Genomic DNA, 72,089 nt, shown 5'->3' with positions numbered 1-72,089 from the left:
TACTGCGATCGGTGCATTTGCGGCTGCCATTAGCCGCGGCTTCATCAGCTTCCACCGCTGCAGCTACGTACCAGACCTTCCCATCAGCCAGTACTTGATTCACCAGCACTACATGGTACGCCCACTACCAATGATCTTCTACAGAGCGGAGCGCGCCGACAATGTTGTGTCATATTTCTACGTGTCTTGGCGTCACCTCTTTTCCGCGGGTGCTGCAAGAGTAGTTGTCGAGCAGGATTGATACGAGCTAAACGGAGATATTTTTTTTAGAAAAGGAGGCGGCCTCTGCATCTAGGCGATGCATACGACCACTTTATTAATACTCCCTCCGTTCCTCAATATAAGGTGTATTATTTTTTCAAAAAGTCAAACATCTCTAAGTTTGACCAAGTTTATAGACAAAAATATCAATATCTAGAATACCAAATCATTATCACTAGATTCATCATGAACTGTATTTTTACATTTTATATAATTAGTATCATAAATCTTTATATATTTTGCTGTAAACTTGGTCAAACATAGACAACAGTTGACTTTTTGAAAAACTAATACACCTTATATTTAGGAACGGAGGGAGTACGAGCTAAACGGAGATGGAAGAATTTCCACGTTTAAGGCTACAGCAACTGTTGCCCCGTTAGCTTTTATATAGGGAATCCCCCAGGTTGAGTTTGGTGTCCCATTAGAGATCCTCACAGTTTATGTACTTAAATTGCTTTCTCATCACATTTAGATTTGGTTCGTGGTCCTCGTAATTGTTGCCATGGTAACATTGTATTTGCTCCTTTAATTTCCCTCGCGTTGTTGTCATGGTACTTGATCCACCAGCATTATACTTCCCTTAGATTCACTTTGTATCATGAATATTTGGTTCACTCTGTGACATGGAGCAGACCTTGTGTGTTAGTAGACTCTAATTATCTCCAGCAGTTGATTGCTTGATTTTTCTTTCTGAAAGCAAAGGCACCAGACCATTCTGTTTTCTATTTGTATTGGAAGCACTGCATGTTACAGATTGTCACAACAAGTAAAACATGACAGTTGCTCTCGGACTGGAGCAACTTTAGCTAGTGAATCTGTACAAGAATTTTGCTTCACGGCACATAGATGATTCGAGTCATTAAGCTTCTTGGTTATGAGCTATCTGATCTTCATAATTTGAGTTATATTTAGTTACACGGTAGTATTCTCTATATGTTTTTGTCCCAGCCTCCCAGGATAGGGATGAAGCACTGGGAGTAGTAATGTTAGCATTGGTAATACACACAATTGACTGAACCTCTTTTGTGGTTGATGAATCTGGTCATTCTTTGACTGAGTTGACCTAAAAAGCTGAGATAGAAAGATGCAGCAGAGCCCGTGCCAGCGATGGAACAAAAGCGTTGCAAGTTTAGGTTCCTAGCTAGAAAGCCTTGGAAATTTTGCAACTGACGAACATACAGTGCTTGAAAATAGTCGATCCATCTGTATGATCTAAAGACCCACACAAATACACCTCCAGTTGTTCTCCACTAATCAATTTCTCATCAAGGACTTGCCACAAATTCTTACTTCGTAAGGTATTCTCTCTTCATAAGAGTAGTGATCTAAACGCTTTTATACTTCTTTACGGAGGGAGTACATTTGACACTCCCCAGGATATGTATATATTTCTAAAATTCTACTCTCGATGTAATCAGCCAGGCCACCATAGCATCAGAAATGCAGTTAGAAGAATGGGATTGGCTACACATCCCAGAGCTCAACTCAAGCATACATATGTCCTGGCATTGGCAACCTGGTCTAACAAGGAGAACAATAATACACTTACATAGCAAAAGTAAATCTCTGAACACAAAGAGTAAGTAACATTACAAAAACATCAGTACATAAGCTTTCCCAGCAGACAATTATACAAAGAGATTGTTGATGATAAATAACTCAATAAGAAATACTAAAAAACCTATAATAGGAGTACAATTGCTGTTTCCACCACCTATATTGAGTAACTGACACATGTCAGAAAACACACGGTGCTACCAAAACGAAACTGCTGGACTTTTTAACTTTTGGTAACACATCAGCTTAACCACCTAGTTTTGCGAAGAATGGAAAGCTTGCCAAGCTCTCCTCGTATAACATTGGGACCAGAGGCATAACTTTACTGTCCAGAGGAGTTCTCCCCTCCAAAGGTTGAACGCCATTGGAGCACGTAAATTGCTTCCCAGATAATTTAGGTGAAGGCTCACCGAAAAACGCGGGCTGCTCCAAAGGTGACTTCGGCGGGCAGAACTTCTCGACATGATGTCCGCATTTGGTTATCTAGACATCTTCATACACTCCAACGCGTGGAGACTGCTCTGAACTTGTGACATGCAAGACCTCATCAAGATCATACAAGTTCTCAATCGATTGCTTTGTTGGATCATAAAGACCCAATTTCCTCCCTGTGTTCAGCATGATTCTCCCATCCTTGGGGTCAACGGCCAAGGGAACCACACCATTTGCTCCAAGGGAATAGCCTGGGCAGTCTTCTAAATATATTTTACATGCTCTATCCCATCGACCATGTTCCAGCTTCCAAATATCCAACTCATCTGCAACTGGATCTGCATGAACAGCACATAATATCCCCTCAAGCTCTACCACAAATGCTTGGGATGGACTTGTGCTGCTCCACACTGCGATGCTTGAGGGGCAGGAGATGACACCAAACATCCTAGTCGCAATGTTATAAGACACAATGGCCCTCTCATAACTCTGGCCTAACCTTGGTTCACTCATCCAATATAGTACTCCTGACAGATAGGTTGGTGGCATGTCATTTACAGGAAGAGGCGGCTGAAAGTGGTCTTGCACCGATCCAGTGGCAATTACTGAGAATGTAAATAAATATTGACGAGATTCAAAGTCCTTCAAGTGATATAAGATTTGAACAATGACATGCTCCCGTGTCAGATGATTGAACCCCAGGCCAACATTCCTGTTGCCAACACCAAAAGCATGATCTTCTGGTGTATGGACACTGTCGTGCATCATCGAGAGTATATGGTTGGGCACATAGGCGAGCCTCCCTTGAGTGTGGTATCTACTGCCGTAACCTGTGCAAGGGTTGTAGAGATAGTCCTCACTCTCAGTACTTAACAGGTTCATGCCATGACAAGGCTTGGAGCAAACCACCCTTGTGTCAAGCCATGTTCCTTGACTAGGAGCCTCTTGAAGCAATTTACCCATGGGAGCAAAACTGAAACCCAGACCTCTAGCACCCTTGCCCACAAGCATGATCTTGGGCCTCCTGTCTATGTTGTTGTTATGCTCATAGTAAGAGCGCATGAAGCTTCGACTCTCGATCAATGTAAGCCACTGCTTGCTGACCAGCTTGAACTGCACTGCAAAATTACCCGGGAGTCGGAGTAGGATCTCCTTAGTTGCCTTGGCCAGGGGAGAACCCGAGTCTATCTCTTCATTTGTTCTGTGCACCGGAGCAAGATTCTCTTTAAATAAACTGACTCTAGGAGCAGATTGCTTGGTTTCGTAAGGTGAATGAGTTTCTCTGATTGCAAGAACGGTTTCCAGAGTTGCAGATACTGGGTCATAGGTGATCACCTTGCGTTTGGATGTAGCCAAGATTACCTTGTTCCTTGATCCACAGTTGCCAACAGACCCAATGACTCTAATAATTTGCGGCTCCGTCAAACCTCTTTGAACATGTTGTAACAAATCAATACGATGTGCCAACGTCCAATCACCAGAGTTGCAGTCCTGCATTTCCCAAATCTCCATAATACTAGTATCGGGACGGAGGTCCCGGACCATACACAAGTGGCCATCAAGCTCCACCAGGTGCACTCCTGGGACCTCGAAGATTGGTGACCTGAACCATCTAAAGGTCTCATCTGCGAGAGAGAACGATAAGACGGCAGCTCTTGGCTTTGCGAGGAAAAGAGGCGAGTCGACAACCCAGTGCAGAAATCCGTCTGCGAACACCGGCATCAGCTTAGCTTCACTCCGTGTTGCGATTATCGCATCAGCGGCAAACTTGCAGAACCTAAAGGGCACACCACCGGCAGCCGGCATCCAGCGATCCCCGTGCTCGCCACCAAGGGCGTACACCTCGCACTTGATATTATCAACCCCGAAGTGTTTCTCGAAAAACAACCTCACTACCTTGTAGTCCCTCCTCCTGGAATCGAATCCGAGACAAGCAATGGCCATGAAGGAGTCTTGGCAAGGCGGCAGCCGGGTGACGGCCCGTGTGGTCGCGTTGAAAACATAGTAGGCTGGCTCAACGGCGTCATGCAAGAGGGTGAGGCCGTGGCACGGCGCAGGCGTCATGTCCACATGGTCACCACGCACGTCGTTGAGAGTGAGCAGGAGACCGTTGCCTGATGGCGAGCACGAGTAAATCCCCGTGGAGTCGAAGCTCGCGGCCGGCGAGATGAATAGCAGCTTGGGTGACGGTGCTGCCTCGGCCTCGACCTTGGCCCTGTGGAGGCCGCAGAACTCGTCGGAGGAGAGCAGCGCGGCCCAGGAGCGGCAGACGGTCCGGAAGCGGAGGAGGGATTTGACGGGCAGCTACAGGAACACATCCGTCATCAGCTCATCCGGCGGCAGCAGCGACTCGGCTAACGGCGGCATGAGCGACGCGGCCACAGCCTTCCTCCTCTTGTTGCTTGCCATCTTTGTCCCCAAGATCGATTTGCTGCCACCAAAAATACAAGCCCCTGCGTGTCAATTGGATAGGACGGGTCAGCTGGGATGATCGATTCCGCAGAAAAATCTCACGGCGGCGACGGAAGTGCTTCAGCGGCGACCGAAGATACTGCAAGCGCGGTCCGGTGGAGGGGACGATGCGAAGCTTTGATTTGGTCCGGCGGCGACGGAAGTGCTTCGGCGGCGGCGGCGCTGGAGAAGGATCGAGTGAGAGCCCTCGTTCTTTGTTTAGAAAAAAGGAAAATCTCTCGACCGAAGCCGACTGTGGACTTGTGTTTACAAATTTTGTGGAGCCGAAACCGACTGTGGGTGGTGTCGGACAATGGGTACGAGGAGGACAATGATTGTAAAAACTTCTCGCAAAAGAATCACCGCCGTGCAAAACCGAGTCGAACTAACCGACCTATGCGTCCATAAATATCAGCCCAAAGCCCCCAATCTAACCTTCAGACCCTTTTCCCCAACCCGTCGCCACAACCAATACCAAAACTGCGCACACGGCGGCGGCGGCAGCAGCAGCAGCCATGTACACCAGCACCTGCTCCGCGGCGGACGAGCGCGTGTACTGCCCGGAGTGCCGCCCCGCGACGGAGGTTGTCCTGGACCACGGCACCGGCGACACCATCTGCACCGAGTGCGCGCTCGTCCTCGACGCGCACTACATCGACGAGGGTTCCGAGTGGCGCAACTTCGCCGACGACGGCGGCGGCGACGACCGCGACCCCAGCCGCGTCGGCACCTCTGGCGACCCCTTCCTCAACACCAAGCTCTCCACCGTCATCGACTACACCAACAAGACCAGGAAGTCCTCCGCCACCGGCGTGGCGACAAAGGCTCCGCCGAGGATGTCGGTGCCGGACGCGGGGGTGGCCTCCGAAAACACCCTCGTCGACGGCTTCCGCGGCATCCCCGACATGGCCGACCGGCTCGGCCTCGTGGCCACCATCCGGGACCTGGCCAAGGAGACGTTCAAGAAGCTGGACGAGGCCAAGGGCTGCCCGCGCGGCCGGAAGCGGGACTCCGTCTACGCCGCCTGCCTCTACATCGCCTGCCGCAACCTCGGCATGCCGCGCACGTACAAGGAGCTCGCGTCCGTCACCGCCGGGGGCGTGGCCGCCAAGAAGGACGTCGGCAAGATGACGACGCACATCAAGAAGCTCCTCGGGGAGGAGGACGGCCAGGTGATGGACATCGGCGTCGTCAGCGCCACTGACTACCTGCGCCGCTTCTGCTCCCGGCTCGGCCTGGGCAACCAGGAGGTGCGCGACGCACAGGAGGCCGTGCGGAGGGTCGAGCAAGGGCTCGACGTGCGCCGCAACCCGGAGTCGGTCGCCGCCGCCATCAGCTTCATGGTCGTGCAGCGCGCCGGCGCCGGCAGGTCCGTCAAGGAAGTGTCCGTCGCCACCGGCGTCGCCGAGGGCACCATCAAGGAGGTGCACAAGGACCTCACCCCGCACGCCCAGATGCTCTTCGGCTGAGCCTGAGCGCCCACGACATTAACGCTTCTTGATCCTTTGCTGTTTGGCAGGTCCTTGGCACATGCATGCATGCATGTTTGCCATGTCCACAATTCCAAACGTGTGCTGTTCTTGGCAACTATCTTAGTCTTGGACATGTGAAGTTTGTGTTGGACTTCGTTTCTAAGTGCTGAATCATATCATTCGTGAATGAATCTGTGCTTAGTTCGTTTGATCCGATTAAACTCATGAACCGAGGTCTCGGACACGGTTGCCAAGTACGCTACTTGTGAATTATAATGCTCTCATGAACTTGAGGCTAATAATTTCGAAGGCTCGACATTCTTCACCGAGATTTCACCCAATTACAATGAACTTTATGTTCCGGTGAAAAAGGCGATGACTTTTAGTCTCAAACAAAATTCAAATTTTGGTTGAATCCCATTCAGAATGAAACCAAAATGACCAGATTGAATATTGAAATAGGCGACTTTGCTGCAATTTAATCCAACAAAATATGATGTCTATTCTGGCCAGATCATATGCCAAAGTACCGAAAGATTTTTGTGTTTACACACCAACTGAAAGAATCTGACATGGGTTGTTGAGTCGAGGTTACTCAACCATGTTTTTTCACGGTGGCAGGGAGGATTCTGAAAAATATAAAGAGGGGGGGAGTAATGAAAGGGCGCACGATGAAAAATGTTTCACTATACCAAACAGAGTATATGTCCGATTTAATTATTTCTGAAACATGGTTGCTAAGTACACTATTTTTTCGCCAATACGGGTGGAGCGTATCAATGCATTGATAGAGGGAAACAAAGAACAGAGTTAGGGGGTTGCCAAGCCGCGTACACAAGATGGTGTGGAAGCAAACCCAAGGAGTAGACAGGGTTGCTCGAAAATCAAACGTAGCCCTTTGGTTCCTGCATTAGTCCATGCCCGTGCTTCACCCTGGATGGATGTCACTAGGCCGGGGATAGATGCCTGCTTGCTCCGATGTTACCAAATCATCCACACACAGAGAGGGACAATGGAGTCAAATCCTTTGCGCAAACTGGGAGGGCAGGATGCCGACGCCGCAGCTCACCAATAGAAGAGTGTTGTTGTCCCATCCGGTGGCATGGCAGTGAAGCGGCACAATGAAATCACATGGTACCAAACTTGCCTAGAGAAGACACAACCCACAAGGAGATGGTGGATCATTTCAGCCTCTTGATCACAAAGCATGCAACTAGAAGGGTACGGAAGGCCAAGATTTCTGAGATCATCTGCAGTCCAGCATCTATTAAGGTGCACAAGCCATAGGAAGAACTTGACGCTTGTCGGGGCCGAACCCTTCCAGGTTAGGTGCTAGTGCGGGTCGGGGATAGATACCTGTAACATGGCCATGTAGCAAGAGCTTGCGGAATATACCATGTTGTCAGTCCAACACCATAGCTAGCAGTCTGGCTCGGACAACAGGTTGACATGGTGTAGGTGTTGTGAGAAAGAGATGTACTTGATAGTGGCCACCACGCTGAGAGTGCCATGGATGTCCTAGATCCAAGAGCGCAACTTGAGGTCATCACAGACTAGGCGATGGTTGAGGTGTTGACGAGGCATAAGGGAAAATAGGGTGGGAGCAATCTCACGAATGGAATGGCCATCGATCCAATGGTCAAGCCAGAACATAGAAGTCTTGTCGTCCCCCAAAGTCCGGGAAGTGGAAACCCTGAAGATGTCCTGCGTGTCGTGGTAGGGAGAGGAAGATGGTTCCACGGCCTCGATGGATCAATTGCTCGCAGCCAGAGCCTGCGCACGCGAAGGGCGATGCCTATGCGCTGGAGATCACGCACACCCAAACCTCCAAGTTCCAACGATTGGCAGATTTTGGCCCAGCTGACGAGGCAGTTCCCCGCCCTGGCCTCACGCCGTTTGTGCCAAAGGAAATCTCTAATGATCCACATCACAAGCTTCAGAATGGACGGTTAGAGTGTCATGGACAACAAAATATGGACGGGCATGGTGGACAGAACGTGTCACACAAGGGCAAGCCGTTCACCTCGGGAAAGAAGAGAAGCCTGCCAAGTGGCAGGGCACTTGGACATTCTCTCAACAAACAACATCAGTGTCGAGACTGGAACTTTCCTCACCGAAAGAGGCAAGCTGAGGTAGGAGATCGAGAATGGAACGACAAGGCAAGACTGAATGGTTCTCGCGCACGCATAATCCTCGGGTGTGCAGCGGATTGGAGTGACATATCTTTTTTAAGTTGGTGGCCATGCCAGAGGCCGCATCGAAGCATTGTAGAATCGCACACACCACCAACAGTCCAGACTCAGATGGGTGGCAAAAAATCAAAACGTCATCCGCGAAAAGCATGATGCTGGAAGCAGCAGGTCTTGTCGTGAGCCTCTGTAGCACACCACACCGAACTACGTGTTGCACCATGGAGTTGAGTGTGTCGATGACGAGGACAAATAGCAAGGGCGAGAGAGGGCACCCTAGCGTAGGCCACGCACGTGATCCATGGGAGGTCTAGCATTGCCATTTATGAGCATGCGAGTGGAGGAGGTGGACAGAAGATTTGATACCCATGCTTGCCAACACTTGCCAAAACCAAGGTGCGCAGGGCCTCGAGGAGGAAGGGCTAGTACACGGAGTTGAAAGCACACGCTATGTCAAGTTTGAGAAGAATCCACAGGGCCTTGCTGCTGTGGAACTATCTGGCCGTTTGCTGCGCCAGCATAAAGTTGTCGTGCACCCCGCGGCCAGCGATAAAGGCACTCTGGTTGGACGACACGAGCTCGCCAAGATGCGGTGCCAAGCATAGGAAGAGCACTCTGGTTGTATTATTTATTTTTATATTTTTATAATTAAGAGTTTATATTTTATGTTATAACTGATAATCCTGGAATATGACAGTGAAAGGTAAGGAGAATAGGTGAAATTTCTAAATTGAAGATAGGTGAATCTGAAAAGAAAGATAGTTCCTTTAGAGGTGCCTTTTGAATCCTACTTCACCAAGTATCCATCCTTCTAATTGGATTAGCAAGATGATAAATGGAGTATAGATATAAACTTCGAGTGGATGATTAGATTCAATGAAAATAAGAACAATAGTTTTCAAGATTTAAAATAAATGGGATGCGAGTCTATGACACTAGCATATGGGTACTTGCTATGTTTTGTTTTAGGTCTGATATTACGACAACATTGAAAATGGGATGTGAGTGAGCTCAGCGCGGTTTCACGTTCTATTTCACTACCCACTAGGGTTCTTTCCGCCATAATTTCCCTCACAGTACTACTTCGCTATCGGTCACCCAAGATTATTTAGCCTTGCAAGATGGTCCTTTCTCATTCACATGGGATCTCATGTCCCATGCTACTTGGGTCAGAGCATAAACTAGTGATGCTTTCGGCTACTGGACTTTAGCCATCTAGGGTGAGGCACTCACCCGCTTCGCCTACCCCGCCATGCTGGCGTATGGATACTTGAGCTATGTTTTATTTTAGCTCTGAGATTACTGCAACATTGAGCCATCTTATGTAGCTATGATGAAACTCGAAAATAATCTACCATGCCCACTTGACTATCTTGGAAAACATGCTTGCGTAAGTATTTCCTGTTGGGGATCGTAGCAGAAATTTAAAATTTTCTATGCATCACCAAGATCAATCTATGGAGTAATCTAGCAACGAGGGGAAGGGGAGTGCATCTACATATCCTTGTAGATCGCTAAGCGGAAGCGTTGCAAGAACGCGGTTGGTGGAGTCGTACATGCAACGATTCAGATCGCGGTCGATTCGGATCTAAGCGCCGAACAACGGCGCCTCCGCGTTCAACAAACATACAGCCTGGTGACGTCTCCCACGCCTTGATCCAGCAAGGAGAGAGGGAGAGGTTGGGGAAGACTCCGTCCAGCAGCAGCACGATGGCGTGGTGATGGTGGAGGAGCGCGGGACTCCAGCAGGGCTTCGCCAAGCACTACGAGAGACGAGGAGGGAGAGAAGTCGGGCTGCGCCAAGAGGGAGATCAAATCATGTGTTGGGCAGCCCCCAATACCTCAAGTATATATAGGGGGAGGGGAGGGGCTTCTCCCCCATCTAGGGTTCCATCCCTAGGGGTGGCGGCAGCCCTAGATGCCATCTAGGGTGGCGGCCAAAGGGGAGAGGAGAGGGGGGCGCCCTAGGGTGGGCCTTAAGGCCCATCTGGACCTAGGGTTTGCCCCATTCCCACTCTCCACGCGCCTTGGGCCTTGGTGGGGGGCGCACCAGCCCACTTGGGGCTGGTCCCCTCCCACACTTGGCCCACACAGCCTTCTGGGGCTAGTGGCCCCACCTGGTGGACCCCCGGGACCCTCCCGGTGGTCCCGGTACGCTACTGATAGCACCCGAAACTTTTCTGGTGAGTAAAACGGGACTTCCCATATATAATTCTTTACCTCCGGACCATTCCGGAACTCCTCGTGACGTCCGGGATCTCATCCGGGACTCCGAACAACATTCGGTAACCACGTACATACTTTCCCTATAACCCTAGCGTCATCGAACCTTAAGTGTGTAGACCCTACGGGCTCGGGAGCCACGCAGACATGGCTGAGACAACTCTCCGATCAATAACCAACAGTGGGATCTGGATACCCATGTTGGCTCCCACATGCTCCATGATGATCTCATCAGATGAAGCACGATGTCAAGGATTCAATCAATCCCGTATACAATTCCCTTTGTCTATCGGTACGATACTTGCCCGAGATTCGATCATCGGTATCCCGATACCTCGTTCAATCTCGTTACCGGCAAGTCTCTTTACTCGTTCCGTAACACATCATCCCGTGATCAACTCCTTCGTCACATTGTGCACATTATGATGATGTCCTACCGAGTGGGCCCAGAGATACCTCTCCGTTACACGGAGTGACAAATCCCAGTCTCGATTCGTGCCAACCCAACAGACACTTTCGGAGATACTCGCAGTGCACCTTTATATCCACTCAGTTACGTTGTGACGTTTGGTACACCCAAAGCATTCCTACGGTATCCGGGAGCTGCACAATCTCAGGGTCTAAGGAAATGATACTTGACATTAGAAAAGCTTTAGCATACGAACTACACGATCTTGTGCTAGGCTTAGGATTGGGTCTTGTCCATCACATCATTCTCCTAATGATGTGATCCCGTCATCAACGACATCCAATGTCCATGGTCAGGAAACCGTAACCATCTATTGATCAACGAGCTAGTCAACTAGAGGCTTACTAGGGACATGGTGTTGTCTATGTATCCACACATGTATCTGAGTTTCCTATCAATACAATTCTAGCATGGATAATAAACGATTATCATGAACAAGGAAATATAATAATAACTAATTTATTATTGCCTCTAGGGCATATTTCCAACAGTCTCCCACTTGCACTAGAGTCAATAATCCAGTTCACATCGCTATGTGATTAACACTCAAGGTCACATCCCCATGTGACTAACACCCAAAGAGTTTACTAGAGTCAATAATCTATTTCACATTACCATGTGATTAACACTCAATGAGTTCTGGGTTTGATCATGTTATGCTTGTGAGAGATGTTATAGTCATCGGGTCTAAACCTTTCAGATTCGTGTGTGCTTTACAAATCTCTATGTCATCTTGTAGATGCAGCTACCACGCTCTATTTGGAGCTATTCCAAATAACTGTTCTACTATACGAATCCGGTTTACTACTTAGAATCATCCAGATTAGTGTCAAAGATTGCATCTGCGTAACCCTTTACGATGAACTCTTTTACCACCTCCATAATCGAGAAAATTCTGTAGTCTACTAGTTACTAAGGATAACCTTGACCGTTGTCCTGTGATCCATTCCTAGATCACACTTGTACCCCTTGACTGACTCATGGCTTGGCACACTTCAGGTGCGGTACACAACATAGCATAGTTTAGAGCCTACGTCTAAAGCATATGGGACGACCTTCGTCCTTTCTCTCTATTCTGCCGTGGTCAGGTCTTTGAGTTTTACTCAATACTCATACCTTATAACACAGCCAAGAACTCCTTCTTTGTCGATCTATTTTTGAACTCCTTCAAAATTTTGTCATGGTATGTGTTCGTTTGAAAGTACTATTAAGCGATTTTGATCTATCCTTATAGATTTTGATGCTCAATGTTCAAGTAGCTTAATCCAGGTTTTCCATTGAAAAACACTTTTCAAATAACCCTATATGCTTTCCAGAAACTCTACATCATTTCTGATCAACAATAGTCAACAACATATACTCATCATAAATTCTATAGTGCTCCCACTCACTTCTTTGGAAATACAAGTTTCTTATAAACTTTGTACAAACCCAAAATCTTTGATCATCTCATCAAAGCGTACATTCCAACTCCGAGATGCTTACTCCAGTCCTTAGAAGGGTTGCTGGAGCTTTGCATGGGTCGCGTGTTGTATTGTGAGTGGCATTGTATGCCGCTCTGTGTTGGTAGAGGGGTCGTTTATCCGGCCAGGTGGCTGCTTTGATATTTGGTTGTGGGGGGTCTGAGGCCTCCTCATCGAATTAAGGTAGCAGCTTCCGCTTTGGGTAGCTCTTGGAGGGGCGATTGTCGCCGTACCTCGCTGTTGTGTTGAGTATTTTACTCCATCTGATTTGGAGTGTGTCTTGCGCAGCCTTGAGCCTTTGCTTCTGTTTTTTTAAGACTCCTCGTGGTGGCAACAAGCCTTTTACGGGCATTCTGCTGCTTCGGGTGCCTGTCCGGCGTTATATCGTTCGGACCATTATCCTTGATAGAATTTGTTTGTTCGGTTTGATTATCTGGACTGCCGTTGTCCGGCAGCGGTTCGCCCTGCTCCAGCGCTGGGTCTATGTGATCATTATTTCTGTCGAGGCGGGATTTGGGGCGGCGTTTGCGTTGTCGCTTTGACTGCTTCTCGAGGGAACAAGCCTTCGGTGCGTCCTTCCGCTCCTCGTCGTCATCTTTTGGTGCGTCCACCATGTATACGTCATATGACAAGGTGGCTTTCCAGGGCCCAGTAGGCGCTGGTTCTTCATCGTCTCCTTCATCGGCGTCCATACCGTCGATGTCTTCAGAGTCGAAGTCGAGCATGTCGGTTAAATCGTCGACAGTGGCTACAAAGTGGGTGGTGGGTGGGCTTTGAATTTCTTCATTGTCCGTATCCCAACCTTGCTGACTGTAGTCCGGCCAGGGCTCTCCTGATAAAGAGAGAGACTTTAGTGTCTTCAGAATATCGCCAAAAGGCGAGTGCTGAAAGATGCCCGCGGTAGTAAACTCCATGATCGGCGCCCAATCGGATTCGATCGGCAGGGGCACGAAGGGTTCGGAGTCCGGAGAGGAGTTCGGCTCCTTGGAGTCACGAGTCTCGCGGAGTGCAGAGCTGGTTTTCGGCTTGATCGCCGTTGGGATCGCAGCCCCCGAGGCGGCATCCAACCACCCATCCTCGATCAACGCAGTTGGCTCCGTATTAAGGGTCGAAGCCGATGCGGGTGCGGCCTCCAGGGAACTGTTCGGCGGCAGAGCTAGATCATGCTCGTCGTGACAGTGCGGCGCGCTCGGCAGTGGCTCGAATCCGTCGAGGATCAAGTCCCCACGGATGTCAGCCGTGTAGTTTAAACTTCCAAATCTGACCTGACGGCCAGGGGCATAGCTTTCGATCTGCTCCAGATGGCCAAGTGAATTGGCCCGCAGTGCGAAGCCACCGAAGAGGAAGATCTGTCCGGGGAGGAAGGTCTCACCCTGGACTGCATCGCTATTGATGATCGTAGGAGCCATCAAGCCTGACGGCGACGACACAGAGGAACTCTCAATGAAAGCACCAATGTCGGTGTCAAAACCGGCAGATCTCGGGTAGGGGGTCCCTAACTGTGCGTCTAGGCCGGATGGTAACAGGAGGCAAGGGACACGAAGTTTTACCCAGGTTCGGGCCCTCTTGATGGAGGTAAAACCCTACGTCCTGCTTGATTAATATTGATGATATGGGTAGTACAAGAGTTGATCTACCACGAGATCGGAGAGGCTAAACCCTAGAAGCTAGCCTATGGTATGATTGTTGTTCTGTATGTTGTCCTACGGACTAAAACCCTCCGGTTTATATAGACACCGGACAGGGTTAGGGTTACACAAAGTCGGTTACAATGGTAGGAGATCTATATATCCGTATCGCCAAGCTTGCCTTCCACGCCAAGGAAAGTCCCTTCCGGACACGGGACAAAGTCTTCAATCTTGTATCTTCATAGTCCAGGAGTCCGGCTGAAGGTATAGTCCGGCCATCCGGACACCCCCTAATCCAGGACTCCCTCAAGCGCGGTACTCATGCAGGGCTTCGCCAAGCACTACGAGAGACGAGGAGGGAGAGAGGTAGGGCTGCGCCTTTTGAGAGAGAGACTCGTGTCTTCTGCAGCCCCAAAACCTCCACTATATATAGGTGCAAGGGCAAGGGGAGGCGCCCTAGGGTTTCCCCTAGGGGGGCGGCGGCCAGGGCAGATGGGATCTCCCCCTTGGGTGACTTGGCCCCCAAGCCAGGAGGTGGGAACCCTAGATGGGGCGCCCCAAACCCCCTGGTCACGTGGGAATAGGTAAGGGGGGCGCACAGCCCCTTAGTGGGCTGGTTTGCCCCCTTCCCTTGGCCCATGAAGCCCCCCAACACTTGTCGGGGCTCCCGAAACACCTTTCGGTCATGCTGGTCATCACCCGGTACCTCCGGAACACTTTCGGACTCCAAAATCCTTCGTCCAATATATCAATCTTCACCTTCGGACCATTCCGGAACTCCTCGTGATGTCCGGGATCTCATCCAGGACTCCTAACAACATTCGGTAACCGCGTACATACTTTCCCTATAACCCTAGCGTCATCGAACCTTAAGTGTGTAGACCCTACGGGCTCGGGAATAATGCAGACATGACCGAGACATCTCTTTGGTCAATAACCAACAGCGGGATCTGGATACCCATGTTGGCTCCCACATGTTCCACGATGATCTCATCGGATGAACCACGATGTCAAGGATTCAGTCAATCCCGTATACAATTCCCTTTGTCTATCGGTATGTTACTTGCCCGAGATTCGATCGTCGGTATCCCAATACCTCGTTCAATCTCGTTACCGGCAAGTCTCTTTACTCGTTCCGTAACACATCATCCCGTGATCAACTCCTTGGTCACATTGTGCACATTATGATGATGTCCTACCGAGTGGGCCCAGAGATACCTCTCCGTTTACACGGAGTGACAAATCCCAGTCTCGATTTGTGCCAACCCAACAGACACTTTTAGAGATTCCTGTAGTGCACCTTTATAGCCACCTAGTTATCTTGTGACGTTTGGTACACCCAAAGCATTCCTATGGTATCCGGGAGTTGCACAATCTCATGGTCTAAGGAAATGATACTTGACATTAGAAAATCTTTAGCATACGAACTACACGATCTTGTGCTAGGCTTAGGATTGGGTCTTGTCCATCACATCATTCTCCTAATGATGTGATCCCGTTATCAATGACATCCAATGTCCAGTCAGGAAACCATGACCATCTATTGATCAATGAGCTAGTCAACTAGAGGCTTACTAGGGACATGTTGTGGTCTATGTATTCACACATGTATTACGGTTTCTGGTTAATACAATTATAGCATGAACAATAGACAATTATCATGAACAAGGAAATACAATAATAACCATTTTATTATTGCCTCTAGGGCATATTTCCAACAGTCTCCCACTTGCACTATGGTCAATAATCTAGTTCACATCACTATGTGATTGCAATGAGTCCAACACCCATGGGGTTTGTTCATATCTTGCTTGTGAGAGAGGTTTATTAGTCAATGAGTCTGAACCTTTCAGATCCATGTGTGTTTTACAAATCTCTATGTCATCTTGTAGATGCAGCTACCACGCGCTACTTGGAGCTATTCCAAATAACTGTTCTACTATACGAATCCGGTTTACTACTCAGAGTCATCCGGATTAGTGTCAAAGTTTGCATCGATGTAACCCTTTACGACGAACTCTTTTCCCACCTCCATAATCGAGAAAATTCCTTAGTCCACTAGTTACTAAGGATAAGTTCGACCGCTATCATGTGATCCATTACTAGATCACTCTTGTACCCCTTGATTGACTCATGGCAAGGCACACTTCAGGTGCGGTACACAGCATAGCTTACTATAGAGCCTATGTCTAAAGCATAGGGGACGACCTTCGTCCTTTCTCTCTCTTCTGCCGTGGTAAGGTCTTGAGTCTTATTCAATGCTCATACCTTGTAACACAGCCAAGAACTTTGCTGATCTATTTTGAACTCCTTCAAAATCTTGTCACGGTATGTATTCATTTGAAAGTACTACTAAGCGTTTTTGATCTATCCTTATAGATCTTTATGCTCAATGTTTAAGTAGCTTAATCCAGATTTTCCATTGAAAAACACTTTTCAAATAACCCTGCATGCTTTCGAGAAATTCTACATCATTTCTGATCAACAATATGTTAACAACATATACTCATCAAAAATTCTATAGTGCTCCCACTCACTTCTTTGGAAATACAAGTTTCTCATAAACTTTGTATAAACCCAAAATCTTTGATCATATCATCAAAGCGTACATTCCAATTCCGAGATGCTTACTCCAGTCCTTAGAAGGATTGCTGGAGCTTTGCATACTTGTTAGCATCTTTCTGGATTGTCAAAAACTTCTGGTTTTATCACATACAACCTTTCCTCAAGAAAAACGTCGAGGGAACGATGTTTTGACATCCTATCTGCAAGATTTCATAAATAATGCAGTAATTGCTAATATAATTCCAACAGACTCTTAGCATCGCTGCGAGTGAGAAAGTCTCATCGTAGTCAACTCCTTGAACTTGTCGGAAAACATCTTAATGACAAGTCGAGCTTTCTTAATGGTGATACTTACCATCATTGTCCGTCTTTCTTTTAAAATCCATATGTACCCAACAGCCTTACGACCATCAAGTAGTTCTTCCAAAGTCTACACTTTGTTTTCATACATGGATCCTCTCTCGGATTTTATGGCCTCGAGCCAATTTTCAGAATCCGGGCCCACCATCGCTTCTCCATAGCTTGTAGGTTCATTTTTGTCTAGCAACATGACTTCCAAGACAGGATTACGTACCACTCTGAAGTAGTACGCATCCTTGTCGACCTATGAGGTTTGGTAGTGACTTGATCCGAAGTTTCATGATCACTATCATAAGCTTCCACTTCAATTGGTATAGGTGCCACAGGAACAACTTCCTGTGCCCTGCTACACACTAGTTGAAGTGACGGTTCAACAACCTCATCAAGTCTCCACCATCCTCCCACTCAATTCTTTCAAGAGAAACTTTTCCTTGAGAAAGGACCCGATTCTAAAAACAATCCCTATTGCTTTTGGATCTGAGACAGGAGGTATACCCAACTATTTTGGGTGTCCTATGAAGATGCATTTATCTGCTTTGGGTTCGAGCTTATCAGCCTGAAACTTTTTCACATAAGCGTCACAGCCCCAAACTTTTAAGAAACGACAGCTTAGGTTTCTCTAAACCATAGTTCATATGGTGTCGTCTCAACGGAATTGTGTGGTGCCCTATTTAAAGTGAGTGCGGTTGTCTCTAATGCCTAACCCATAAACTATAGTGGTAATTCGATAAGAGACATCATGGTATGCACCATAGCCAATAGGGTGCAGTTATGATGTTCGGACACACCATCACACTATGGTGTTCCAGGCAGTATTAGTTGTGAAACAATTTCCACAATGTCTTAACTGTGTGCCAAACTCGTAATTCAGATATTCATCTCTATGATCATATCATAGATATTTTATCCTCTTGTCACGACGATCTTTCAAATTCACCCTGAAATTACTTGAACCTTTCAATAATTCAGACTCGTGATTCATCAAGTAAATATACTTAGCATCTACTCAAATCATCTGTGAAGTAAGAACATAACGATATCCACTACATGCCTCAGCACTCATTGGACTGCACCCATCAAGATGTATTACTTCCAACAAGTTGCTTTCTTGTTCCATCTTACTGAAAATTAGGCCTTTTAGTCATCTTGCCCATGTGGTATGATTTGCATGTCTCAAGTGATTCAAAATCAAGTGATCCCAAACGATCCATATGTATGGAGTTTCTTCATGCATATATACCAATAGGCATGGTTCGCATGTCTCAAGTGATTCAAAATCAAGTGAGTCCAAAGATCCATCAACATGGAGCTTCTTCATGCGTTTTATACCATTATGACTCAAATTGCAGTGCCACAAGTATGTGGTACTATCATTACTATCTTATATCTTTTGGCATGAACATGTGTATCACTACGATCGGGATTCAATAGACCATTCATTTTAGGTGCAAGACCATTGAAGGTATTATTCAAATAAACAGAGTAACCATTATTCTCCTTAAATGAATAACCGTATTGCGATAAACATAATCCAATCATGTCTATGCTCAACGCAAACACCAAATAACAATTATTTCGGTTTAACACCAATCCCGATGGTAGAGGAAGCGTGCAATGTTTGATCACATCAACCTTGGTAACACTTCCAACACATATCGTCATCTCACCTTTAGCTAGTCTCCGCAGCCTTTTATTTCAAGTTACTAACGCTTAGCAACCGAACCGTATTTATTACCCTGGTGCTACTAGGAGTACTAGTAAAGTACACAATAATATGACGTATATCCAAAATACTTCTGTCGACCTTGCCAGCCTTCTCATCTACCAAGTATCTAGGGTAGTTCTGCTTCAGTGACCGTTCCCCTCATTATAGAAGCACTTAGTCTCGGGTTTGGTTCAACCTTGGGTTTCTTCACTAGAGCAGCAACTGATTTGCCGTCTCATGAAGTATCCCTTCTTTCCCTTGCCCTTCTTGAAACTAGTGGTTTAACCATCAACAATTGATGCTCCTACTTGATTTCTACTTTCGCGATGTCAAACATCGCGAGTTGCTCAAGGATCATCATGTCTATCCTTGATATGTTATAGTTCATCACGAAGCTCCAATAGCTTGGTGGCAGTGACTATGGAGAACCATCCCTATCTCATCTGGAAGATTAACTCTCACTCGATTCAAGCGATTGCAGTACTCAGACAATCTGAGCACATGCTCAATGATTGAGTTTTTCTCCCTTAGTTTGCAGGCTTAAGAAACTTGTCAGAGGTCTCATACCTCTTGATGTGGGCACTAGTCTGAAATTCCAATTTCAGTCTTTGGAACATCTCATATGTTCTGCGACGTTTCAAAAACGTCTTTGGTGCCTCAGTTCTAAACCATTTAGCATTACGCACTGAACTATCAGGTAGTCATCAAAACGTGTATGTCAGATGTTCGCAACATCCACAATCGACGCTCGAGGTTCACCTCACTGAGCGGTGCATTAAGGACATAGCCCTTCTGTGCATCAATGAGGACAATCCTCAGTTCACGGACCCAGTCCGCATAATTGCTACTGTCAACTCTCAACTAAATTTTCTCTAGGAACATATCTAAAACAGTAGAACCAAAGCGTGAGCTACGACATAATTTGCAAAGACCTTTTGACTATGTTCATGATAATTAAGTTCATCTAATCTAATTATTCAATGAACTCCCACTTAGATAGACATCCCTCTAGTCATCTAAGTGATACATGATCCGAGTCAACTAGGCCGTGTCCGTGTTGGGGATCGTAGCAGAATTTTAAAATTTTCTACGCATCACCAAGATCAATCTATGGAGTAATCTAGCAAAGAGGGGAAGGAGAGTGCATCTACATACCCTTGTAGATCGCTAAGCGGAAGCGTTCAAGTGAACAGGGTTGATGGAGTCGTACTCGTCGTGATCCAAATCACCGATGATCCTAGCGCCGAACGGACGGCACCTCCGCGTTCAACACACGTACGGAACGGAGATGTCTCCCACGCCTTGATCCAGCAAGGAGGAGGGAGAGGTTGAGGAAGAGAGTCCAACAGCAGCACGACGGTGTGGTGGTGATGGAGTGGCAGTTCTCCGGCAGGGCTTCGCCAAGCTCACGCGGAGGAGGAGAGGTATTGGAGGGGAGGGGTTGCGCCAGGTTCAAGGGTGTGGCCGCCCTCCCAACCTTCCACTATTTATAGATGGGGAGAGAGGGGGGCCGGCCCCCCTAGATCTCATCTAGGGTTGGGGGCGGCGGCCAAGGGGGGGAGGAGTGCCTCCCAAGTCAAGTGGAGGCCCTCCCCCTTAGGGTTTCCCCTCTCCCATGCGCATGGGCCTTGGGGGGGCTGGTGCCCTCGGCCAATTAAGGTTAGGGCGCCCCCTACAGCCCATGCTGTTGTATTGGACGTGGTGGAACATTTTCCGGACCTCCGGACCCCTCCGAAATCCTCCGGAACCTTCCGGAAGCTTCCCGGTACAATACCGGAAAAAACCGAACTTTTCCCGGAACCCGAACAACAACTTTCCATATATAAATCTTTACCTCCGAACCATTCTGGAACTCCTCGTGACGTCAGGGATCTCACCCGGGACTCCGAACAACATTCGGTAATCACAAACAAATCTTCCTAATAACCCTAGCGTCACCGAACCTTAAGTGTGTAGACCCTACGGGTTCGGGAACCATGCAGACATGACCGAGACAACTCTCCGGCCAATAACCAACAGCGGGATATGGATACCCATGTTGGCTCCCACATGTTCCATGATGATCTCATCAGATGAACCACGATGTCGAGGATTCAATCAATCCCGTATTCAATTCCCTTTGTCCAGTGGTATTGTACTTGCCCAAGATTCGATCGTCGGTATCCCGATACCTTGTTCAATCTCGTTACCGGCAAGTCTCTTTACTCATTCCGTAACACATCATCCCGTGATCAACTCCTTGATCACATTGTGCACATTATGATGATGTCCTACCGAGTGGGCCCAGAGATACCTCTCCGTTTACACGGAGTGACAAATCCCAGTCTCGATTCGTGCCAACCCAACAGACACTTTCGGAGATACCTGTAGTGTACCTTTATAGCCACCTAGTTACGTTGTGACATTTGGCACACCCAAAGCACTCCTACGGTATCCGGGAGTTGCACAATCTCATGGTCTAAGGAAATGATACTTGACATTAGAAAAGCTTTAGCAAACGAACTACACGATCTTGTGCTAGGCTTAGGATTGAGTCTTGTCCATCACATCATTCTCCTAATGATGTGATCCCGTTATCAACGACATCCAATGTCCATGGTCAGGAAATTGTAACCATCTATTGATCAACGAGCTACTCAACTAGAGGCTTACTAGGGACATGGTGTTGTCTGTTTATCCACACATGTATCTGAGTTTCCTATCAATACAATTCTAGCATGGATAATAAACGATTATCATGAAAAATGAAATATGATATAATAATAACTAATTTATCATTGCCTCTAGGGCATATTTCCAATAGTCTCCCACTTGCACTGGAGTCAATAATCTAGTACACATCGCCATGTGATTAACACTCACAGGTCACATCGCCATGTGACCAACATCCAAGAGTCTACTAGACTCAATGATCTAGTTCACATCACTATGTGATAAACACTCAAAGAGTTCTGGGTTTGATCATGTTATGCTTGTGAGAGAGGTTGTAGTCAATGGGTCTTGCCATATTCAGATCCCTATGTATTTTGCAAAACTTTATGTCATATCGTAGATGCTGCTACCACGTTCCACTTGGAGCTATTCCAAATTGTTGCTCCATTATACTTATCCGGTATCTCTACTCAGAGCTATCCGGATAGGTGTTAAGCTTGCATCGACGTAACTCTTTACATAGAACTCTTTATCACCTCCATAACCGAGAAACATTTCCTTATTCCTCTAAGGACAATTTTGACCGCTATCTGGTGATCCAGTCCTAGATCACGTTTGTACCCTCTTGCCAGACATGTGGCAAGGCACACATCAGGTGCGGTACTCAGCATGGCATACCGTATAGAGCCTATGACAAAAGCATAGAGGACGACCTTCGTCCTTCCTCTTTCTTCTGCCGTGGTCAAGCTTTGAGTCTTACTCAACTTCACACCTTACAACTCAGGTAAGAACCCCTTCTTTGACTGATCTATTTTGAACTCCTTCAAAAACATGTCAAGGTGTGCGTTCTTTGAAAGTATCATCAGGCGTCTTGATCTATTTCTATAGATCTTGATGCTCAATATGTAAGCAGCTTTATCCAGGTCTTCCTTTGAAAAACACTCTTCAAGAAACCGTTTATGCTTTCCAGAAATTCTACATTATTTCGGATCTACAATATGTCATCCACATATACTTATCAGAAATGTTGTAGTGCTCCCACTCACTTTCTTGTAAATACAAGTTTCTAGCAAACATTGTATAAACCTAAAAGCTTTGATCACTCCATCAAAGCATGTATTCTGACTCCGAGATGCTTGCTCTAGTCCATAGAAGGATTGCTGGAGCCAGCATACCTTTTAGCATCCTTAGGATCGACAAAACCTTTTATTGTATCACATACAACTTTTCTTACGAAACTGGTAAGAAAACTTGTTTTGACATCCATCTGTCAGATTTCATAATCGAAAAATACAACTAATGCTAACATGATTCCGACGGACTTAAGCATCGCTACGGGTGAGAAATTCTCATCGTAGTCAACTCCTTGAACTTGTGAAAAGACTCTTTCCCACAAGTCGAGCTTCATAGATGGTAACATTACCGCCCACGTCCGTCTTCTTCTTAAAGATCCATTTATCTCAATGGCTCGCTGATCATCGGGCAAGTCCACCAAAGTCCATACTTTGTTCTGATACATGGATCCTATCTCGGATTTCATGGCTTCTAACCATTTGTCGGAATATGGGCCCACCATCGCTTCTCCATAGCTCGTAGGTTCATTGTTGTCCAACAACATGATATCTAAGACAGGATTACCGTACCACTCAGGAGTAGTACATATCCTTGTCGACCTACGAGGTTCGATAGCAACTTGATCTGAAGCTTCATGATCACTATCATTAACTTCCTATTCAACAGACGTAGGCTCCACAGAAAACATCTTTCTGTGTTGCATCACTCTCTGGTTGAAGTAAAGGTTCGACAACCTCATCAAGTTCTATCTTCCTCCCACTCAATTCTTTCGAGAGAAACTCCTTCTCGAGAAAGGACCCGTTCTTAGCGACAAACAATTTGCCCTCGGATCTGAGATAGAAGGTATACCCAACTGTCACCTTTGGGTATCCTATGAAGATGTGTTTGTCCGCTTTGGGTTCGAGCTTCTCCGGCTGAAGCCTTAAGCATCGCAGCCCCAAACATTAAGAAACGACAACTTTGGTTTCTTGCCAAACCAATGTTCACACGACGTCGTCTCAACGGACTTAGATGGTGTCCTATCTAAAGTGAATGCAGCTGTCTCTAACGCATAACCTCAAAATGAAACGGTAGATTGATAAGAGACATCATAGATCGCACCATATCTCATAGGGTTCGATTACGACGTCCGGACACACCATTACCTTGTGGTGTTCCAGGTGGCTTCAATTGTGAAACAATTCCACACTGTCTTAAGTGATTGCCAAACTCATAACTCAGAAAATCCCCTTTTGATCAGATCGTAGGAACATGATCTTATTGTTATGATGATTCTTAACTTCACTCTGAAATCGCTTGAACTTTTCAAACGTTTCAGACTTGTGCTTCATTAAGTAGATATACCTATATCTACCCAAATCGTCAGTGAAGATGAGAAAATAGCGATATCCACCGCACGCTTCAATTCTCATTGGATCACACGCATCAGCATGCATGATTTCCAACAAGTCAATTGCCCGTTTCACTATACCTGAAAACGGGGTCTTAGTCATCCTGCCCATGAGGCATGGCTCGCATGTGTCAAGCGATTCAAAATCAAGTGACTCCAAACATCCATCGACATGGAGTTTCTTCATGCATCTTACGCCAATATGACCTAAGCGGCAGTGCCACAAGAAAGTGGTACTATCATTATTAACTCCACATCTTTTGGCGTGAACATGTGTATTACCACGACCGAGATTCAATGAACCATTCACATAGGATGCATGACCATGAAAGGTATTATTCATGTAAACAGAATAACCATTATTCTCTAACTTAAATGAATAACTGTATTGCAATGAACATGATCTAATCATATTCATGCTCAACGTAGACACCTGATAACATTTATCTAGGTTCAATACTAATCCCGAAGGCAGATGGAGCGTGCGATGGTGATCTCATCAACTTTGGAAACACTTCCAACACACGTCGTCACCTCGCCCTTGGCCATTCTCCGTTTAGTCCGTAGCTTTTGCTTCAAGTCACCAATAATAGCAACTGAACCGGTATCCAATACCCAGGTGCTACCAGGAGTACTAGTGAGGTACACATTAATAACACGTATATACTTTGTTGAAGTTGCCAGCCTTCTTATCTACCATGCATTTGGGGTAATTCCGCTACCAGTGACCGTTCCCCTTACAATAGAAGCACTTAGTCTCGGGTTTGGGTTCAACCTTGGGTTCCTTCACTGGAGCGGCAACTGGTTTGCCATCCATGAAGTTTCCCTTCTAGCCCTTGCCCTTCTTGAAACCAGTGGTCTTGTTAAACCATCAACACTTGATGCTCCTTCTTGATTTCTACCTTTTGCGGTCTTAAGCACCGCGAACAGCTCCGGGATCAACTCCATCCCTTGCATGTCATAGTTCATCACGAAGATCTAGTAGCTTAGTGATAGTGGCTAGAGAACTCTATCAATCACTATCTTATCTGGAAGTTTAACTCCCACTTGATTTAAGTGATTGTAGCACCCAGACATTCTGAGCACATGCTCACTAGCTGAGCTATTCTCCTCCATCTTGTTGGCAAAAGAACTTGTCAGAGGTCTCACACCTCTCAACACGGGCATGAGCCTGAAATCCCAATTTCAGCTCTTGGAACATCTCATATGTTCTATGGCGTTCAAAACGTCATTGGAATCCCGATTCTAAGCCGTAAAGTATGGTGCACTAAACTATCAAGTAGTCATCAGGATGTGTCTGTCAGGTGTTCACAACATCCACAGACGACGTTGTAGGGGTTTGCACATCGAGCGGTGCATCAAAGACGTAAGCCTTCTGTGTAGCAGTGAGGACACTCCTCGGACTACGGACCTAGTCCGCATCATTGCTTACAATATCTTTCAACTTAATCTTTCTCTAGGAACGTATTGAAACAGGGAGCTACAACGTGAGCTATTTATCTACAACATATTTGCAAAGACAATTTAGACTATGTTCATGATAATTGAGTTCATCTAATCAAATTATTTAATGAACTCCCACTCAGATAGACATCCCTCTAGTCATCTAAGTGAAACATGATCCGAATCGACTAGGCCGTGTCCGATCATCACGTGAGACGGACTAGTCATCAACGGTGAACATCTCATGTTGATCGTATCTTCTATACGACTCATGTTCGACCTTTCGGTCTTCCGTGTTCCGAGGCCATGTCTGTACATGCTAGGCTCGTCAAGTCAACCTAAGTGTTTCGCATGTGTCCCGAGGCCATGTCTGTACATGCTAGGCTCGTCAACACCCGTTGTATTCGAACGTTAGAATCTATCACACCCGATCATCACGTGGTGCTTCGAAACAACGAACCTTCGCAACGGTGCACAGTTAGGGGGAACACTTTTCTTGAAATTTTAGTGAGGGATCATCTTATTTAAGCTACCGTCGTTCTAAGCAAATAAGATGTAAAACATGATAAACATCACATGCAATCAAATAGTGACATGATATGGCCAATATCATTTTGCTCCTTTTGATCTCCATCTTCGGGGCTCCATGATCATCGTTGTCACCGGCATGACACCATGATCTCCATCATCATGATCTCCATCATCGTGTCTTCTTGAAGTTGTCTCGTCATCTATTACTTCTACTACTATGGCTAACGCTTTAGCAATAAAGTAAAGTAATTACATGACGTTTATGTTGACACGCAGGTCATAAATAAATTAAGACAACTCCTATGGCTCCTGCCGGTTGTCATACTCATCGACATGCAAGTCGTGATTCCTATTACAAGAACATGATCAATCTCATACATCACATATATCATTCATCACATCCTTTTGGCCATATCACATCACAAGGCATATGCTGCAAAAACAAGTTAGACGTCCTCTAATTGTTGTTGCAAGTTTTTACGTGGCTGCTATAGGTTTCTAGCAAGAACGTTTCTTACCTACGCCAAAACCACAACGTGATATGCCAATTTCTATTTACCCTTCATAAGGACCCTTTTCATCGAATCCGATCCGACTAAAGTGGGAGAGACAGACACCCGCTAGCCACCTTATGCAACTAGTGCATGTCAGTCGGTGGAACCAGTCTCACGTAAGAGTACGTGTAAGGTCGGTCCGGGCCGCTTCATCCCACGATGCCGCCGAATCAAGATAAGACTAGTAACGGCAAGTAAATTGACAAAATCGACGCCCACAACTGCTTTGTGTTCTACTCGTGCATAGAAACTACGCATAGACCTAGCTCATGATGCCACTGTTGGGGATCGTAGCAGAAATTTAAAATTTTCTACGCATCACCAAGATCAATCTATGGAGTAATCTAGCAACGAGGGGAAGGAGAGTGCATCTACATACCCTTGTAGATCGCTAAGCGGAAGCGTTCAAGTGAACGGGGTTGATGGAGTCGTACTCGTCGTGATCCAAATCACCGATGATCCTAGCGCCGAACGGACGGCACCTCCGCGTTCAACACACGTACGGAACGGAGACGTCTCCCACGCCTTGATCCAGCAAGGAGGAGGGAGAGGTTGAGGAAGAGAGTCCAACAGCAGCACGACGGCGTGGTGCTGATGGAGTGGCAGTTCTCCGGCAGGGCTTCGCCAAGCTCACGCGGAGGAGGAGAGGTATTGGAGGGGAGGGGCTGCGCCAGGTTCAAGGGTGTGGCCGCCCTCCCACCCCTCCACTATTTATAGGTGGGGAGAGAGGGGGCCGGCCCCCCTAGATCCTATCTAGGGTTGGGGGCGGCGGCCAAGGGGGGAGGAGTGCCTCCCAAGTCAAGTGGAGGCCCTCCCCCTTAGGGTTTCCCCTCTCCCATGCGCATGGGCCTTGGGGGGCTGGTGCCCTTGGCCCATTAAGGTTAGGGCGCCCCCCTACAGCCCATGCTGCTGTATTGGATGTGGTGGAACATTTTCCGGACCTCCGGACCCCTCCGGAATCCTCCGGAACCTTCCGGAAGCTTCCCGGTACAATACCGGAAAAAACCGAACTTTTCCCGGAACCCGAACAACAACTTTCCATATATAAATCTTTACCTCCGGACCATTCCGGAACTCCTCGTGACGTCCGGGATCTCATCCGGGACTCCGAACAACATTCGGTAATCACATACAAGTCTTCCTAATAACCCTAGCGTCATCGAACCTTAAGTGTGTAGACCCTACGGGTTCGGGAACCATGCAGACATGACCGAGACAACTCTCCGGCCAATAACCAACAGCGGGATCTGGATACCCATGTTGGCTCCCACATGTTCCACGATGATCTCATCGGATGAACCACGATGTCGAGGATTCAATCAATCCCGTATTCAATTCCCTTTGTCCAGCGGTATTGTACTTGCCCGAGATTCGATCGTCGGTATCCCGATACCTTGTTCAATCTCGTTACCGGCAAGTCTCTTTACTCGTTCCGTAACACATCATCCCGTGATCAACTCCTTGGTCACATTGTGCACATTATGATGATGTCCTACCGAGTGGGCCCAGAGATACCTCTCCGTTTACACGGAGTGACAAATCCCAGTCTCGATTCGTGCCAACCCAACAGACACTTTCGGAGATACCTGTAGTGTACCTTTATAGCCACCCAGTTATGTTGTGACGTTTGGCACACCCAAAGCACTCCTACAGTATCCGGGAGTTGCTCAATCTCATGGTCTAAGGAAATGATACTTGACATTAGAAAAGCTTTAACAAACGAACTACACGATCTTGTGCTAGGCTTAGGATTGGGTCTTGTCCATCACATCATTCTCCTAATGATGTGATCCCGTTATCAACGACATCCAATGTCCATGGTCAGGAAACTGTAACCATCTATTGATCAACGAGCTAGTCAACTAGAGGCTTACTAGGGACATGGTGTTGTCTATTTATCCACACATGTATCTGAGTTTCCTATCAATACAATTCTAGCATGGATAATAAATGATTATCATGAAAAATGAAATATGATATAATAATAACTAATTTATTATTGCCTCTCGGGCATATTTCCAACAGTCCGATCATCACTTGAGACGGACTAGTCATCATCGGTGAACATCTTCATGTTAATCGTATCTTCTATACGACTCATGTTCGACCTTTCGGTCTTCTGTGTTCCGAGGCCATGTTTGTACATGCTAGGCTCGTCAAGTTAACCTAAGTGTATTGCATGTGTAAATCTGGCTTACACCCGTTGTATGCGAACGTTAGAATCTATCACACCCGGTCATCACGTGGTGCTTCAAAACAACGAACCTTCGCAGCGGTGCACAGTTAGGGGGGACACTTTCTTGAAATTATTGCGAGGGATCATCTTATTTAAGCTACCGTCGTTCTAAGCAAATAAGATGTAAAACATGATAAACATCACATGTAATCAAATAGTGACATGATATGGCCAATATTATTTTGCTCCTTTTGATCTCCATCTTCGGGGCGCCATGATCATCATCGTCACCGGCATGACACCATGATCTCCATCATCATGATCTCCATCATCGTGTCTTCATGAAGTTGCCTCACCAACTATTACTTCTACTACTATGGCTAACGTTTTAGCAATAAAGTAAAGTAATTACATGACGTTTATGTTGACACGCAGGTCATAAATAAATTAAGACAACTCCTATGGCTCCTGCCGGTTGTCATACTCATCAACATGCAAGTCGTGATTCCTATTACAAGAACATGATCAATCTCATACATCACATATATCATTTATCACATCCTTTTGGCCATATCACATCACACGGCATATGCTGCAAAAACAAGTTAGACGTCCTTTAATTGTCGTTGCAGATTTTTACGTGGCTGCTATAGGTTTCTTAGCAAGAACGTTTCTTACCTACACCAAAACCACAACGTGATATGCCAATTTCTATTTACCCTTCATAAGGACCCTTTTCATCAAATCCAATCCGACTAAAGTGGGAGAGACAGACACCCGCTAGCCACCTTATGCAACTAGTGCATGCCTGTCGGTGGAACCTGTCTCACGTAAGAGTACGTGTAAGGTCGGTCCGGGCCGCTTCATCCCACGATGCCGCCGAATCAAGATAAGACTAGTAACGACAAGTAAATTGACAAAATCGACGCCCACAACAACTTGTGTTCTACTCGTGCATAGAAACTATGCATAGACCTAGCTCATGATGCCACTGTTGGGGATCGTAGCAGAAATTTAAAATTTTCTACGCATCACCAAGATCAATCTATGGAGTAATCTAGCAACGAGGGGAAGGGGAGTGCATCTACATACCTTTGTAGATCGCTAAGCAGAAGTGTTACAAGAACGCGGTTGGTGGAGTCGTACACGCAGCGATTCAGATCGCGGTCGATTCCGATCTAAGCGCCGAACAACAGCGCCTCCGCGTTCAACACACGTACAGCCCGATGACGTCTCCCGCACCTTGATCCAGCAAGGAGAGAGGGAGAGGTTGGGGAAGACTCCGTCCAACAGCAGCACGACGGTGTGGTGATGGTGGAGGAGCGCGGGACTCCAGCAGGGCTTCGCCAAGCACTACGAGAGACGAGGAGGGAGAGAAGTAGGGCTGCGCCAAGAGGGAGATCAAATTATGTGTTGGGCAGCCCCCAATAACTCAAGTATATATAGGGGGAAGGGAGGGGCTGCGCCCCCATCTAGGGTTCCATCCCTAGGGGTGGCGGCAGCCCTAGATGCCATCTAGGGTGGCGGCCAAAGGGGAGAGGAGAGGGGGGCTCCCTAGGGTGGGCCTTACGGCCTATCTGGACCTAGGGTTTGCCCCCTTCCCACTCTCCACGTGCCTTGGGCCTTGGTGGGGGGTGCACCAGCCCACCTGGGGCTGGTCCCCTCCCACACTTGGCCCACGTAGCCTTCTGGGGCTGGTGGCCCCACCTGGTGGACCCCCGGGACCCTCCCGGTGGTCCCGGTACGTTACCGATATATAAATCTTTACCTTCGGACCATTCCGGAACTCCTCGTGACGTCCAGGATCTCATCCGGGACTTCGAACAACATTCGGTAATCGCGTACATAGTTTCCCTATAACCCTAGCGTCATCGAACCTTAAGTGTGTAGACCTTACGGGCTCGGGAGTCATGCAGACATGGCCGAGACAACTCTCCGGTCAATAACCAACAGCGGGATCTGGATACCCATGTTGGCTCCCACATGCTCCACGATGATCTCATCGGATGAACCACGATGTCAAGGATTCAATCAATCCCGTATACAATTCCCTTTGTCGGTACGATACTTGCCCAAGATTCGATCATCGGTATCCCGATACCTCGTTCAATCTCGTTACCGGCAAGTCTCTTTACTCGTTCCGTAACACATCATCCCATGATCAACTCCTTGGTCACATTGTGCACATTATGATGATGTCCTACCGAGTGGGCCCAGAGATACCTCTCCGTTACACGGAGTGACAAATCCCAGTCTCGATTCGTGCCAACCCAACAGACACTTTCGGAGATACTCGCAGTGCACCTTTATAGCCACCCAGTTACGTTGTGACGTTTGGTACACCCAAAGCATTCCTACGGTATCCGGGAGCTGCACAATCTCATGGTCTAAGAAAATGATACTTGACATTAGAAAAGCTTTAGCATACGAACTACACGATCTTGTGCTAGGCTTAGGATTGGGTCTTGTCCATCACATCATTTTCCTAATGATGTGATCCCGTCATCAACGACATCCAATGTCCATGGTCAGGAAATCGTAACCATCTATTGATCAATGAGCTAGTCAACTAGAGGGTTACTAGGGACATGGTACTGTCTATGTATTCACACATGTATCTGAGTTTCCTATCAATACAATTCTAGCATGGATAATAAACGATTATCATGAACAAGGAAATATAATAATAACTAATTTATTATTGCCTCTAGGGCATATTTCCAACATTTTCTCCATATCAAAACAAGTGTCTCAAATTTAGTATAACTTTGTACTAAAGTTAGTACAAAATTGAAATACTTTTTGGAACAGAGAGAGTACTTGAATATGCTAGAAACTATGAGTCGAGCAATGGATATGTGGATATATGAATTATATAGATAGAATTTTTAACATGGAAACTTTTCATTTGTTCACATAGGGGTTAAAGGTGCCGATATGGAGAGTGATGTACAAGAACTCCTGTAAAAGACCCTGGTCATGACTTCACTATATAATTCTTGTGTGACCTTCTAGGATATGGAAATGTAGAAGCCATCGGACTGAAGCACCATTTTGGTTGGAGTTTTATGTCACATTGTTGTTTTATCAAGAAAATCACCATTCCAATGTAATAAGGGCAGCGCTACGCGTTGATCGACGGATAATCTGAAAAGATCGGCCGTCTCAGTAGCCGTTGGATGGAGTGTCAAGTAGTCGTTGATCTCTGCAACAAACTCAATATTGCGCTCATTTATCTACAACAATGGTCTTGTTGCAATCTTTCTCGGGTCGTTTTCTCCCTCTTTGATTTCCCCCATCTCCTCTGCTTTAATTTGCACTATAGCGTCATCCCCGCGAGCTCCGAGAACGGCCGCCGCCATGGCCGACGAACTCAAGCAGTTTGAGCTCGCCTGTTGCATCCAGTCGCATGTGCATGCTCCAAGAGCTCCTATGATTCCGCTGAGCACTCTTAGTCTTTCCTTCCCTCCCGAAGCTTCATATAGTGCGGTTGAGATCCATTCTTTCAAGCTCCTCACTGAAACAGAAAAAATAGTGTAATAAGAAATAATAGACAATAACATTATTTATGGAATGTAAAGAAAAGAGAGAAGTGGAATTAATAGTCGTCTCCAGCGGAAGAGTAATCGATTGTTGAAGAAGAGGCTAGGAACATTGTAGGACTAATTTTTTTCTCCGCCTCACCCAGATCGATCTGCTTTCAAGCGCTGCCCATATAGCGGCAGGCAACCAAAGAAGTTGAACAAAGAGGGATGTTCATGGCCTAGACCACTCTCTGGCACGGGGCTCGACTGAGTTGAGGGTTTGCTTCGGGGGGGCAGGCCACAGTTGCGGTGGTAGGGAACGGGGGAGAAGCCTCCACAGCGATTCCTCCCACACCGGATCACGACAGCAGATGGCCTGTAACTACGCTGTAACTACGCTGCTACCCTCATGTGAGGTCACTGATTTTGCCTGACCGCCGCTAGTGATGAAAGTGCTACTGATCTCCGCAGCGGCAGAAGGACCATCAATGATAGAGCGAAATCGAGCGGCGGGGGAGGGGGGGGGAAGAGAGAAGGGGAGTGAGGGGGGAGAGATGGTGAGAACCCGGTGACGTGTCATCGGCGCTTGAGTCGGGATATCTCCCGCTTAAGCAGCCCCTCTGACTCGACCGACAACCAGAGAAGATGGGTGATGGCGTGTCACAGATATGGACCAGCCCACATCGTCCAGTATAGAAGTAGGCCGACAGGAACAAGACGAGCCCAAGATGAGCCCAAGTGAAGTCACGTGTGGTGCGCGTGCGTGAGCTGGCTGCGTCCAGATTCCAGCAGCTTGGCTATGTATTAGGAAAAAGGGCCGCAGTGGAGATAAGAAGAAAAAGAACTGAGTTGTAAACTCTATTTTCCCCTCTCTGGCTGCTACCCTCTATCTTCAATCCTTCTTATTCTGAGATGAATTGATCTAAACTCTACTTGGTGTGCTGCCAGTTGTAGTTTGATCGTAACAAATGGTATACAGAGCCTTCGATCTTCGGATCAGTTATCCCCAATTTTAGAGAAAATCCACAAAAATAGCCAGAATTTTTTCTGTGCACAACCTCCTGATTTCGTCCCAGATTCGGCGGCTGTGGCGGCGAATCGAGGGTTTGAGGTGGTTGGGTTGGGATCTCCCATAGAATCCCCAACCTCGCTCATCTCTCGCGGCGGCGGTGTGGTGGCTGCGGTGATTTTCGAGCGGCACCGGTGGCGGCGTTCGTGGCGGCGGCGATACATTCGGCTACGAATTCGACGATGATTGAAGGTTCCCTGTGCGTCCCTTTGCACAAGTTGTAAAATTCCTGTCGATCTGCCGGATTTGCGTGGTTCAGGCGGCGTAATCAGACCAATTGGTAGAGGAAAAGGGACACAATCTTAGTACTCATTGGTCTAGGCGGCGGTAGACCTTGGCGTCTGGAGCTTCGACACCACGGCGCATGGACCTCGTCCCTCGACGCTGACGCAGCGGATGACTATCATCGAAGGCCAGGTCGCTACGGCGACAATGACGATGGAGCAGATGCAGTCCACCCTTGGTGATCTCATTATTGGCCTCACCAAGACCTCAGAAACGCTTAACAAGACAGCTGATACGGTAACCCAAACGGCGACGAGCTGTCAAGCGCTGCAAATCACCACCGAGCGGCTTCTCAAGGCTAATGAAAATGTCTCCAACAAGGTGGCCGTCTTGGAGACTCAAGTCGAGGGTTTCAGTGTGCGTCTTACCTCATTGGAAGGCACTATAGCTACTGCTACACGAACTCCTGGCCCAGGTGGGCGCCGTGAAGAATTTGCAAACCAGGACAATGCTCAAGGGCATGTCCTGGGCAATGGTGCGTTTCGCCTCTCTCAAAACCAGCATGAATCTGGTCCATCTCATCTCCGTACTGCACTACATGAGGATAATTTGGGTTTTAGGCATGATAGGAATACTAGAGATCAGTCTCGTGATTTTCATATGCCCAAAACTTCATTCCCTAAGTTTGATGGTACAGACCCAAAGATATGGAAAGATAAGGCTAAAAAGTATTTCCATATGTTTCATGTCCCTGAAGACTATAAAGTGGACTATGCAACATTACATTTCATTAATACAGCAGCTATGTGGCTTCAGACCTACGAAGCCAACCATGACATCAATAGTTGGCCTCAATTGTGTGTTGCTGTGTGTCAGAAATTTGGTAAGAATTTGTACTACACCAATATGACTAAAACACTAGAAATTAGACAAACAGGTGATGTCGAGAGTTACCATAGGGAATTTGAGTTACTCATGCATCAGTTGCTTACACACAACTCTGCTCTTGATGATACCTTTTTTGTAACAAAGTTTCTTAAAGGATTAAAAAAAGAGATTAGTTCCGCTCTGGTTTTGCATAAACCAAGGACAGTTGATGCGGCTATTTCTCTAGCCTTATTGCAGGAAGCTTAGTTAAATGATTACCGCCGTCCTCGTTATGAACCTAAGAAATGGCATAACCAGGCTGGACCAGGAAAATTGGGACCTCATCCTGCTGAAGCACATGTTAGTGAAGGGGCTGCAAAATGGACAGAAGCTAAAGCTGCTACTGTACAGCTTGCCGAACTGAAAGCTCAACGACGTGCCCGTGGTGAGTGCTTCAAGTGTGGAGGGAAATATGCACCAGGTCATAAATGCCCTCAATAAGTGTCTTTATTGGTTGCTGAAGAATTATGTCAAGCTTTGCAAGTGGAAGCTGAGTCTGAAAGTGATGCAAAGCCCATAGAGTCGGATAGTGATACTAGTGAGGAAGTTTTCAGTTTGTCAGCTGCAGCGACACAAGGTACTACTGGAAAGAAAACACTTCGTCTGCAAGGCTACATTGGCAAGTGCCAAGTACTGATTTTGGTCGACTCGGGAAGTTCTGGAAATTTTATTAATTCAAATGTGGTTGAAGCTCTTCAAATTCCTGTACAACAATTATCTCCTGTTCGAGTGGCTATTGCTGACGGCTCCACTATGCTAAGCAACACTGGCATTTCAGGGCTAACATGGGGCATCCAACAACATAAGTTCACAGCTGATATGCGCGTGTTGGCGTTGCAAGGATATGACATCATTTTAGGTATGGACTGGTTAGAGGACATTGGCAATGGTGAAATGTGGGTTAACTGGAGGCGCAAGAAGCTGAGATTTAATCATGAAGGCAAGCGCATTACATTGCGTGGCATTAATGATAACACTACCTATTGCCCTGCAGTTTCCACCAAACAATTATATCAAATGGTGAACCAAGGTGCTGTGGCCCAGCTTATTCAGTTGTGTCCTGCCACTTATGTCAAGGGAGCTTTTGTTGTACCTCCATCTACACAGGCCTTACTTGATGAGCATGCTGAAACATTTACAGAGCCCACTGACTTGCCACCAGCACGTTCTTTCGATCACTCCATTCCACTGATTCCGGGTGCTATTCCAGTGCAGAAGAAACCATATAGGTATGCTCCATCACAGAAGGATGAATTGGAAAGACAAATCAAAGAGATGCTTGATCGTGGTGTCATTACACATAGTTCTAGCCCGTATGCTTCTCCAGTAATCTTGGTGAAGAAAAAAGATGGAGGGTGGCGTTTATGTGTAGATTATCGCTACCTCAATGAATTGACAGTGAAAAATAAATACCCAATACCTATTGTTGATGAGCTATTGGATGAGCTTTGTGGTGCGCAATATTTCACCAAACTTGACCTTCGCAGTGGTTATCATCAAATCTGGCTAGTTGATGGGGAAGAATATAAAACCGCTTTCAAGACACATCATGGGCATTGGGAATTCAGGGTTATGCCCGTTGGCCTTACAAATGCCCCGGCTACCTTTCAGAAGGCTATGAATGTCTTATTTGCACATCTTCTACGCAAAGGAGTTCTTATCTTTATGGATGATATCTTGATATATGCACCTACCTTGGACGCTCATAATATGTTGTTAAAGCAAGAGTTTCAGATCCTACAGCAGAACAAATTATACCTCAAGGCCTCTAAGTGTTCCTTCGCACAACCATCTTTGGAATATCTTGGGCATATCATTAGTGCAGATGGAGTAGCCACCGACCCAGCTAAAATACAAGCTATTAAGGATTGGTCAACACCCTCCAATGTGAAGCAATTACGAGGATTTCTTGGCCTTGCTGGATACTATAGAAAATTCATTGCTCACTATGGTACAATAAGTCGTCCTCTCACTGAGTTACTAAAGAAGAATGTGCAATTCACATGGACTAGCACAAGGGGTGCAGCTTTTCAAGCCTTGAAATTGGCCCTCATGCAAGCCCCTGTCTTGGCTTTGCCAGATTTTAAGGTGTCCTTTGATATTCATACTGATGCTTCAGGGATGGGAATTGGTGCAGTTCTTTCTCAGAAAGGCCATCCGATTTCTTACCTAAGTAGATCCTTGTGCCCTCGCACACAAGCTCTATCCACCTATGAGAAAGAGTGTCTCGCGCTTATTATGGCAGTGGAGAAATGGAAACCTTATTTACAGCATCGTGAATTTACTATCTACACCGATCATAAAACATTGGTTCACCTCGAGACTCAACAATTGACCAATTCGATTCAGCATAAGGCATTCTGCAAACTTTTGGGATTGCAGTACAAAGTCAAGTATAAGGAAGGCTCCAACAATTCGGTTGCCGATGCATTATCTCGTTGTCAAGGCTCACAAGAATTAATAGCAATTTCGGTCAGTAAGCCTAAGTGGTTGGAGGTTGTCGTTGAGAGCTACTTGCAGGACCCTCAGGCTAAACAATTATTGACCCAGTTGAGTATATCTAGCCCTGATGCTCAAGGTTACTCTTTGCATGATGGTGTTATCAAGTACAATGACCGCATTTGGTTAGGAAACCATCAAGAAGCAAAGCAAGCTATCATGTTGGCACTTCATACTAGTGGCATTGGTGGTCATAGTGGAATCACAGCAACCTATAACAAGGTTAAAAGTCTGTTTGCTTGGCCGCAACTGAAAAATGATGTCATTAACTATATATCCAGGTGCACAGTTTGCCAACAAGCAAAGTCAGAGCACATTAGGACCCCTGGGTTATTACAACCTTTGCCTATACCGGAGAAGGCCTGGGATATTATTAGTCTGGACTTTATTGAGGGTTTACCAAAGTCAGCAAGGTACGACACCATTCTGGTCATTATTGATAAATTCACAAAGTATGGACATTTCCTACCTCTGTCCCATCCCTATACAGCTGCCTCTGTTGCCCAGTTATTTGTTGACAATATTTACAAGTTGCATGGTCTCCCTAAGGTTATCATATCAGATAGGGATAAGATATTTACAAGCACATTCTGGCAACAGTTGTTCAAACTCACAGATACAACCTTGAATATGAGTTCAAGCTATCACCCTCAAACTGATGGTCAAACCGAGCGTTTGAACCAGTGTCTTGAAACATATTTGCGATGTATGACTCAAGCATGCCCCACCAAATGGTCTCGTTGGATATCTTTAGCGGAGTACTGGTATAATACCACATGGCATTCAGCACTTGGCAAATCTCCATTCGAAGTACTCTATGGGTATAAGCCAAAACACTTCAGTATTCAAGATAGTTCTGCTGTTTCCCCTCCTGATTTAGAGCAGTGGCTCAAAGACAAAGCGGATATGAATGCTTTAATTCAGCAACAACTTCTTCGAGCTCAACAACGAATGAAGAGCCAGGCAGATAAAAAGCGCGTTGAGCGTTCTTTCCAAGTGGGGGAAGATGTTTATTTAAAGTTACAACCATATGTTCAAACTTCTATTGCACGACGCTCAAACCAGAAGTTGAGTTACAAATTCTTTGGGCCTTACAAAATCATTCAAAAAGTGGGTACTGTTGCCTACAAACTGCAGTTACCACAAGGTAGTCTTATTCATCCTGTGGTCCATGTTTCACTCTTGAAAAAGGCTATTCCAGCTCAAGTTACTCCTGAGGTGGATCTCCCAGCTGCTTGTACATCAATGGAGGCAGGTATATTCCCTCTTCACATTCTGGATACCAAACAAATTCAGACTGGAGCATTTTCTACATTGCTTGTACTCGTGCAATGGTCTTCCTTGCCTGCTGCTTGGCATACCTGGGAGAACAAGGAGCGTCTCTTGCAAGATTATCCCAATGCGACCGCTTGGGGTCAAGCAGGTTCCAAAGGGGGAGGCAGTGTCACAGATATGGACCAGCCCACATCGTCCAGTATAGAAGTAGGCCGACAGGAACGAGACGAGCCCAAGATGAGCCCAAGTGAAGTCACGTGTGGTGCGCGTGCGTGAGCTGGCTGCGTCCAGATTCCAGCAGCTTGGCTATGTATTAGGAAAAAGGGCCGCAGTGGAGATAAGAAGAAAAAGAACTGAGTTGTAAACTCTATTTTCCCCTCTCTGGCTGCTACCCTCTATCTTCAATCCTTCTTATTCTGAGATGAATTGATCTAAACTCTACTTGGTGTGCTGCCAGTTGTAGTTTGATCGTAACATGGCGGCTTCGGCAAGGCATTGGCCGGCAACCAGGTTGGGGAGAACGGGTTTAGGCATAGTTGACGCGCTCATGCGTAGTGGTGAGCTCGAAAGGAGAGGTGGGGAGGATTTTTATACCCGTACATAGCAATGGAGTAGTGGCAGGCAGTTGCGTGGTGGGCGGCGGGGCGGTGGGCTGCGTGGTTCGGGATGGATACAGAGCCTTCCAGACCAGAGACAACTCAACACACAGGGGATGAACATAGGATCGGAACAGATCGCTACGGGCACCTGAGTACGCACACAAGCATGCCCCGCACGTTAATGAAATTTGCGCGACAGCTGCTACGTCCACACAAGATCGTACCTGCTTATGTCCCAAATTAATTCGCGTGGCGGTCACCGATTGAATAGCTGAAGCTGTGGAAACAAGTGGTGAAACATGAGAATGTAATCTTCGTTAGAAATAGGGGTTTTGGTATACACTAGGCTAGGCCTTTCGCGAAGCGAGACATAGCTCCACCTCTCCTCTGTTTTTTTTCTGAGAGATACCTCTCCTCTGGTGGCGCTGGAGGCATGCTCGCTTTAGTGGGATTGCCCATTAAAGCGGGTTTGAGAAGGTTTTATAGACTGATTTGGACTGGTTTTAGAAACTTCTATACATTTTATTTTCTTCTGTTTTCTATGTTTCTTTTATTGGTTTACAACTTTACATTTGTTTTACTCTCTTTTCAATTTTGTCTTTTCAAATCATTGTTGAGGAAATCGTTAACTGGTAGTTGCTCGATTGATTAGCGAGTAAGGGATTAATTGGCTAATCGGCAAGTTAATCAGACATTTAATCAATTAATTGGATGATTTTTTGGTTTATCGGCTACTCGGTGACCCTATGAGTAGGGATTAATCGGCAAGTCAACTGGTTAATTGGATGAATTCTTGAACAGGGTTTCAAATATAGGTATTGTTTTTTAATACAAGTCATAAATGTTTCGTATAGACATGAAACATTTTTTTTGATACACGTTGAACATTTCTCAAATACACGATTAATATTTTTTCAAATACATGTTTCAGCATTATTTTTGAATACATGTTAAATATTTTGAAAACAAAAGATAAACATGTTTTCGAATAAATGTTAAAGATTTTCCAAACATGCATTAAACGTTTTTTAATGGTAATTACGTTCAAACAAAATAAGAGAACAATTTTTGTATTGTATTAAAAATTAAAAAACAAATTCTTGAACATTTTTTGTTATGCATAAATATCTTTTGAACTTCATTAATATTTTTACAACCGTATGACTTTTTTTCTAAATTACTTGACAATTTTTTTGTATTACAAAAATTCCCAACAATATGATGATTTTTTTGAAACATGTGAACATATTTATAAATATCATCAAAAAACATTTAATTGTACAATTGTTTTGTAAATCAGTCGAACATTTGGTTGTAATAAATGTTATAAAAAATATGAGAAACATATCTTCGAATCATGTGAATAAATTTTTAAATACCAAGAACGCTATTTTAACGGTACAAAATATTTTTTAAAATCATGCAAACGTTTTCTTTACATTGTGTTACCATTTTACACCAAAAATGTCACAAACATATTTTTAAAATGCATGAACAATTTTTGAATGCCACGCACATTTTTTCCAACGCTACCAACATTATTTAATGGAGGCATGAACATTTTCAAAATATAAATATAATATTTTTTGCCGTTTAAAAAATGTAAGTTTTTTTTGAGAATATTTTCATAAATATAAGTTTTTTAGGGGACAGAATATAAGTAAAAGTATAGTAATTAGACAAAAAAATAGAACGTGCAATAGCGAGCCTGCCTTCCTCCCAGTTGGCCCGCCCATTTATCAAGTGCCCAATGGCCAGCATTCCCGAAATCACTAATTAAGGAGTACTCACTTGTTGCAACCTGAAAGTTTTCCCTTTTTTCATAGATCAATTTATTTAAAATGTTTTATCTCTTAAACCGTGCGTCCAAATTTTGAACTGCTTTCACCGTTAGATTCATCGCATTGAGATCTTCAAATTGGATCTCATGTTGATAGGTTTTGAAGAATTTTTTTTCACGAAAAAACCGGACAAAAAATCAGACGAAAAAACCGGACAAAAAATCAGACGAAAAAACCAAATCTGGAGCATATGTTTTTTCCCTTTTCGAAAGAGGCACGTCCGTGCCTCTCACAAAATCACAATCGTGTCTGTTGCGGAAGGAAAAAACGAAGAGAAAACGCGTTTTTTCATTTTCGAGGAGGCGCGACCATGCTTCTCGCGAAAGCACACAACCATGCTTCTCGCGGAAGCAAAACCGTGCCTCTCGTCAAAAAACGCGTCTTTTCCCGTTTCCGAGAGGCACGGCCGTGACTCTCGTGAAAGCAAAAACGTGCCTCTAGCGGAAGCAAAACCGGGACTCCCACGAAAAAAATGCGTTTTTTCGTGAAAAATATTGTTCCCAATTTTTTGTCCAAAAGCTAAGGAAGACCGGTGAAAAACCGAAACGTCAAAAAAATCCAAAAAAATCATTTAAAAAGCCGAAAACGCATGCGGAAAAATAAAAAAACAAAATCCGAAGAGAGCGTCCGGAGCACGACACGTGGCGAATGGCTGAGAATGCGTCAAATGGCACTGATCGTTGTGAAGCTTCCGAAGAAGCGTTTGTCAACTAATTGCTCCCCAGCATTCCTCCCGTGTTGGCCAACCCATTTACCACACAACAGTTCGCCCTTGTGGTCAAATGGATGGGGAGCTCCTATATGGCGCAGCACGCAGCAGGGAGTGGACGCGCGCGCACACCCCGCTGCACCCACGCGCCCATCTTGGGCAAGCCCATGAGCGGCAGTTGGGAGCCCTATAACCTCTTATTTCTTTTTTATTTTTATTTTTTCTTTTATAAATAATTCGGTATTTAGTAAACTTTCTGGAATCAAAAAACCGCCAATTTCAAAAAAGTTTGTGGAGCCCAAAAATATCCCTGAACTGGAATAATGTTCAAGAATTTGAAAAATTGTTCGTGAATCTGCATATTCATGAACATTCTTATTAGATGAACAAAATTTGAATTTTATGAGCAAATTCATAATTGAAGAACAATTTCTGAAAAAAATCAGATTAAAATTTTCAAAAATGGATGAACCTTTACTGAACTTGATGAATATTTTTAAAAATTATGATAAAGAAATTTTGAATACGATAATTTTTTTAAAGAAGATGAACCTTTTTCGAATTAGATTAATATTGTTCATTTTTTGAACTTAATGAACAAATTCTCAATTCAAGAATACTTTTTAGAAAATTGGATGAACTTTCTGAAACCTGGATGAACATTTTATTGAATTATGGTGAAGAAATTTTGAAAATGATGAAACAAATTTTGAATATGATAAATATTTTTTGAATTAGATGAACATTTTTTGAATTCATTGAGCAAAACAAATGTTCAAGATTTTAGAAAAAATACCTAAGATATACAAAAAAGAATAAAAAAGGATATTAAAAATAAATTAAAAATTAAAAAACATAAACAAACAGAAAAGAAACATAAAAGGAAAAAAGAATAAAAACTGGGGACCTCGGCCCCACATGGGCGGCCGCGTCAAATAGGCGCCACCTTGCGCTAGGTAGTCCTCCTAGGGCGGGCCCATTTTGAGAACACGTACGTTCGGAAGGTTTCTGTCCGGTTTTTACCTTTTTCCTACTGTTTTTACTTGTTTTCTCTTCCAAAAAGTCCCCCCTTTAAAAGTGTTGACGTATTAAAAATATTTTTCGTGTTCCTGATATTCTTTTTTCAGAAATTTTAGAAAATTTTCCCATTTAAAAACTGTTCAAAGATTTAAAAATTGTTCACAATGTCAAAAAAGTCTGTGTTTTGAAATTTGTTCACAAATTTATAAGTTATACAGGAATTTAAATAAATGTTCTTGTTTTCATGTTTTTTCATAAATTTTATTTTTGTGGGAGTAGGATAATGCCCCTGAGTTGCAACGGGATATACATATTTTAGTAATTAGCATGTGATTTACCTGCCCATATTAATTTGATTGTATAAATAAATATTTATCAAGTTCTTCCTGTTATTTTGATGAGAAGTTTAATAACTAATTAAAATGAAACTGGCACAGAAGGTAAATAAATTAAGATATTTGGTTATCATATGGGGAAGGTTGGACAAAGAGTGGTGGAAAAAAGTGAAATACATTCTTTTTAAGTAGTAGAGACTTATACAAAAAAATTTTGCGTTCTCAAAAAAATGTTCTCTTTTCAAAAAATGATTGGAATTTCTAAGATTGTTTATTTCTTTCAAAATTTCTTCAGAATTATCAAAAATGTTCATGTTTCAAAAATGTGTTCAAAAATATAAATTTAAAAAATTCACAAATAGTGTAATTATTTTTCACTAAAGTATCCTCCGGTTTGGTACAATATATTTTGAGCTTGTTCGCTACACTAAACTGTCCTGCTATGGCGACAGTGTCGGAGGCAGAAATAATTTTTAGGTTTGGTAAGATTTATGAAGAAGAAAACATGCATGTATAATACAATGATGCAAGCTCACTAGAATACTAGAAATTTACTTTGTGTTTAACAAGTACAACCAAAATCCAAAAACTAATTGGTTAATTTCAATAATGAGGGAATCCCTAGAATTGGAGCTTATTCAGCCAACGAAATATTTTTTCTTCAAAAATTCGAAGTTCAGTTTCAAATTCTAAATTAACTTTAAATATTTACTTGCACTTCTTCTGCACTATTTTGTGACCAGTTGCGCTTGCGTCCTTGCCTCGCCAATTCAGTGGCCGGCGGTGGCCGCCGCTCTCTGCTCGCCGCGTCCGTGTCCTGCCCGATGCCATTTCCGCGCATGATCAGGTCTTCACATGGATTTCCACTTTGCATGATTTTTGAACCAAAGAAACGGACGAGCTGGCCGCCTAGATAGTGTATTCGTGTTTTTTTAGCAAAGTGAATTCTTGTTTTAATTCGTCCGTTGGGTGTACTCACAAGACCAATGCAACAGGGCCACTAGCAAGTCATCAATTACTCAGGCCCAACACACACAGAATCAGTATGATTCTAGTTAAGTTTTACAAGTACTAGTAGGTTTATTGACGGAAACTTTTAGATATGGCGGCAAGCCTTGGCACCGTCCCTGCAGATCAAGATGCGCCATTGCGGTGGTCCTCCTGTTTGGGAACGTCTGCTCTCACTGAATGTGTATCGTCGGAAATCCTGAAATAAATTCAGGAATAAAATGCGAGCATCAGGATTTGAATTCTGATGGGCTGGGGATACCACAGTCTCTCTAACCATCCAACCATAAGTAGTGCCACATGTCTTTTGGTTGTTTTCGTTTTTTTACTGGTCTTCCTTATTGGGTCTTTTTTTTAAGCTTCTTCCTTATTGAGTCAGGTCCATGTTTCTCCTTGCAACCTACCAACTTCTTTCAATCTTTTCCTACTTCTTCCGATCCATATTACGTGTCGTTCAAACAGAAGTATTTAGCAAATATGTTCATTTGAGCGACAAGTAATACTAATAGGAGGGAGTATCTTCTTTCTACCCCTGCACACAATTTACTACTCCGTCTGCAGCGGACAATCTCCCCACTGTTTTATTCTTCATGTCTTTTTCTTTTTTGACTATATATGGACTTCTGGCACATTCCATCACACGACAACATCTTCACCTCAGTTAATAATCCTCACCTTACCTCGCAAAAGAAAAAAATAGTAATAATCCTCACCTCACCCACCTCCTTGCGTAGTCGGGAGAGTCGGCGCGTACGATGATGGCGCGTCCCGGAGACGGCCATGCACACGCAGGACAGGAGAAAGAGAAACCCATGATGATGCATGAGCATGATGGGTGCACGCGGTCGGTCCGTCGGTGACGCGCCGCGCCGCGCGCGCATACGTGCATCATTGCGAGATAGCTTAGGCAGAGCAGCCTTGAAGCCCACGGCAGCGCGTCGACTCGGACACGCACGCACACAACACCACATCGACTGTCATCAGCGGCGACAGATCAGATCAGATCGACGAGTGACCGACAAGGAAGGAACGCGCAAAGGAGAAAAGAGTAGTTAACCACAGCGCCAATCCATCGGTGCCACGGCTTCCTTCTCCTCCTTCTTTCCTTCTCGGCGAGTTCGCATGCGTCGCGCATCATCAAGCTGCACGCTGCTTCACAACAAAGATACGTACGTTCGATGAACGAACGAAGCCGATCGGGCGAATGATCACTCGGCCTGCACGCCTGGCCCACGATGCACACAGCTTGCTGCCTAGCTCCTCCAACGAAAATGCGTGCTTAATTTTGTCCGGAATGACGCCGTGCAGGCCATAATGCAGGTGAGATGGTCCGGCCAGTGATCTATTCCCGACGACATTTTTCATGGACCGACGGGTGATAGATCAGCCAGTTGCTATTGCTTGGTGGTTAGCCGGCCCTTGAAATCCCTGGCTCACTCCGGACCACGCCTGCCGCTGCCGGCCACGTCAGGTCCGGCGACCACCGTGTTGGGCAGCACAGAGTTGGTGGCGACGGTGACATCTGCGGAAACTTCTTCCATGGTGTGACAGGAGCCAAATCTATCTATTTGAAGCTCGATTGATGCGCCTGATACGTACTGTACGTGGTGCATGCTACTCGCCAAAATCGCTGCTCAAGGTACTGTACTTGGAGCAGGCTCGTCAGATCACTTGCGCATGTCGCCAACATCAGCTACATCATTCAGTTACATAGTACATTGGGCTACATTATCAGCCTCAGCCTCACCCACACGGGCTCCGTCTCCGTCTTCGCGCAATTTCAGTTCTAGAAGGAGATGGAGAGCGCTTTGCCTCCTTGGACCTCTCGTCTCCACGCAAAGTCCTATCAGCTCCCCTTTTCGTAAAGGAAAAAAAGGCGTGCTGTTGCTCTCTGAGCTACACCATTCGTACGTAAATAGAGATGATGTTTCCAGACTTGAACGTGGTCTCCAAATATGTAATTCCGAGTGTTAATTCTGCTAATAAAGACTTCTATATTTCGATATTACGGAATTAAAATTTACCGTAGAACAACGGGTACAAAAAGATATTACGGAATTATTTTCATTACAAGTCTAATAGTATTTTCCTGTGCGTAAAACTAAAATTCCTAATCTCGTTAGCCAACCAGCACCCTTTCTGTTGTCTCCACTTTTAACAAGGTTGGCATGTCTGCGGCAATGCCGCCGTGTCATCTCTAAAACAGCTTGAAGCAGGTATCCATAGTTTAGACAGTTGAGGGACCAAGGATGTCTGATGTTGGAGTTGAGGAGTCATAGATGAGTTTCTGCACCCGAGCTCAAATGAGCTCGGGTGAACAGTAAAATCAAAACTAAATCAAATTTTTTTTAAAAAAATCCAAATTTTTTTTGGAAGAAACATTGACAAAAGTTCTAAATGCTTGCAAAAATTCGCCATGAAATCACATTTCTAGAAGGCGTGGCAAAAAAAACAAAATCAGTACTCTGAAAAAACTACTTTCAAAAGCATTTTGGAGCACTGAATTTGTTTTTTTTGCCACGCTTTACAGGAATGTGATTTCATGATGAATTTTTGCAAGCATTTAGAACTTTTGTCAATGTTTCTCCCAAAAAAAATTTGGAATTTTTTGAATTTTTTTTATTTTTTTTCGATTTTACTGTTCACCGAGCTCAAATGAGCTCGGGAGCAGAAAGGCACTTTCGGTCATAGATGTCTAATATTTGAGTTCTTCTCAAACTTATACTTGGGTGAGAGTCGAGGGACAAAAACATTTATTTTTATTATCTACAAAAGAAAAGATCCACATAGTAGCAATCTTCGAAGGCAGTTACTTATGACTAACTTATGAAGGTCGATGATAGAAACTAGGGATAAAACTATTGTACTTTAGCAATCGATTTTTAGCAAACCTCTTTTTAAGAAGATTTTTCAGAGCATAAATTTTACTATAATGGTTTGGTTAGATTAGGATTACAGAAAAATCTTATTTGGAATCGGAAAGTCTTAAACCGCTTTCTACAAATCCATGTGTGACTTTCCTACCCTCATCTATTATGCCCGTGCGCATCACAGAGAAAACTAAGGGCCTTGTAAGTAGTAACAATGTTGTTGAGGATAATATAAAAACATTTATAACAAAACGAAAGCTCGGGTTTAGGGTTTTACTAGAACCAAATCTAGATACGAGAACAAACAAAGTTTTAGTCTGTTATGAGTTTAAGGAAAATTGGTTCCCTAAATAATCGTTAACCACACAAACCCTTGACGCACTCTTTTGCAGGTTCTATTACAGAGGCAACCTACTCTTACATTTCAATTACAGAACTATGATGTGTCGAGCTTATTATCATATAGATTGTTGTTCAACTATAGCCACAAAAAAATTAGCACATTGTTGACAAACTAGATATTGATCTGACTTCTCAGAATATTCATCAAAATAAAAGTGTCATATATGCAGCAGTGATCAATATATCTTAATTATCTTTTGCATTTTTTTCTATCACCTAACTTTATGAGCACTTCTCCTAATTGTATAAAAATCAGCTAATTAAGTAGCAAAATCCTCAGAGTAACAGTATAATTAAGGAGACAACCATAATACCATGGCAATAACAATATAATAAACAAAAATATAGGAGGGATTATATTGAAGAAAATAAATCCATTTCCTCCTCACCCTACCCACACACACACAACCCTTCATGTCCCCCCCCCCCCCAGCCCCAATGGTGGAGGCAGGGGGTGGCTAGCAGGGGCTTGGGTTCCAGGCCAACATGCAGGTTTTTAGATTAGATCACTGATTACTTGTTGTTAAAACCATCCCCAATATGTGTTAACATCACTTGGCACCCCTTCAATCTGTTTTTTTTGGCTCTACCACTGCTACATGATATGGTAACTATGAATGCTTACATGCACATCCTATCTTTTAGTACAAACTAAAGGACAGAACAACCGGTCCATGATTTCTCTTAGATAATAAGGATCTTACATGTATATCTTATCTTCTACCACAAACAAACAAATAAAACAAACAAATTATGATATCTTAGCCATGGACATGCATCCACCAAAGATACCCTGTATGCTGGATTGGATTATTTTCTAGCTCCGCCACTGTTGCATGATATCGTAACTATGGATGTTTTTTTTTTGCGAGGTGTAACTATGGATACTTACATGCACATTCTATCTTTTAGTACAAACTAAAAGACAAAACAATCTGTCCATGGTTTCTCTTAGATAATAAGGATGCTTACATATATATCCTATCTTCTACCACAAACAAACAAATTATGATATCTTAGCCATGGACACGCATCCATCAAAGATACCTTGTATGCTGGATTGGATTATTTTCTAGCTCCGCCACTGTTGCATGATATCGTAACTATGGATGCCTTTTTTGCGAGGTGTAACTATGGATACTTACATGCACATTCTATCTTTTAGTACAAACTAAAAGACAAAACAATTTGTCCATGGTTTCTCTTAGATAATAAGGATGCTTACATGTATATCCTATCTTCTACCACAAACAAACAAACAAAAAAAAAACAAACAAATTATGATATCTTAGCCATGGACACGCATCCACCAAAGATACATTTTTTTTGCGACTCCACTAAAGATACATTGTATGCTGGATTGGATTATTTTCTAGCTTCGCCACTGTTATTACATGATATTGTAACTATGAGTTTTTTTTGCGGGGTGTAACTATGGATGCTTACATGCACATCCTATCTTTTAGTACAAACTAAAAGACAAAACAGGTTTCTCTTATATAATAAGGATGCGTACATGCATATCCTATCTTCTACCGCAAACGAACGAACAAAACAAACAAATTATGATATCTCAGCCATGGACGCACACCCGCCAAAGACACCTCGTATACTGGATTGGATATGGGGTTTTGACAGGGAAAAAATTTCTTCAGGGGAAGATCATTTGACATTTGACTAGACTCAAGAAGATTTACCAACTCTACATTTTTCCTTTTTTTCAAAAATACCAACTCTACAATCATTAATTCATCATACGCTGAATGAGCAGAGAATAGAAATAACATTTGAGTCCGGCTGGCGAAAAATGAATAATTTAGGACCACGGATGGACCTGCCGAACACTCAGAGGGATGAGGAGGCAAAGTTCTCAGAGACGGTCCAAATTAAAAAAGACGATCACAATACGATGGTGAAGAGAGTACTAGAAATATTTCTACTCGCTGCAAATATAATAAGGTTTCCCAGAAAAATAACATGAAAAAAAGTTTGAGGCCTGCTGTCCAAAATAAAAAGGAAAAACAATTCAGAGGCCAGGGATGAGCAGCACGTGACGCTGCAGCGGTCACTCACACGCACAAGTGGCAGTGGCAGTGCCCGGATCCGCTTGGCAGGAGCTGTAGTTGGTTGGGACCTCACCACACCACACCTCGGAGGTCAACCGGCACGGCAACCCCGTCCCGGCCGGCCTATAAATGCTCCCGGCCTCCCTTCCCCTCCTCTCCCACTGCCCACTGCCTCCCCTCCCCTCCATTCCATCTCCAACCCATTAAACAACCGGAGCCGTCCTCCTCCTCCTCCTCCCCCCACCAGATCTCAGATCCGCGGAGCTCCGCCGCGCCTCCCATGGCGGTCAAGGTCTACGTCGTGTAAGCACCCGCTCCCTCCCTGCCAGTAGCACTATCTCTTTAATTTCGTTGCCCCCCATTACAATTCATTCACACTCGTGCGTGCTATGGAACTGAATTTCTAGACGTTGTTAATTCAGACAGTCGATGATTCTGCCTAGATTTTTTTTTTAAATTCGGCAATCACGGACCATCAGTGCACAATTCTTCTTCGGGAGGCCCTCCGCCCGTCGACGCCTCCATCTAGAGCGGTTCTTGTAGTAGTTTTGATCATTCGCGTCAGGGTTCAGTCCAGGTTCAGTGAACTGAAACGAGTGGTGGGGTGAGGGTTCAGGCTTCAGAGTCGCAGATAACCTGTGCTCGATTATTAGCTGTATGTATGGGGGCATCATCAATCGTGGATTTAATCGGTGGTGGGTCTGGTGGTGGTCCGTGATGGGATCGATGCCGGATATGGACTGGGACCTGATCCTGCACTAGTAATCCTGCGCTGTCCCCCTTTATCTGAATTTTTTCCTCCCTGTCGTGTGAAACGCGCACCTCTGAAGTATCCGCCGCACCGGCAGACATCGGTGACTTCTCGAAGCAATTTCCGTTACCAGTGGCAGTGGGTGCAGTCAACAACGCCTTGATTGCCATCTTTCTGAAGAACATCACCTAGGTTGTTGACTGTCCCTAGTTTGGTTGTTGCTTTGGGCTATGTTTCCTATATGAATTTCATAGCAGAATATGCTAGTAGTATGTCTTTACGATTTACCCTGTTCCCACCAACTAATAGGGATAGCTACTCATGGGTCATGGCTGCATATGATGCTCAGGTTTCCAGTGCGATGTATATCATATTATATGACAGACCACAGCTCCTTTAAAAAAAGATGGAATGGAATCTATTGTGCTTTAAATAGGACGGAAATCATATATACATCAGTGTGATGCAAATCTAATTTGTTTTGTGCTATGTGGAACTTGTGTATTAGGTGAGAACTGGCCTAAATGTTTAATCAACTTGTCGTTTATGCCTTCTCTCGTTTTAAAATAAATCTCTGAGTTTCTTCCTTCTTTTTTAAATGGTGTGTTTTCTTATTAAAAGAATCTGTTTATTAAAAATAGTCTGCTGATTAAAATTTTGGTGGCCTTCTTTCAGCTTACATATGCAAATTTGTCAGTTGCAGCACAGCAATTAAAAGGCCATTTTCTTTTGATGTGGATTTTCCACTACAACCCCACTGTCTCCTGTGATGGATCTTTGCTTGTAGCAGTGTTCAATCTTATTGTTTCCTAGTGTCAACACCACCAACATGGACTTTTAGCTTTTCCACAATTATGCCTGTCTCAATAAAAGCTTATCTGAAGCACAAAAGTAACCAGTGCATAATTATTATCGAAAAAGTATGAGCAAGTCCACTGGCCTTCTGAATATTGGAATGCAATACAAGTAATCCGTAAAGTGTGAGAACTCACATCAGCATTTGAAGAATGTCACTCCTGGTCAGATTCAACCTAGTAGTGTCTTCAAGCATCTTTGAGTGTTCAGTACTCGATGCAATGGATGCATCCTGCTATTGGCAAGCAGCGTTTCTCTATCAATTCGCATTACTCGTCTTTCTTTCAAGTCACATCTATCAGAAACCATAAGCACATAACTAACCTGTATCACCCTATCACTGTCTATAATTGGGCCATGCTTTAAAATTTTGCTTGCTGAATGGGATTGCCCAACTACCAAAAAGTAAGCCTCTAGAAGCCTTTAGATAAAAGATGGGAAACACCTGGGTTATTCTAATTAGACCTTTGATTGACAGTTTGCCCCAAACCCTTCGTGACATTTTGACATCATTTTCAAACTTATTGTTTTGCCTGTACATGATTACTTTGTTTTCTTAGTGGCTGTGGGGGCAAACTCTTTTCACCAATCACCAGATATAGAACTTACAGCCATAAGTTTAGGTGAAGTAGTTATATAATATACTGGTGCGAAGTTCTCGACACAGGTGTCTTACATAGTTCGTTAATTGATGAACATTAGTGCCGTGCGTAACACACTAGTTGGTTCATGATCTCCTTTATTCCTTTTGTCAGCCTAGCGTGTTTCCTTAAGTTATCTGAAACACGCGTAAACAAAAAGCAGTAGCGGTTGATGTTTATGGGACAAGATATATCATTGTGTCTTGCTTCTTGCACGTCAATAAAAAGTAAGATGTAAAATCATCACCAATTTTTGACAGGTACTACTCCATGTATGGTCATGTTGCTAAGCTAGCTGATGAGATCAAGAAAGGTGCTTCATCTGTCGAAGGCGTGGAGGTTAAAGTGTGGCAGGTCAGTCTCAGCAACCCTGTTTATCAGTTGACAACAGTGTGCAAGCTCCCACTGTGATGCTCTGCTCGTCAGGCTCGAGAACTATCTAGTGTGTGTAGAGAAAGATTTCATGAAATGAATTCACACATGCATCTTTGCTCACCATCGTATTAAAGGTCCCTGAGATCCTGAACGAGGAAGTCCTTGGCAAGATGGGCGCCCCGCCCAAGACCGACGTGCCGGTGATCTCCCCGCAGGAGCTGGCGGAGGCGGACGGCGTCCTGTTCGGGTTCCCGACGAGGTTCGGCATGATGGCGGCGCAGATGAAGGCATTCTTCGACTCGACGGGCGGGCTGTGGAGGGAGCAGAGCCTGGCGGGCAAGCCGGCGGGCGTGTTCTTCAGCACGGGCACGCAGGGCGGCGGGCAGGAGACGACGCCGCTGACGGCGGTGACCCAGCTGACCCACCACGGCATGGTGTTCGTGCCGGTGGGGTACACGTTCGGCGCCAAGATGTTCGACATGGACAAGGTGCAGGGCGGCAGCCCGTACGGCGCTGGCACGTTCGCGGGGGACGGGTCGCGGTGGCCGTCGGAGATGGAGCTGGAGCACGCCTTCCACCAGGGCAAGTACTTCGCCGGCATCGCCAAGAAGCTCAAGGGCTCCTCCGCCTGAGTGCATGATCATTGATCACCTGATCACTGGTGGTGTGTTGCTGCTGCTGCTGCTATCTGTATCTGTGGAGCTTAAGTTTGATGTGTGATGTGGGCATTGTTATGTTAATTATTATGGCTTTGATTGAACCGGTTGTAAAGTTTGTAAGTGGATTTTGCGTTTCATAGTATTATCATATCACTGCCATTGATACAAGTGATCGCGGTGGACTGTGGCGCACTCTCGCGCTGTACGCGTAGATTTACTGTCCCTGCGGTCGTTTTTCTTGCGTGTTTGTTCTGCTTTGGACCAGTTTCTGCTCTCTTTCTCTTCTCTGATCTTTCTCACGCTTAACAACTGCTGTAATTGTCGTTTGGAACCTTTGTTTTTCATCTATATATTCACGTGCAGTCTTCCTGCATGGTTTGAAGGAAAAAACTCTGCAAGTTAGCCTGTATTGTTCAGACAAGAAGTAGCCTTCTACAAATCACCAAGATACAAAGTCTGTTCACAGTATGGTCCAACTTACGGTTCAATGTTTAATGTGATTCTGAAACAATCGATATTTCGTCCTCGGCTCATGCGGGACTAGGGAATTCAACTTTTTTTTCTTGAGGAACCCACGGAAGCACTGCCTTTTCTTTATAGAAGGAAAGCGAGAAACGCGATGTACAGAGAGGCGCACATTTTTAGGGAACGCGGCATAAAAACCACCAGAACACGGTACTAACCCTAAACTAAATTAGCCAATCTCCTCGGTTGGCCTGGCTCCGGCAAACGCCAATGCGCGTTGTTTAATTGCCTCCAAGGCCAGGATGGCAACCTCTGTATGCGTCAAACAAATACCGGTGAAAACTCGCCTGTTTCACTCCTTCCATACTGACCATAAGGTGTAGATGATCCTCCCGCTGCGTCATCGGCGCACCTGCTTGATTGGTTTGCAAGCAAGGTATCCCATCAATCTGACACGCTTCCGGGCTCAGGTAGGAACACCGATATCAGCAAGCCCTCGTTCGTCCATGTGTTCACTTGGTTCCATACCGCGACTCTAAAGAGACAGTCCTTGCAGAGATGGCTTGCAGTTTCTGGCTTCTGAAGGCAGAGCCGGCATCTGGGGTCAAGCAGCCAGCCACGCAATGCCAACCTGTCCGCGGTCAAAATCCTCCCATGGAGGGCCAGCCAGACGAAGAATTTGTACTTGGGTTCGGCATGAGCAGACCAGACCTTGGAGGGGTTAAACCTAGGATGAGAACCATAGAATTGCGCCCCATACGCCGACGCAGAGGAGTAAGCCCCATTTAGTAGTCAGGTTCCAGGAAATGTGGTCCTCGTTGGTCGGTAACAGGGTGGCATGGCTGATCCACTCCCATATAGACACGAATTCCCCCAGCTGATCCAACTCTCGTTCGATAATTCTTCGTGCACTGATGACCCACAAGTGTAGGGGATTTATCGTAGCATTTTCGATAAGTAAGAGTGTCGAACCCAACGAGGAGCAGAAGAAAATGATAAGCAGTTTTCAGTAAGGTATTCTCTGCAAGCACTAAAATTATCGGTAACAGATAGTTTTGTGATAAGGTAATTTGTAACGAGTAACAAGTAATGCAAGTAAATAAGGTGCAGTAAGATGGCCCAATCCTTTTTGTAGCAAAGGACAAGCCTGGACAAACTCTTATATAAAGGGAAGCGCTCCCGAGGACACATGAGAATTATCATCAAGCTAGTTTTCATCACGTTCATATGATTCGCGTTCGGTACTTTGATAATCTGATATGTGGGTGGACCGGTGCTCGGGTACTGTCCGTACTTGGACAAACACCCCACTTATGATTAACACCCATTGCAAGCATGCGCAACTACAACAGAAGTATTAGGGTAAACCTAACCATAGCATGAAACATATGGATCCAAATCAGCCCCTTACGAAGCAACGCATAAACTAGGGTTTAACCTTCTGTCACTCTACCAACCCATCATCTACTTATTACTTTCCAATGCCTCCCTCTAGGCCCAAACAATGGTGAAGTGTCATGTAGTCGACGTTCACATGACACCACTAGAGGGATGACAACATACATCTCATCAAAATATCGAACGAATACCAAATTCACATGATTACTTATAGCAAGACTTCTCCCATGTCCTCAGGAACAAACGTAACTACTCATAAAGCATATTCATGTTCATAATCAGAGGGGTATTAATATGCATAATGGATCTGAACATATGATCTTCCACCAAGTAAACCAACTAGCATCAACTACAAGGAGTAATCAACACTACTAGCAACCCACATGTACCAATCTAAGGTTTGGATACAAAGATTGGATACAAGAGATGAACTAGGGTTTAAGATGAGATGGTGCTGGTGAAGATGTTGATGGAGATTGACCCCCTCCCGATGAGAGGATCATTGGTGATGACGATGGTGATGATTTCCCCCCTCCCGAAGGGAAGTTTCCCCGGCAGAACAGCTCCGCCAGAGCCCTAGATTGGTTCCGGCAAGGTTCCGCCTCATGGCGGCGGAGTTTCGTCCCATGATCTTGCTTATGATTTTTTCCTCGACGAAAGACTCCATATAGCTAAAGATGGGCATCGGAGGGCCACCAGGGGGCCCACGAGGCAGAGGGCACGCCCCCCACCCTCGTGGATGGTGGGTGGCCCCCCTGTGGTACTTTCTTCACTCAGTATTTTTTATATATTTTGAAAATAACTCCCGTGGAGTTTCAAGACTTTTGGAGATGTGCATAGTAGGTCTCTAATATTTGCTCTTTTTTCAGCCCAGAATTCCAGCTGCCGGCATTCCCCCTCTTCATGTAAACCTTGTAAAATAAGAGAGAAAAGGCATGAGTAGTGTGACATAATGTGTAATAACAGCCCATAATGCAATAAATATTGATATAAAAGCATGATGCAAAATGGACGTATCAACTCCCCCAAGCTTAGACCTCGCTTGTCCTCAAGCGAAAGCCGAAATCGGAAAATATGTCCACATGTTTAGAGATAGAGGTGTCGATAAAATAAAATACGGACATGAGGGCATCATGATCATTCTTAGAATAACAACATATATATATATATATATTGTCATATGATCTCCCATGCTAAAGTAACAATTCATTCACACACTCAAGTATGAATCAGAAACTTCATTGAAAACTAACAAACTATAATCTCAGTCATTGGGGCAATTGCAATTTATCATAACATAGGAAAGAGTCAATATAAGTGCTTTTCAGCAAGTCCACATACTCAACTATCATTTAGTCTTTCACATTGCTAACACTCACGCAATATTTATGGGTATGAAGTTTTAATCGGACACAGAGAAAGATAGGGGCTTATAGTTTTGCCTCCCAACGTTTTACCTCAAGGGTAATGTCAACAATAATAGTTCATGAAAACTCACATCCAATTAGCTATATATATCTGGATCTTTCCAACACATTGTGCTTGTCAAAGGATAAAATGTAAAAAGGAAAGGTGAAGATCACCGTGACTCTTTGCATGAAGTATAAGACAAGAATAAAAGATAGGCCCTTCGCAGAGGGAAGAAGAGGTTGTCATGCATTTTTATGGTTGGATGCACGAAATCTTAATATAAAAGAACGTCACTTTATATTGCCACTTGTGATATGGACCTTTATTATGTAGTCCATCGCTTTTATTTCTTCCACATCACAAGATCGTATAAAGCTTATTTTCTCCACACTAATAGATCATACATATTTAGAAAGCAATTTTTTTATTGCATGCACCGATGACAACTTACTTGAAGGATCTTACTCAATCCATAGGTAGATATGGTGGACTCTCATGGAAAAACTGGATTTAAGGATATTTGGAAGCACAAGTAGTATCTCTACTTGGTGCAAAAAAAATTGGCTAGCATGAGAGGGAAAGGCAAGCTCAACATGTTGGATGATCCATGACAATATAATTTATCTCAGATGTAAGAGAGCATAACCCATTACATTGTCTTGCTTGTCCAACATCAACTCTTTAGCATGTCATATTTTAATGAGTGCTCACAATTATAAAAGATGTCCAAGATAGTATATTTATATGTGAAAACCTCTCTTTCTTTATTACTTCCTATTAATTGCAACGATGACCAAAACTATGTTTGTCAACTTTCAACAACTTTTATTCATCATACTCTTATATGTGAAGTCATTACTCTCCATAAGATCCATATGATCTCTTTATTTCTTTTTATTTCTTCTCTTTTATTTTATTCCCTCTAGATCATAGCAAAATAATCAAGCCCTTAATTCAACACTAATCTTTATTATATATAGCTCACGGACTCGATTACATAGGAAGATCATAAAGGAAAACTCACAACTAGATCATACTAAAACTTTATTCTACTAGATCAAGATATTATCAAAAGGATGAACTGAGAAAAATGGTAAAGATAAAAGTGATGGTGATACGATACCGGGGCACTCCCCCAAGCTTGGCAGTTGCCAAGGGGAGTGCCCATACCTGATTCTCAGTTTTTTGTTGGTGAAGAAGGTGTTGGTGATGATGGGTAGTCACACATCGAGCGTAAGAGATCCTCCAATTTGCGGATAATGCCCTTGAGTGCGATGATATGCTCCTTCAACAAAATATTTTCACTTGTGATATACTTGTTTTGAATGCGAGCTAACTCAATCATCTTGAAAGCTTCAATCCCCGTTGGGGTAAAGAGATTGTGGTGAGGTTGAAGGATGTCTTCTTCTGCTACTGCCGAAACTTGATCTCCCATGGCCTTCTTGATCCCATCATCCTTGTTGATCTCTCTGGGTTCTTCTCTCGTCAACTCTATCTTCATTAGCCAAGCATCATTGCCCTCATTGTTGGAGGAGGAGGGAGACGACATGATGCTTGGCCTTGACAACCCTGGCAAAAAACAGCTTGAAACAAGAACATGAGATTTTTGCGTGATACGGTGGTCAAAACCTTCGGGAGATTATATAATGAATTTTTACCGACCATAAGAAGTATCGTGCAAGAAAACAGAGTCCGGAGAGCACACGAGGTGCCCATGAGGCAGGGGCGCGCCCAGGGGGGTAGGGCGCGCCCAAGGGGGTAGGGCGCGCCCTCACCCTCGTGGAAGCCTCGTGTCCTTTCTGGTCTGCTTCTTATTTTCCTATTTTCTTAAATATTCCAAAACGGAGAAAAATTGCCATTAGAATTGTTTTGGATTCGGTTTACTTACCGTACTACATACCTATTCCTTTTCGGAGTCTGAAACGCTCTGGAAAGTGTCTCTTATGTATTCCTCCGGGGTTATGGTTTCAATAACATTGGTTTCAACATTTATAGGATTACCTGAGATATAATGTTTGATTCTTTGACCGTTCACCACCTTCGGATTTGTGCCTTAGAAGTTGTTGATTTTTATGGCACCGGAATGATAGACCTCCTCGATAACGTAAGGACCTTCCCATTTAGAGAGAAGTTTGCATGCAAAGAATCTCAAACGAGAGTTGTATAGCAATACATAATCACCTACATTAAACTCATGCTTTTGTATCCTTGTAGCATGCCATCTTTTAACTTTTTCTTTAAACAGTTTGGCATTCTCATAGGCCTGGGTTCTCCATTCATCAAGTGAGCTAATGTCAAATAACCTCTTCTCACCGGTAAGTTTGAAACCATAATTGAGCTCTTTGATGGCCCAATATGCCTTATGTTCTAATTCGAGAGGTAAGTGACATGCTTTTCCATAAACCATTTTATACGGAGACATACCCATAGGATTTTTATATGCAGTTCTCTATTGCTAAGTTCTACTTGACCACTAGACTGTGGATGATATGGAGATGCAATTCTATGATTAACATCATACTTAGCAAGCATTTTACGAAAGGCACCATGAATAAAATGTGAACCACCATCAGTCATTAAATATCTAGGGACTCCAAACCTCGGAAAAATAACTTCTTTAAGCATCTTAATAGAGGTGTTATGATCAGCACTACTAGTTGGAATAGCTTCTACCCACTTAGTAACGTAATCAACAACAACTAAAATATGTGTATACCCATTAGAGGAAGGAAACGGTTCCATATAATCGAATCCCCAAACATCAAATGGTTCAATAACGAGTGAATAATTCATAGGCATTTCTTGACGTCTACTAATATTACCAATTCTTTGACATTCATCACAAGATAAGACAAACTTACGGGCATCCTTGAAGAGAGTAGGCCAATAAAAACCGGATTGCAATACCTTATGTGCAGTTCTATCTCCATCATGGTGTCCTCCATAAGCCTCGGAGTGGCACTTGCGTAGGATCTGTTCCTGTTGATGCTCAGGTGCACAACGTCTAATAACACCATCTACTCCTTCTTTATAAAGATGTGGGTCATCCCAGAAGTAATGTCTTAAATCGTAGAAGAACTTTTTCTTTTGCTGGTATGTAAAACTAGGTGGTATAAATTTAGCAACAATGTAATTAGCATAATCAGCATACCATGGAGTAGTACGAAAAGCATTTATGATAGCTAATTGTTCATCAGGAAAGCTATCATTAATAGGTAGTGGGTCATCAAGAACATTCTCTAACCTAGACAAGTTGTCTGCAACAGGGTTCTCAGCTCCCTTTCTATCAATAATATGCAAATCAAATTCTTGTAGCAAGAGAACCCATCTAATAAGTATAGGTTTAGCATCTTTCTTTTCCATAAGATATTTAATAGCAGCATGATCAGTGTGAATAGTTACTTTAGAATCAACAATATAAGGTCTGAACTTATCACAAGCAAATACAACTGCTAAAAATTCTTTTTCAGTAGTAGCATAATTTCTTTGGGCACTGTCTAGGGTTTTACTAGCATATTGAATAACATTTAATTTCTTATCAACTCTTTGTCCTAGAACAGCCCCTACAGCATAATCACTAGCATCACACATAATTTCAAATGGTAAATTCCAATCAAGTGGTTGAACAATAGGTGCAGAAATCAAGGCTTTATTAAGTGTTTAAAATGCTTCTACACAATCATCATCAAAGACAAAAGGAATATCTTTTTGTAATAGGTTAGTCAGAGGTCGAGAAATTTTAGAGAAGTCCTTAATGAACCTCCTATAAAAACCAGCATGACCAAGGAAACTTCTTATACCTTTGATGTCCTTGGGACACGACATCTTTTCAATAGAATCAACTTTAGCTTTGTCAACTTCAATACCTCTTTCAGAAATTTTATGCCCCAAGACAATACCTTCATTAACCATAAAGTGGCACTTCTCCCAATTCAAGACAAGGTTAGTTTCTTCACATCTTTGCAAAACTCGATCAAGGTTGCTCAAGCAATCATCAAAAGAGGATCCATAAACAGAGAAATCATCCATGAAAACTTCACAAATCTTTTCACAAAAGTCAGAGAATATAGCCATCATGCATATTTGAAAGGTAGCAGGTGGATTACATAAACCAAAAGGCATACGTCTATAAGCAAAGGTACCGAAAGGGCAAGTAAAAGTAGTCTTTTCTTGATCATCAGCTGACACGGGATTTTGAGAGAAACCAGAGTAACCATATAGAAAGCAAAAATGTGTATGTTTGGATAATCTTTCTAGCATTTGATCAATGAAAGGCAAAGGGTAATGATCCTTTTTAGTAGCTTTATTTAATTTGCGGAAATCAATCACCATCCTATAACCTGTAATAATTCTTTGCGGAATCAATTCATCTTTATCATTAGGAACGACAGTAATACCTCCCTTCTTAGGGACACAATGGACAGGGCTTACCCACTGACTCAGCAACGGGATAAATTATACCTGCTTCAAGGAGCTTTAATATTTCCTTTCTTACCACTTCTTTCATCTTAGGATTGAGCCGTCGTTGGTGATCAATAACTGGTTTGGCGTCTTTCTCCAAATTTATTTTGTGTTGACATAGAGTGGGACTAATGCCCTTAAGATCATCAAGAGTATATCCAATAGCAGCTCGGTGCTTCTTTAGAGTTTTCAATAATTTCTCTTCTTCATGCTCTGAAAGGTTAGCACTAATAATAACATGATATATCTTCTTTTCATCAAGATAAGCATATTTAAGAGTATCAGGCAATGGGTTAAGCTCAAACACGGGATCACCCTTGGATGGAGGAGGATCACCTAGGATTTCAACAGGCAAGTTGTGTTTCAGAATAGGTCCCTGTTTAAAGAATACTTCATCTATTTCCCTTCTTTCATTCATAAACATATCATTTTCATGGTCTAGCAAATATTGTTCTAAAGGATCACTAGGAGGCATGGCAATAGAAGCAAGACCAATAATTTCATCTTTACTAGGCAATTCCTCATCACAGGGTTGTCTACTAAATTTAGCAAAATTAAACTCATGAGACATATCCCCTACACCAACAAAAACAATATCCTTGTTGCATTCTATCTTAGCATTAACAGTATTCAAGAAGGTTCTACCAAATATAATGGGACAAAAGCTATCTTGTGGGGAACCAAGAACAAGAAAATCAGCAGGATATTTAACTTTCCCACACAAGACTTCAACATCTCTAACAATCCCAACTGGTGAAATAGTATCTCTATTGGCAAGCTTAATTGTAACATCTATCTCTTCTATCTCAGCAGGTGCAATATCATGCATAATTTATTTGTATAAGGAATGAGTTATTGCACTTGCACTCGCACCCATATCACATAAACCATGACAACAATGATCTCCTATTCTAACAGAAATAACAGGCATGCCTACAAAAGGTCTATGTTTATTTTTAGCATCAGGTCTAACAATTCTAGCAGCTTCATTGCAGAAGTAAATAACATGCCCATCAATATTATCGCCCAAGAGATCTTTAACCATAGCAATTTTAGGTTCAACTTTAACTTGCTCAGGGGGTTTGTGTGTCCTAATATTACTTTTGTTGACTATAGTTGAAGCTTTAGCATGATCCTTTATTCTAACAGGGAAAGGTGGTTTCTCAATATAAGCAGTAGGAACAACAGGAACATTATTAGTGATAGTCTTTTCTTCAACTTTAATAGGAGCAACTACCTTTACCTCAGTGGGAGGATTATATTTAAGCCACTTCTCCTTCGGGAGATCAACATGAGTAGCAAAAGATTCACAGAAAGAAGCTACTATCTCAGAGTCAAGCCAACATTTAGTGCTAAATTCACGGAAAACATCGGTATCCATAAAAGATTTAACACAATCAAACTTAGGTGTTATACCTGACTCCTTACCTTCGTCGAGGTCCCAATCTTCAGAGTTGCGTTTAATTCTTTCCAATAAATCCCATTTGAATTCAATAGTCTTCATCATAAAAGATCCAGTACAGGAAGTATCGAGCATGGAGCGATTACTGAGAGAAAGTCGAGCATAAATTTTTTGAATAATCATTTTTCTTGAGAGCTCATGATTGGGGCATGAATATAACATTGACTTAAGCCTCCCCCAAGCTTGAGCGATGCTTTCTCCTTCGCGAGGCCAAAAATTATATATATAATTACGATCACGATGAACAAGATGCATATGATAAAACTTCTGATGAAATTCCAATTTCAATCGTTTGTAGTTCCATGATCCCATATCATCACATAGCCTATACCATGTCAATGCCTCTCCCTTCAAAGACAAAGGGAAGACCTTCTTGTTGATAACATCATCGGGCATACCTACAAGCTTAAATAATCCACAAACTTCATCCACATATATTAAGTGTAAATCGGAATGCAATGTTCCATCTCCTACAAAAGGATTAGCTAGCAGTTTCTCTATCATACCCGAAGGGATTTCAAAGTAAAAAAATTTAGTAGGTTCAGTAGGTTGAGGAGCAACTCTTTGCTCTACTGGTCGGGGCGAAGATACCCCGAACAAGCCCCTCAAAGGATTATGTTCCATAGTAACAAGTGACAGTAAATTTCACCACACTATACAAAATTTTCCTTACCAAATTCCACCTACCAAAGGCGCTTCACTCCCCGGCAATGGCGCTAGAAAAGAGTCTTGATGACCCACAAGTGTAGGGGATCTATCGTAGCCTTTTCAATAAGTAAGAGTGTCGAACCCAACGAGGAGCAGAAGGAAATGATAGGCAGTTTTCAGTAAGGTATTCTCTGCAAGCATTGAAATTATCGGTAACAGATAATTTTGTGATAAGGTAATTTGTAATGAGTAACAAGTAATGAAAGTAAATAAGGTGCAGCAAGATGGAACAATCCTTTTTGTAGCAAAGTACAAGCCTGGACAAACTCTTATATAAAGGAAAGCGCTCCCGAGGACACATGGGAATTATCGTCAAGCTAGTTTTCATCACGTTCATATGATTCGCGTTCGGTACTTTGATAATTTGATATGTGGGTGGACCGGTGGTTGGCTATTGTCCTTACTTGGACAAGAATCCCACTTATGATTAACCCCCATTGCAAGCATCTGCAACTACAACAGAAGTATTAAGGTAAACCTAATCATAGCATGAAACATATGGATCCAAATCAGCCCCTTACGAAGCAACGCATAAACTAGGGTTTAAGCTTCTGTCACTCTAGCAACCCATCATCTACTTATTACTTCCCAATGCCTCCCTCTAGGAGACGTTCACATGACACCACTAGAGGGATGACAACATACATCTCATCAAAATATCGAACGAATACCAAATTCACATGACTACTTATAGCAAGACTTCTCCCATGTCCTCAAGAACAAACGTAACTACTCATAAAACATATTCATGTTCATAATAAGAGGGGTATTAATATGCATAATGGATCTGAACATATGATCTTCCACAAAGTAAACCAACTAGCATGAACTATAAGGAGTAATCAACACTACTAGCAACCCACAGGTACCAATCTGAGGTTTGGATACAAAGATTGGATACAAGAGATGAACTAGGGTTTGAGATGAGATGGTGCTGGTGAAGATGTTGATGGAGATTGACCCCCTCCCGATGAGAGGATCGTTGGTGATGATTTCCCCCTCCCGGAGGGAAGTTTCCCCGGCAGAACAGCTCTGCCGGAGCCTTAGATTGGTTCCGCCAAGCTTTCTCCTCGTGGCGGCGGAGTTTCGTCCCGTGAGCTTGCTTATGATTTTTTCCTCGACGAAAGACTCCATATAGCCAAATATGGGCATCGGAGGGCCACCACGGGGCCCACGAGGCAGGGGGCGCGCCCAGGGGGGTAGGGCGCGCCCCCACCCTCGTGGATGGTTGGTGGCTGCTACCTCTTGAGCACTTGCGTTGGTTTTCCCTTGAAGAGGAAAGGGTGGTGCAGCAAAGTAGTGTAAGTATTTCCCTCAGTTTTTGAGAACCAAGGTATCAATCCAGTAGTAGGCTACGCGCGAGTCCCTCGCACCTACACAAAACAAATAAATCCTCGCAATCAATGCGATAAGGGGTTGTCAATCCCTACACGGTCCCTTACGAGAGTGAGATCTGATAGATATGATAAGATAATATTTTTGGTATTTTTATGATAAAGATGCAAAGTAAAATAAAAGCAATGAAAATAACTAAGTATTGGAAGATTAATATGATGAAGATAGACCCGGGGGCCATAGGTTTCACTAGTAGCTTCTCTCAAGAGCATAAGTATTTTACGGTGGGTGAACAAATTACTGTTGAGCAATTGACAGAATTGAGCATATTTATGAGAATATCTAGGTATGATCATGTATATGGGCATCACGTCCGAGACAAGTAGACCGACTCCTGCCTGCATCTACTACTATTACTCCACACATCGACTGCTATCCAACATGCATCTAGAGTATTAAGTTCATAAGAACAGAGTAACGCCTTACGCAAGATGACATGGTGTAGAGGGATAAACTCATGCAATATGATGAAAACCCCATCTTGTTATCCTCGATGGGAACAATACATACGTGCCTTGCTGCCCCTACTGTCACTGGGAAAGGACACCGCAAGATTGAACCCAAAGCTAAGCACTTCTCCCATTGCAAGAAAGATCAATCTAGTAGGCCAAACCAAACTGATAATTCGAAGAGACTTGCAAAGATAACCAATCATACATAAAAGAATTCAAAGAAGATTCAAATATTGTTCATAGATAAACTTGATCATAAACCCACAATTCATCGGTCTCAACAAACACACCACAAAAGAAGATTACATCGAATAGATCTCCACAAGAGAGGGGGAGAACTTTGTATTGAGATCCAAAAAGAGAGAAGAATCCATCTAGCTAACAACTATGGACCCAAAGGTCTGAGGTAAACTACTCACACTTCATTGGAAGGGCTATGGTGTTGATGTAGAAGCCCTCCATGATCGATGCCCCCTCCAGAAGAGCTCCGGAATAGGGCCCAAGATGGGATCTCATGGATACAGAAAGTTACGGCGGTGGAATTAGGGTTTTGGCTCCGTATCTGATCGTTTGGGGGTACGTAGGTATATATAGGAGGAAGAAGTACGTCGGTGGAGCAACAGGGGCCCCACGAGGGTGGAGGGCGCGCCCCCTACCTCGTGGCTCCCCTGTTGGTTGCTTGACGTAGGGTCCAAGTCTCCTGGATCTTGTTCATTCCAAAGATCACGTTCCCGAAGGTTTCGTTCCATTTGGACTCTGTTTGATATTCCTTTTCTTCGAAACCCTAAAATAGGCAAAAAAACAACAATTCTGGGTTGGGCCTCCAGTTAGTAGGTTAGTCCCAAAAATAATATATAAGTGTATAATAAAGCCCAACAATGTCCAAAACAGAATATAATATAGCATCGAACAATCAAAAATTATAGATACGTTGGAGACGTATCAAGCATCCCCAGGCTTAATTCCTGCTCGTCCTCGAGTAGGTAAATGATAAAAACAGAATTTTTGATGTGGAATGCTACTAGGCATAATTTCAATGTAATTCTTCTTAATTGTGGCATGAATATTCAGATCCGAAAGATTCAAGATAAAAGTTTAATATTGACATAGAAATAATAATACTTCAAGCATAGTAACTAAGCAATTATGTCTTCTCAAAATAACATGGCCAAAGAAAGTTCATCCCTACAAAATCATATAGTTTAGTCATGCTCCATTTTCGTCACACAAGAATGCTCTCATCATGCACAACCCCGATGACAAGCCAAGCAATTGTTTCATACTTTAGTAATCTCAAACTTTATAAACCTTCACGCAATACATGAGCGTGAGCCATGGATATAGCTCTATGGGTGGAATAGAGTATAATGATGTCACATCCCTAGTTCTGGTATGTTATAGGTTTTCTTTGTGCATCATGTTAAGTTTCAAATGAAATTAAAATGGGGATGTTTCAAACCCTAGCACCAAAGCAAATTCAAATAGGTTCAAATTAAAAATGGAATTTCAATGAACCAAAAATGCTTTTCAAAAATGTTCATGGTCTTTGGAAAATGTTGGAAACAACAACCAGGGGTGATGCACATTTTTGCTAAACATTTTGGATTTTTGAATGAACCCATATGTATTTGAATTGGAGCTGTTTAAAATAATATAAATATTTTAGAGACTCCAAAAATGTTGGAATTTGGTGAGGGCCTGTGGTATATTATAACTAGTGGCCACAAGGAATCTCAACATTTTTATATTTGTGCTGGTATTTATTTTTAAGTCAAAAACAAATGTCAGAAATAGAAAAGAAAATAAAAAAGGGAAAACACTTACCTGGGCCTTACCTGAGGCCTGGGACTGTGCGGCCCAGCTGGCTGGCCCAGTCAGCTGGCCCTGCCAGTCACCCTCAACCTCCCGCCAGGAGGATGAGAGGCGCGTGGCCGACGCACACCGGCGCACGCCCGGCCACCTCCTGCTTCCCGCCATTGCCTCGACTCACAGGACGTCGCCACACACTCCCTGGTCCCTCTCTCTCACTCCCTCGAGCTCCTCCCCCTCCTCAGTTCTCTCTCTTGCACGCACCCGAGCGCTTCCGTCGCTGCCGACAAGCACCACCGCGCCCACTGCCTCCCCCTCGCCCCCCTGGACATGCCCTTTAGCTCCGCGCTGCCGTCCTCAACCTCCACGCCGAGCCAGGCTTCGCCGGAGGCCCTGCAACGCCGTCCCCGATGTCTTCTTCAACTTCGATGCCCGGAGACCCTCGCCGTTGATTTGCTGCCCACCGGTCGTCCCCGCGCCTGCCGAGCCCTCCGTTAGCCTCGCTGTGAGCTCCTCTACTTATCCCCTCTCTCCCTGTGCTCTATTTCCCTCTCTGGCCACCGTTCTGTCGGCGACCGATTCGCGCCGCTGCCTGAGCTCCTCGCCGCCGTGGCCAGAGGCCGTGTTCGTCGCTCCTATGCACATGGACGTGCTCTGCAGCTCTGCAGCAAGCTAACACCGCCACCAGCTCGTCTTCTCGTGCACCATAGCGCTGCGCCGCCTGAACCCGCGCTCCGGCCGCCGCACTCGTCGTCGCCGGCGCCACTCCGGCCGCTCCCCGGCCGCGCCACCACCATGGCTGGATGCGGACGAGCGTCCGCATCCCGTAGCTGCACTCCGCGCGCCAAATGGCCCCCTATAGGCAAAAACCGCAGCGCACCGCCGTGTCTGGACTCGCCAGCGGCTAAACGCCGGCGACCGCTGACCTTTGACCGGCGTGGGTTCACCCCACTGCCCAGTTTGACCTCCCCCTCTCTCTCACTGACTTGCGGGCCCCGCCCGACTAATTACCTGAGTTAGCTCTAATTAACTAGCTAGATTAGCTACTATGGTCACTGACTAGTGGGCCCTGCCCAGTTAGTTAGGACTAACTAACTTAGTTAGTTGACTGGGTCACTAACCAGTGGGACCCACTGGTCAGGTTTGACCTGGTCAGCCCCGTTGACTCGCTTACGTCATGCTGACGTAGAGCTGACGCAATAATTGATTTTTGGAATTATTTTAACTCAGGAAATTCCAGAATATTGCCTAAACTTCAAAAAATCATAATAATTCAACCATAGCTCAGAATTAAATAATTTATATATGAAAAATTATCAGAAAAATGCAAGGAATCCATTTATGCCAGTTCCATGCATGAAAAACCAACTTATACATGCTGTATAAGTGAAAACATAATATGGGCATTTTAAATGCTTCATTTTGAATTGCATTTGAATCTTTAATTCAAATGGGATTCAACCAACTTGGTAGCATCTTGCATTAGCCCAAACACTAGAATTTCCACATGTCATGTTCATGCATCATCTTGTTGCATTTGTTTGTGCGTTGATCGCCGGCACCGTTTCTTCTTGATAGGTTCCACTCCGGAAGGTGTTCCCGAGTACCTGTCAGAGGAGCCGTACCCCTTCGTCGTTCTATCAGGCAAGCAACCCCCCTTGAGAATTTCGGTAAATCCCACTCTCTCACTCCTGCTCCTTATACTGCATTAGGACAACAACGATTCAACTGCTACTTTTCTGCTGCGGTAGTTGAAACCATTCCTCTGCATGACCTGTCATTGCCACAGTAAATAGTTGAAACCCACTAGCATGAGTAGGCGTTGCTTGAGCCCTGATGTGCCTACTCATCCATGCTTGTTTTCTTTATGCCGGCTATGCTTAGAGTTGTGTCAGGTCTGATTCATCGGGAATGAACCGGAGTGGTGAACATGTCCTACCGATAAAGGCTAAGTGTGTGAACACGTTTTGGTAAAGGTAGCGATGAGAGCCATGTAGGAGTACATGGTGGGTTGTCTCATTGGAACCGTCCCTAAGCACTGAGTTCTGTGTATGTTATCCAAGTCCAGTTACTACCACACATTGGGTTCCGGTTATCCGGCCCCTCTCGGCTTATTAATCCACTGGATCTATGTCCAGGAGTTGCAACTAGTTTCTGGCGTTTGTAGGTAGTGCTACTTGTCTACCAGGTGGTGTCCGACGGGACGGGCTTGGGACAGACTAGGCACCATGGCATGGTGTACCAAGTGGCACCTAGATGATGGGCTTGGGAACCCTGCACACATCATTTGGGGCTGTACTGGAGACTTCGGCCGGAACTCCTTGCGGATGGAACTCGAATAGGCGATAAACCTGGACGAGAGACTTGTGTGGTTAGTCAGGTCATGGCCGACACCCTCGCCCGGCTTCCGCTTGAAGGTTGCCGAGGTACATGACGTGTACAGGGCGATAAGTGGCGAGAGCATGTGTGAAGAAGTACACCCCTGTAGGGTCTACATTATCTATTCGAATAGCCGTTTTCCTCGGATATGGAAACTTGGAGGACTTATGTAGTACATAGACAACTTGAAGTGGATACTCTAAAATCCGCAAGATAAGCGTGAGTGCTATGGATGGCCTACTCGCAGGGAGACGAGAACAGATCCATAGTGGAGTATTGATATGGTGAATATGTGGACTCGTGTGCGACTTCTCACCTCAAAGAAGTTTCTGATACTCGTAGTATTGGCTAGCCACTGAGTCAAAGATGGCTTGCTGCTGTTAGAACTCCACCACCCCCTTGTTGATAATGTTGCATATGTAGATAGTTCTGATGTAAGACTTGTTGAGTACCTTCGTACTCACGTTTGCTTATTTATGTTTTGAAGTTGGTTACACTAGTGACTTCCACGAGTAGCTTGTATCCCAGCAACGATCTTGTATCCTTGGGAGGGTCGTGTTTAGTCAGGCTTCTTAGTCTTTTCCTTTTGTAGTTGTCTGTACTCAGACATGTAATGCTTCTGTTGCTTGTATGCTCTGAATGATGGGTCATGAGACCCCTGTTTGTATTGAATGCTATGTGGCTCTTTTGGGCCTTTATCTATATGAGTTTGAGTTATGTTGTGATGCCATGTTGTACAACACATACTAGCATGTTATGCGTTGTGGCGACCCGACCCGAATGGATCAAGTGCTCTGTGCTCAGGTGTCATCCCTGGATCAGTAATGCTGACACCACACAGTACATCGAAGGATTTATAGCAGAGTGGCAATCACACACCTATTACATCGTTGTCTCAAAGAGAACTTATTACAATAAATATGGCTTAAGGCCATCTAGTGTCGATAACAGCGGAAGACTTGGAAGATAAATGGGTCCATCAACTCCAACGGCATCACTGAGTATAGAACCACGACCTAAAAGCATCTTACTCGTCGTCTGAAAAGTCTGCAACATGAAAGTTGCAGCCCGAAAACGGGTCAGCACATGGAATATGCTGGCAAAGTAACACATAGAGAGTAATGGAATGAAACAGCTATACTATATGCATATTTGGCTGGTGGAAAGCTCTATGGTTACAGTTTTTGTGTAAAGCCAGTTTTTCCCTACTGCAAAGGAATAAATTTATTTAACTATCATGGTGGTTGTTGAACATCGAGAATGGTTGACAGCATTCCGATCCCAATTAAGTGAACAATTAAAACCCAACAACATTAATTAGAAGTAACATGTTGAGATTCACATGATATTCAAGTACTAGATACTCAAGTTGTCCATAACCGGGGACACGGCTAATCATGATTAGTTTGTACACTCTGCAGAGGTTTGCGCACTTTTCCCCACAAGACTCGATCGCCTCCGTTTGGTTTCTCGCACTACATGGTGTTTGAGAAGACGGATGACCGAGACACAGTCTTTCAGAAGCGCTAGCACCTTACGATCGGGTAGACCGGTACACCTACATCCCCTACATCTGCTAGTCTACCACTGTAAGAGTTCGCACAACTTAGTCAACTATGCCAGAGCCCATAATGGCTTGTGGCTGCACACGGAAGTTTCTAGCATGAAAGATCTTATGATCCCTTTGAGCCTGGGTGGCGGTCCAAAAAAAACAGGCAAGTCCTGATAGACATCAGGTGCCTCAATCCACCCAGATGTGTGTTTAAGTTGCCACCTTAGATAAACCATTAAAATTATCAACTCACATCTGTCATGGATATCACTCACCCAATCCACGTCTACTAGCATAGCATGGCATAATAAGCAAACGTAGAAGTAACTCCCAAAGGTTTCATAATAATACAGGTAATAGGTACTACCTCATCTACTTCCCATCCCACAATTTAATTAGATCCTAATCATGCAATGTGAGAGGATTGATCTAATGCAATAAAACATGGGTTGTAGAAAAGGTATGATCAAAGTGTTACTTGCCTTGCTGATGATCCGCGAGACCTAGGGTTTCGAAGTAACAAGCGGCGCAATCCGGGTGATCTATCGCAGACAAACAACAAGCACACAATAGTACTCATCTAATGCACAGGTAAAAGTCGAACAAGAGAATGAACTAGAAAGTTCAACTTAAGAACTCCGGTTGCAAAGAAAGAACGAACTGAACAAAGAAACGGAAAACAAACGGCGGAAGAAAACAACTCGGTTCTAGCAAGTTGAAACTAGGTCAAATTTTACCGGGGCAAAAACTTGCTTAAGTTGATTAGACGGAACGGCGGTTTCGAAACGAAACTCCAGGCGCTTGAATCACCTGATTCCGATAAACGAGCGAGAAGAAAGACTAGAACGAAGATCGGATCTGAGATCACGATCGCGGAATAAATCTGATGAAAAGAAAGAAAATGACGAACGGTTAAACGAATGGACATTCGTTAATAGGGAACAATCGGTGATCACGTTCGTTGAGACGAACGGTCCGAAAGAAGAAAGAAAACCGATCTAGGGTTTTCGGAAAAGAAACCGAAAAAGAAACGGAAAACCGATCTAGGGTTTCGGAAGAAAACCGAAACGAAAAACCGGAAAGAAAACCGGAACGGTTTAGAAAAGAACCGGAACGGTTTAGAAGAAAACCGAACCGAGGGAAGAAAAGAGACGCGGCGCGGGGCAACCTTGGCGAGGGGCTCCGGCGAATGGCGGCGTAAGGCGGCGGCGGCGGCGACTTGAGGCGCGGCGGCAGCTTGAGGCTGCGCGCTGCTGCTTGCTGCGGCTTAGGAGGAGAGGGCTTGGGATTTTGATGTGAGAAGAGGGGGGGGGTGTTGGTATTTATATAGGTGAGGGGGGGGGGGTTTACTTGGGGTAGGGGACAAGAAAAAGAGTAGGAAAAAGGAAAACGAAACAAAGGAAAAAGGGCTAGCCTAGAGTCCTTCTAGGACTCGGCTAAGAGGCAAGAGGCGGCGACTGCCTGCGCCTGGCGCTGGCGCGCAGGGAGGCTGGGGCTGGGGCGGCGGCTGGCTGGGCCTTTGGCCCGGCTGGCCTGCGGGAGTTCCTTTTTTTTAAACGGTTACGCGCGCAGAAAACAAAAGAAAGAAAATCTAAACGAACTCCAAAAATTCTAAAGTAAATTTTCCCCGACTCCTAAAAATGAGCCGAATAAAATGAACTTTACTCCAGACCTAAAATGCAATTTTTGAAAACACGCATTTTTCCCTATCCAAATAAAACACAAACAAAACTCCGGCAAAACCAAAATTTGATCTATTTATTAAATCTTCATTTTTCCTCAATTTTGGGAAAGTCATATTATTCCCTCTCTTATTTTGATATTGGAAAATAATTGAAGATGAAATAAAATAAATCAAATGATCCTCTTTTCTGAGTTTGAGAAAACTCTCAAATATGAAAATAATGAAATATCCAACTCTCTCCGAAGGTCCTTGAGTTGCGTGAAATTTCTAGGATCGGGCAAAATGTAAGAAAATATGATATGCATGATGATCTAGTGTGTAACATTCCAAATTGCAAATTTGGGATGTTACAAACCTACCCCCCTTAAGATGAATCTCGCCCTCGAGATTCGGGTTGGCTAGAAAATAGGTGAGGGTGGTCCTTGAGCAAATATTCTTCTCTTTCCCAGGTGGCTTCATCCTCTGAGTGGTGGTTCCACTGAACTTTGCAAAACTTGATAACCTTGCTGCGAGTAACTCTACTGGCATAATCGAGAATCTTGACTGGCTTCTCCTCATATGTTAGGTCATCCCTCAACTGAATCGCTTCGAGTGGCACGGTATCTCTTAGCGGTATCTCCGCCATCTCGGCATGACATTTCTTTAGCTGAGAAACATGGAATACAT

At 44.3% G+C, this 72,089-nt stretch overlaps 2 protein-coding genes, 1 long non-coding RNA gene and 1 pseudogene across 3 annotated transcripts; 2 read left to right on the top strand and 2 right to left on the bottom strand.

Annotated features, from left to right (window-relative positions):
* Window positions 1–1,872: 1,872 nt before the first annotated feature.
* Window positions 1,873–4,916, bottom strand: LOC123167673 (uncharacterized; annotated as a pseudogene).
* Window positions 4,917–5,161: 245 nt separating this feature from the next.
* LOC123167603 (transcription initiation factor IIB-like) lies at window positions 5,162–7,227 on the top strand. The gene has a single exon (XM_044585462.1). It carries the CDS (start codon window positions 5,220–5,222, stop codon window positions 6,171–6,173), a length of 954 nt encoding a protein of 317 aa, XP_044441397.1. The 5' UTR covers window positions 5,162–5,219; the 3' UTR covers window positions 6,174–7,227.
* Window positions 7,228–31,441: 24,214 nt separating this feature from the next.
* Window positions 31,442–32,780, bottom strand: LOC123167548 (uncharacterized). Its single transcript, XR_006483974.1, has 2 exons — window positions 32,688–32,780; window positions 31,442–32,115 (listed from the first exon to the last, which is right to left on the bottom strand). It is a non-coding gene; the product is annotated as an uncharacterized lncRNA (long non-coding RNA).
* A 16,236-nt stretch (window positions 32,781–49,016) lies between these two features.
* LOC123061454 (NAD(P)H dehydrogenase (quinone) FQR1) lies at window positions 49,017–52,416 on the top strand. Its single transcript, XM_044484576.1, has 3 exons — window positions 49,017–49,270; window positions 51,475–51,568; window positions 51,724–52,416. Exons 1-3 carry the CDS (start codon window positions 49,248–49,250, stop codon window positions 52,219–52,221), a joined length of 615 nt encoding a protein of 204 aa, XP_044340511.1. The 5' UTR covers window positions 49,017–49,247; the 3' UTR covers window positions 52,222–52,416.
* Window positions 52,417–72,089: the final 19,673 nt, after the last annotated feature.

This window comes from Triticum aestivum, chromosome 1A, assembly GCF_018294505.1.
Source record: "Triticum aestivum cultivar Chinese Spring chromosome 1A, IWGSC CS RefSeq v2.1, whole genome shotgun sequence".
Lineage (NCBI taxonomy): Eukaryota > Viridiplantae > Streptophyta > Magnoliopsida > Poales > Poaceae > Triticum > Triticum aestivum.
Note: the sequence above shows the minus strand (reverse complement) of the source record. Positions and strands in the feature narration are given on the sequence as shown.

Excerpts from the sequence above, each read along its gene's own strand:
- LOC123167603 (XM_044585462.1), top strand. The coding sequence starts at position 5,220 with ATGTACACCAGCACCTGCTCCGCGGCGGACGAGCGCGTGTACTGCCCG.
- LOC123061454 (XM_044484576.1), top strand. The coding sequence starts at position 49,248 with ATGGCGGTCAAGGTCTACGTCGT. Across the intron at positions 49,271-51,474 it reads GCGGTCAAGGTCTACGTCGT|GTACTACTCCATGTATGGTC; the intron begins GTAAGCACCCGC and ends AATTTTTGACAG. Across the intron at positions 51,569-51,723 it reads TGGAGGTTAAAGTGTGGCAG|GTCCCTGAGATCCTGAACGA; the intron begins GTCAGTCTCAGC and ends ATCGTATTAAAG.